We start from the raw sequence: 72,089 nt of genomic DNA on the forward strand, positions 1-72,089 counted from the left end.
TGCTTTTCTGACAAGACCAATCTGTCATTGGTTTAGTAGGACCTTATAACAATCTTTTGGTACTCAGCTATCAAAGAAATGGCCCTTAGACCTCCTTTGCACCAGCCTTGTCCACACAGGTGAGGCTAGTTCATGGCTGACCCCATAACAACTGGAGGGGAGATAGCTTGAGTGCTAGTGACAGAAGTTTCATCACAAGTTGACTGACTGCATTCGAGAGTCTCTCACTGTGTCTGAGGGCAAGGAAGAGTGACCACCTTCAGGACATGCTGAATGGCCCTCATTGGTAAAGCTTTTCCATCATAACCAACAGGATTGAGGCTTTCATACAGAAGACTCTGCTTGGGTTGTGTAACCACGGAAGGGACAATAGTGAAAAAAATTCATTAAATCCCCTACACACCCTCTATGCCATTCTAATTCACTTGGGAAGCCCTTGGATACTATGGTGGGTAATCCGTCTCTTCAGCGGTACATAAAACAGTAGAGAGAAAGACCAATCATTTCTGACACTGCCCAAGGGGCACTGCTGTAACTGACTCTTGCAGGCATGTGCCAGCAGAAATGAAGTAGGAAGATGTCAAATGTTGTTAACATGATCTAAACCTTTACAAATCCAAAGCTAATGAGGAGAAAGGTGGTGTCTTTTTAAAAAAATAAAATAACCTTTTCTCCAACTAAATGTATGTCAGGGCAGCAGCCTGTTGGAGAAAAGGCCACATACAGTAAAAAATTACTTATTCCAGGAAGCAGGGGCAGCCCATGAACTCAGTGGCAAAGGCTGCAGGGGCACTGACTGAAAGAGCTAAGATGGATGAAGCATTTTCCACTTGTCATCAGCACAGTGATTATTTGAGGCTGATACAAGATTCAAGGTTGATATGAGATACACAAGCAAATGTATGCCCCTTCTCATCTCCTCCCACAGCCCGAAGAGATGCCTGCTCTTTGCATGCAAGTTTCAGCTCAAAGATTTAACGTGGTCCAGCCTTAGAACTAGGAGCTGAGAGAAAAAGTTTCCATCCCTGCCTCAATCACGGACTTCTTATGACCTTAGGCCAGTCACTGTCATCTCTGTGCCATCTATAAAATGGGAATACTGCCATCATTATTATTTCAGCTACAAATCACTGGTCTTGGTGCAGGAATCTAGATGGTCACAAAGGCGGTTCTAGCTTTAAGAATCTATGAAACAACAAAGTGGTTCTGAGTGGAAGGTAGTTGATGAACAATAAACTTTAGGATTGTGTAATAATATAAATTGAAGTTACATATTTAAAGAGAGACAGGTAATACAAACCAAGAAGAGTCAGAAAGGTGCTCAAATAAGACAATGCTGGGGGCCATAGATGTAGAATATGTAGAAGCAAGGCTAACACCGTTTGAAACATGGACGGTTGTAGGTAGAAATGGAGCTGTAACAGTAGGTCATCTAGTTTATTTCCCATTCTGTGGTTGAAGTTCTGAGATACTCCTCACCCTACCATAAAATTCCTGTTATGTGTAAGAATCTGCAGCTTAGATTTTCGGTGGTGTCTCCTCTAAAATGGCAGTAATTAGGACAGAACTGGAACATTAAGAATTTACTTGTGTTCTCCTGTTAGAGTAATGTAGTTTAACTCCTTCAGGGTTAGCCTTCCACTACACCAGAAATATCATAGAAATGTAGGACTGACAGGATCCCGACAGGTCACCTAGTCCGGTCCCCTGCACTGAAGCAGGACTAAGTGTTACCTAGAGTCACCATCCCAGACAGGTGCTTGTCCTGGCCAAAGTTTGCAGATGATACCAAGCTGGGAGGGGTTCGGCCAGTGATGAAGTAGATCTCTGGACTGGGTGAGGGGATCATGAGCCACAGCACTCAACAGAGCCTCATGCACCATTCAAGTCCTCCAACGAGGAATTAGAGCTCATGTAAATAACCAGAAAACCACACACACACACACACACACACGCAGGACAGAAAAAGCCTAGAAATCAACCTTACACATTGTAAGCAATAAAGGACCTTATCTATTTTTTATTTTGTCTTTCAGCTTTAAAAACAACTGCTTCAGGAAAACTAAATGGCAAATAGAAAAGGAGGACTTGTGGCACCTTAGAGATTAACCAATTTATTTGAGCATAAGCTTTCGTGAGCTACAGCTCACTTCATCGGATGCATTCAGTGGAAAATACAGTGAGGAGATAAATCTTTTAAGCACGTTCAGCTCATTTAGTTAGCCATGAATGAGTAGTCACTGGGAAACTAAGCCCTTATGAGATACTGTCAAACAACTGCAGAAGGAGAACATTCATGCTAGAAATTAGAGGTAGAAGAAACCTCTTGTATCAGGTCATTCAGTCCATCCCCCTGCCAAGTCACTATTATGCTTTTAACTTTACTAATCCAGCTGAGCTATCAGTGTCCCAAGCAAATTAGGGTTTCCACTATTTTCCTTGGAAACAGTTTCATACTCTAATAGATCTCACTGTCAGGAATGAGTCAGCTCTTCAATATTCAACCCTTTTTAAGAAGGGCATCACAAACCACTGCCACCCAAGTTTTGTTCTTATTGCTGTTATTGTTATCCCTACGATCACCACCACTGTATGAGAGAAAAAACATTTTTTTTTTTTCAGTTTGTCCACTTTGCATCCAAGTCAGCATTGACAATGCAAGCCCTGTCCTAGGCACAGCACAAGTGTGGTTACCAGCTACAGCAGCAGAGCTGAAACCAAAAAGGCAGCAGGCAGACACATGCACATTGAGAAAGGGAGAGGGCTGAAGTGCATTTGGCATTACCCTCAGCACCATGCAAAATCCTTCTAAACATCAGAGGAGAAAAGTTATTTTTAAAACATCTAAACAAAAAGGCAGGGCAAGCTCCGTCAGAAAACTTAGCTTTTAATAATTAATCAAACAACTTGGTAATACCCTTTCACATTTATCCCATTACTCCTACTTATACACCCCAAATAAGTCAAGCTGACTCCATGGTATTTGTAGAGTTCAAATATTTGTGGTATTATGCCTGCCTTCCCTTCCCACCTACAGCCCCAGCCTTTGGAGTCTCTTTGCCAAGCTGTATGTTTTAAACTCTTAATCTTTCCTCACACATCACTTTCTCCAGGTCCATGATCATTTTAGCTTCTCTTCTCCAAGCTCCTTCCCATTTGTCCCCATCATTCTAATGAGAAGTTGCCTGGAAATGAATTCAGTATTCACAAGTCAACCCAGAAACAGTATTAGCTACCTGCTCTCATTACATGGTCTCCTTATGTCTGCAGCCCAAAACTAGGAGAGAGATCCTCCCAGCTCTGTAGCTTTCCTGAGAGCACAGTGCAAACTGCATGAAAATATTCAATTTAGTATCTTGCTGCTTCTGTCACAAACCTCTAGGCTTCATGCCCTGCTCCACCAGGAGTGAATTAAATACCTTAGGAAAGTATAACAATATATATAACAAGTATAACAAAGATGGCCTTCACCTCCCCACAAAGAGCTGCAAAACAGCTGATCTGTTGTGGTTGGTGGCTGAATCCTGATGGCATTTTAATAGGTTTATTATGAATCAGGATGTTTAAATTCACTTTGCAGGCAGCAGGACATAATTTAAGAGACACCAACTGGACAGCAGCTGCTCTTTGTCTGCAGCACAGAATTACCTTTAGACTATTACTGCAATTGTTATCAAGTGAGAAATGAAAATGTCAGGACCAAGACAATCTGATGCAACAGGGAGAGGCAGCGAACTGGCTCATGCAAGGGATGATGCATACAATAATCCTTTGTTGGCAGGCTCTCTTCACACTACTCCAGGGTCTAGAAAGGTATAAGACTGTACTTGAAATAAGGGTTGTACGAGAAGAGGACTGGCCCATGAAGAGCCTAAGCAGACTACCGCCTCCATGACAGTAGCATTGATAGAAAGCATGTATCTGACACAAACCCCTTAAGCTGTCTTGAACCACAGCTTTATTATCCAGCATAACAAGGATACTTTGCACTGCCAGAGTGATTGCACCTAAACACCTGAGCCCTTCACGAACACCCAATCCAGTCATGTCAGGTAGGCTGGATCCTGGCTTCACAAACGGGAAACCTGTGGGCTTCCCTTTAAAAATGGGAAACAAAAGAGACTACCTTAAAAGCTGCCTGCAATTAGGTTAGTCTGCATCCCGCTCAGGGAAACCACAGGCTGCCGTGTTCCCAGTGGGTGGGGTGAAAAAGGCCCAGCTCAAAGGATTTCAAAGGTAAAAAAGCTTGGAAGCTTGGGGCAGCCAGGTATGCAGGCTCCAGGGTAGCAAAGGTGGATTCAGTGAGCTGCAAAATGTTCATCCTATTGTCTAGGAGCTGAAGAAAATATATGGCACATATATCAGCAAGAAAATATATGTGACTTTTGTCTGCATGATTCCAGGCTGTTGAGTTGAGTTATGGTGAGGACCAACCTGGATTGTGTTGATTCATTTTCTTCCCTGAGACAGCCGGTCACTGCGCCATGTTGCCTGTGTTGCCCTCCTTGTATCTGTCTACTTTGGACCTCCGGACAAAGGGGCTTGCACATTAGATTCTGGGAGTCATCATTATTGGGGGACAAAGCAAGATTCCCCTTTATATTGACTGAACTTCACCAGTGACACCCTCTCTCTTAAGAGCATAAGAACAGCCATACTGGGTCAGGTCCATCTAGCCCAGTATCCTGTCTTCCGACAGTGGCCAATGCCAAGTGCCTCAGAGGGAATGAACAGAACAGGTAATCATCAAGTGATCTATCCCGTCACCCATTCCCAGCTTCTGGCAAACAGAGGCTAGGGACACCATCCCTGCCCATCCTGGCTAATAGCCATTGATGGACCTATGCTCCCTGAATTTATCTAGTTATTGTTTGAACCCTGTTATAGTCTTGGCCTTCACAACATCCTCTGGCAAGGAGTTCCACAAGTTGACTGTGCGTTGCGTGAAAAAAAACACTTCCCTTTGTTTTAAACCTGTTGCCAATTAATTTCATTTGGTGGCCCCCAGTTTGTGTTATGAGGAATAAATGACACTTCCTTCTTTACTTTCTCCACACCCGTCATGATTTTATAGACCTCTATCACATCCCTCCCCTGAGACATCTCTTTTCCAAGCTGAAAAGTCCCAGTCTTCCTAATCTCTCCTCATACCGCAGCAGTTCCATACCCCTAATCATTTTTGTTGCTCTTTTCTGAAACTTTTCCAATTCCAAAATGTTTTTTTTTTTTGAGATGGGGTGACCACATCTGCACGCCGTATTCAAGATGTGGGTGTACCATGGATTTATATAGAGGCAATATGATATTTTCTGTCCTATTATTATCTATCCCTTTCTTAATGATTCCCAACATCGTTCACGGTTTTGACTGCCGCTGCACATTGAGTGGATGTTTTCAGAGAACTATCCATGACTCCCGAGATCTCTTCTTGAGTGGTAATAGCTAATTTAGACCCCATCATTTTATATGTATAGTTGGGATTATGCTTTCCAATGTGCATTACTTTGCATTTAACAACATTGAATTTCATCTGCCATTTTGTTGCCCGGTCACCCAGTTCAGAGAGATCCTTTTGAAGCTCTTCGGTCTGCCTGGGACTTAACTATCTTGAGTAGTTTATCATCTGCAAATTTTGCCACCGCATTGTTTACCCCTTTTTCCAGATCATCTATGAATACGTTAAATAGGGCTGAGCCCAGTACAGACCCCTGGGGGACAGCACTATTTACCTCTCTCCATTCTGAAAACTGACCATTTATTCCTACCCTTTGTTTCCTATCTTTTAACCAGTTACCAATCCATGAGAGGACCCTCCCTCTTATCCCATGATGAATTATTTTACTTAAGCGCCTTTGGTGAGGGACCCTGTCAAAGGCTTTCTGAAAATTTAAGTACACTGTATCCACTGGATCCCCCTTGTCCACATGCTTGTTGACCCCCTCAAAGAATTCTAGTAGATTGGAGACACATGATTTCCCTTTACAAAAACCATGTTGACTATTCCCCAAATTATGTTCATCCATGTATCTGACAATTTTGTTCTTTACTATTGTTTCAACCAGTTTGCCCCGTACTGAAGTCAGGCTTGTCTGTAATTGCCAGGATCGCCTCTGGAGCCCTTTTTAAAAATTGGAGTCACATTAGCTATCCTCCAGTCATTTGGTACAGAAGCTGATTTAAATGATAGATTACGGATTACAGTTAGTAGTCATGCAATTTCACACTGGAGTTCCTTGAGATGAATACCACCTGGTCCTGGTGACTTATTACTGTTTAGTTTATCAAGAAAGACCTATCACCCCTGCCCTCTTCCCAAACAGAGCTCTCAGGGGTGGATTTATACAAGAACATATTTAATAGCAACAGTTCCTATTGTAACATGTAACAGTTCCTATTGTCCATCCAAACTTGCATTACCATTTTTTTTTAATGGAAGCTTTTGGTCACAAGGGCAAATTCTAAATCAACATTTTCATCAATGGCCTGGTGATTGCATGGTTCTTACAAAACCGGCAGAAGCAGAAACTGAAAAGAGAAATCTTAAATCCACAATCTCCACCCTGATGAAATTACATTATCAACAGTAATTCAGAGGATATACTTACAAAACTGGCTCTCCAAATACACTCCAGCTTGTGCTCTCATTTACTGACATTAAGTCAGTTTGTGCTTGGAATAAAGTCTGATATATGCAACTTAGTGTTATAAACTAGCAAGGATTATAAAAAGGGTCTGCAATCATTTCAGCCTTTTGCTGAAAAAGTCACATCCAGTTCCAACTTACTCCTTCTGGTGAGACGGACCTTGCCCCTTGTTCAGCTTGCTGAGAGGGCCATATAGGCATGTAGTTCTACACAAGTGATTCCTCACTCTCAGAAGAGCAGACCCAGAGGGAGAAAGGAGCTGGGGACAGCCTTTGATCAGCTGAGCTTTGTGGGTTCTCAAATGGAACCTCCCCAAAAAGAATTATGGTCAGCAGAGTAAGGAGACTGTAATTTGTCACAAGCAAGGTATTTCTCCACGTTGTGGCATGTTCCAGTAAAAATGCCTTTAGTTTACTTGCTCTCTATTGGTTTGATTAAACTGGTACTTAAAGTGTATTTTGCTGAGTAGTAAGTTAAATTTAACATGAATGTTCTATAGTAGTGTTTCTCCATTTTCTATAAAATAAAAATGGGCCTTTAAAAACCATTCTCTGCCAAAGCAACTTTAAGACTATGCAACACAAAGAGCTGCAAACACTGACCAGGTTACAACAGCAACCAGACTGGAACTCTACAGTGTAAGACACACACAACATGTATTAGTTTAATGTAGTGGTTAATGGCTAGCCATGCTTCAACAGAAACCTAAAATGAGATAGTCCAAAATCATTTAAGCTATGTTGTAACTAATTACCACCTACACAATTTTTATATATATATACATACACACACACACACTATAGAGATGAGTTACATCAAGTTCTCTTAAAGTCTTAACTGAAATAAACCTATATAAATATTTAGCTAGACAAACATCTGAAATCACATATAGTGACCTTTAGAAAGAGGTAAATATCGTCCCATGTTTACAATAGTAATTTAACATCAGGCAAGCATTTAGGTTCATTGACATGACCTTGACTGACACTAGTAAAGGTGTCCTGATTTCCTTCATCAGGCAGCCATTTCTCCTCTGGCCTCCATTAGTTTATATACAAGGGTTGGGTTTTACCAAAGGAGCCCCAAGGAGTTAGTTGTCCTTATTCCAAAGAGAGTTGGGCACCTACATCCTTGGTGCCTTTGGGGCGAAGGGGGGGAGGGCGGGGAGAAAAAAAAACAAAAACAATCACATTGTTCCCCACCAAAAGGTTCACTGGAGGACTACAGAAACAACCCTGGTTGTTAGCAATAGGCAAGTCAGGCAGACTGCCTCTGACCTACTTAAACTCAGCAGTGCTCATAGAGCCGGACAAATCCCAGTGACAGACTCCCACTGAATTCAGCAAGAGTTAGCTCAGACCATCTGAAAGACTAGGTAAACTGAAACTGGCCTTATTTCCTCCTCTCTCTACATCTGCAGAACCTGGATCTGGTCTTCAGCAGTAAAAAGTGCCCTCGGTCCCAGAAAAAGTTCAGGATACTCCAGACAAGCCATGGCAGACCAAGGACATGTCCTCTGGAGCTCCAGATGCTCTTCATAAATTCTCCTCTGAAAGGGATGTCCAAACACAATGCCATGATGGCTCTTTCATTGAGAGAGTAGCCATGCCACCCTCTTTTCCCCCTTCAGCAACAAGGTAATCGAAGCTTTAACCCATCCTTCTACCCAGCATTGCCATTTTTCACTTCAGGACTCAACCTGTCCAAGAACTTCCCATAACTCAGCTCTTCTTCATAGTGCTTTACCAACTCCAAAGGGACATCACGTTGCCTACTGAGAGCCACCTAGTCCATTTCTGTAACATGCTGTCTTGAAAGTGTTCCCAAGCCATAGCGTGTCATCCTAGCCTATGGGCCTCTTGCGGTTCCTGCAATCCGGAGCTCAGTGCGCTTGGACCTACCCTAATCAATTTCTCCACCTTTTACCTCTTAGCTGACACATTAAATATTGCTCAATAACAGCACTATGGAGTGACTTGAATTTACTCCATGATAAAGGATAAAAATAGTATATTGATATTGCCTGGGTATCTAATATTAGTTCTGCTTTGGGAATTTTCCAACATGGTCCAGCTGTGAAGCCTTTGCTGAATACTCTCGTGGTAGAGTTCAGATGAAAGCACAATTGTGTCAAAGAATTTTCCACCACCACCTTTTATTGACTTCCAACTGCCTTGGCTCCCTCTTTTAATGCACAATACTATTCGTCACATTGCTCTGTACAGAATGGGATTCTCTCCCAACAAATGATCCACTTTAAAAGTGTATTAACAGTCTGAAAAGTAACAGCAGAAATCCCATCAGGAGCTTCCTTTGCATTCTCGGTCTCCCACAGCAAATGTACTCCAAGTCAACAGAGGCTGGTTTTGCTAACTGCCAGTGCTGGAAACGCCACCTGGGATCTGAAAACACAGCTGGGTTCTGCCTATCATATTGTCACCAGCAATAACAATTCCACCATTGGAACTCAAAAGTTTAGTTAAAGATTCATAAAGCAGAATGGAATCCAGTTCGCTCTTCCAGAGCTGTGTAAGCTCCGCATAGTCACTATGAATAAAAATGCACAGGCCAATAAAGCAAGCAGGTATGAAATCAGACACACAGGAAGTTGATCTGTTGAATACGAAGGTGAACTTTTTACTCTGTCACTTTTCTGACCATTGCTACACTTTAAAGAGGAAACACGGAGTGACAGAACACTCTCATTTAGCAGGTAAGGGGAAAGGAATTTAGAATGTAGGGGCTACATCAGGCAAGGACTCAGAGGGACACCACCAAACTGCACTGTATGCTCATCAGAAGACTACTACAATTTTGCTTTTGTCAATGCAAACTGCTATTGCAGAACACGGAGGCCTTCTTGCAAAGAGCCAAAGTGGAGTGAAGAAAGAGTGCAGCATCTATACCAGGCTGTTTCAGGGTGCAAGCCTTGGGAGTGCTCCGAACAAGTGAGAGTAGTATAACCTACTGTCATGATAACAAATCAAGAATTCCATGAGCAGCCTTTGAGCAGTCATTACAGAGAGGCAGCTGTGCAACAGACTCTTAGCAGTCACAACCCACCAAGCAAATTGCAGAATTTACCAAAAGAGTCAAGCAAATGTTGGTACGTTCCAAAAACGGGAGGTAATTTTAACATCATAAAGGCAAGAGAGGCTCCAAATGGGTTAAAATCCTAAAGTAAAAGGGTATTTGACATAAATATTGGCAGAACACACAATAAGAGTGTCAATATGTCAAGCAAAGCTCATCAGAACTGTAGCTGCTTTTCAAGAACACCGTAAAACAGAACAACCATGCCAATAACTTTGAACTCAGAGCTTTCAAAGAATGGCACTGAATTTATGCACAGAACTCATAGGCTATGGATCTTAATCAGCCTAGATTACAGATATTCTAGTTTTTTTAAAATAGCAATCCGACAGCTCTACCAGTGTGAAGCATTGTAGATAGCAAGGGGAAAAACATATCTTAGTGTAATATGGGATTTGGCAGCCAGCCGGCGGGCAGATTTCCAGTGTGGTGCAGAGAGGATTCTTTGCACGAATGCTTCCAAGGAGAGGGGGGCAGGAAGAACCAGTGTTCTCTTCCTGAAATTTAACAACCGCGTATCAGATCTTTCATAAAAAGATTGATTAAAAATTTGAGTAGCAGAAGAGTTACAGCCAGGAGAGGACACAAGATGGCAAAAAATGTTGTCTTACTTCCTATGAAGGGCGGGGAATTACAAAAATAGACATCTATTTCCTCTAATCCAAGATTCCTGTAGTACGGTATTTGCCTAGTTTTTCTGCTTCCCTATGGTCTCATGTTATTTAACTAAGTCTGACCAGAGCTCTGTTGGAAAACGAGTACATCATTATAGGAGGGTTTAGTGCAATTGTTAAAATCAGTAGCAAGTCATTACAATTTTTTACAACAGTCACAAAATTAAAAAAATAAAGAACCCAACACCACGCACACTGTAACATTTCAGCACAGTTTCAGCCACCAGCCTTCATCAGATGGGCAAGTATTTCTCTAGGCCCAGGATCATACAATTCCAAGTCTTTAAAACACAAGATCTGTTTAACAGAGACCAAAAGTATCTGATTCAGCTTTTAGAGGAAAAAGTCTTTTGGGGTCTAATTTTGGGTTTTTCCCCCACCTTTTACAAAAATTTATTTGGACCAGTGAGTGCAGAAAGTCTATACACAGTGCTGTATCCACCCCATATGCTTTAGCAACCCCACAGCCTCTTCAAGCAACAGAGCAGAGTCTACGAGGAGGATCTCAGGTCATTCTACTGTGGAAGTTTGGAAACCAGGAGTTTAATGGTGACATTTTGGGCAGAGAATCAAACACCCTGCTGCTGTGTGCTGTATAAATAACATCACGGAGGCAGCAATGTTTGTTTTGGTTTCAATATTGCAGAGATGAAAGCTTCTCCTTCACAGTTAAGCTTCAGCAGGGCTCTCGACAGCTGACTGACTTCTCACAGGGAACCGGTGCTCCATGCAACAGCTTTACCTGGCAAGGAAGACAGCCAGGGAAAAGAATTAGTATGGTCAGAGAAGCTTTGTTATTAAATAGAACATATGCAACTATGGGAATCTATGTACAAGGGGGAAAACAAAAGAAACAATACTATCCACCACTGGGTCCCTCAAGCAGGGGTTGATTTCTGTGGTGATTTTGGTCACTGACTTGATTTTCTGCATATGGAAATTAGCCAGAGCACTCTGAGCAACAGGCAAAGCTCAGGGATAAGAATTAAATCAATCACAGCCACAGTCTGTGGCTGCTCTCCTGGAATGGGACAGCTTTGAGCACCCCCCGAGAAAGGAAGTTTTCCCCAGGCAACTGGTTCACTTGGGGTCCTTCTGCTTGCTACACAGACCATTTTCTTCTTGGAGCCCTCATTTCCCCTCCCTCCACCACGCACCCACAAGGTAAAAACCAGAGAAGAGATGCAGCTGCCTCGGCAGGGGCAGTTACAGCAGACAGGAGTCAGGAGAACTTTTAGGTACAACCGCAGCACTTATGCATATTAAGCCAAGGAGCCACCAGGGAGCCTCTGTGCTCAGCACTAATTTTCATAGCACATCTAGCCTAACGGGGAAAGAACAAAGGCTTCAAAAATGCCTTTTGGCCCCTTGGCGCTGGCAATCCACAGCAGCACCTGGCCAGGAAACCCTTAACAGCAGCACCAATGCTCCAGGCAATTTGTTGTATTTATAGTAAGTGACTGAATGAGTTACTGTGATTTTCACCCCTTCACATGAGAATAAAAGATACCCTCCGTTTATACAGAGCCTTTCCCCACTCTGCCTACTGGAAAAAAAACCGCACACATTTAAACAGCCTAGCATCATACAGAAGAGGCCTCCGGCTTTCACTTGCAAGAAATCTGTTATAGCCACTCTCCGGAGACCAAACACCTTGCTGTAACAAGCACACAGTACAGCACTCCAGTCAAGGCTGCACATGCCATTTAAGCTCTGGCAGGGATATGTTCCGTGGAGAGCGATTAATATAATATACTCTGCATTATTTACAGAGAAGAAGGCCCCATACATAGCCACAGCAAGGACTCTGGGCCCTAGAATTTTGATGCAGATGTTTTAAATTGCCTCATGAAAGGAACATTTTGCAGAGGGTAGTAAGTCCAGGCCTCCTAATGTGGCACTAACCTTTTTAGTACCAAGTCCTACAGACTCCCTGACACCAAGATGCAGGTTGTACTGGACACCTTAACTTATGCTTTACCTATCCAGTAAAGAAGCCTGTGCTTACACCATTGCGCTTTGGTTGAAGCTAGTTATACTGACAGTTGAACAAAAGCCCCACTTACTCACTGTAGCACCCCAGACATGTAACTGCAACACCACCACCAGTCAATACTTTGGAAGATACCACATTTCTAAAACACCTCTCATTTTCACTGCTGCTGTTAAAAGGAAAAATGAGCATCTGTACTCAAAAACTGAAGAATATCATCTAATTTTAGGGGAGGGGTGGAGGGTTTGATCAGACCCAGGAAATGGTTGTAGTTTTAAATATTTATTTAGGGGATCTCAGATACCTGGCCTCAAAATTCCATCTCTGGCTTTTACATTCTGCCTCTTCAAGTCCCCTTCCATCCCTCCCGTTATTCTATCCTGGCTTCTTACATGGTACCCATCAGTGATCATGAAACAAAAGGTTCCATATTCATTATCCATCCTCACAGACTGGTCAGTCAATTCTTGAATTTTTAGTGTAATTTATTTTATTAAAAAAAAATATACAAAAACGCAACTCCAGATTAGTAATTGTTTCCACGAGGCTTTCAAGCATGTGTTATTTCCTAAGTGGTTTTGCATCTCTGCTTTATGGCAGCCTTTGTGTTACATGTTTCAGACTATTGTCACACAAGAAACTGCGCTCTCTGGATGAGAGAAGATGTTGACAGAACCACTTCCCTGCTCCTGAGATTGCAGGAGAATCTAATCCAATAAAGGTATGCTTCTGTATTTGTCACAGGCAGTCAGTGGCTTTAGCAGCCACAGACAGGATTTTGTTTAGCTAAGATTTTTCGTGGTCTAATTAGCCAGCTATGCAGATGAAAGGTGGTTATTGTTCACTGTTGCACAGCCTGAGGGGGTGGATTTTACCAACACATCCGCTGTGGCAAGATGTTAAAGATGCAGCGGAATCCTAAAGTAACTTTCAGACAGCAGCCCAATTTACACCATCTGCTGCTTCTCAATGGCATGTACAGGGCTAGAAACCACTGCACATGGGGACAAAGCATCAAACGAAGAAAATGAACTGCATGAAAACAATCAGACTTACAATCCATCAGTGCTACTTCTCCCCTGCTGCCGATGCTACACAGCTAAGCAGCAATTGGCTTGCAGTTAGAATGCTGTTTGCATGGGGGAAGGGGAGAACAATCTCAATTATGCTCCAAAATATAGAAGCAAGTGAAGAAGAGATGTAAAAACAGATCTTGCCTACATGTTAAATACAGATTTAGTTTTTGAACCCAAAATATGAGGCTAGTTATTTAGGGCTTCAGAACATCAGGTAAATCAGAAGAGTTATTTCGTATTCACACACAGCATGAATGCCATTAAGATTGTTAACAAGAAGAGTGCCAGGACTCACTCAGAAAGATATTCCAAGCCAGCTGGAGAGATCTGCCTAGTTGCCATCTTAATGAGAGCACCAGATATTTGAAAGTTATGATCTTGCTTTGGCACATCCCAGTAACATGTACGGATACCAGCGGTATACCTTGCTGGTACATACAAGCCAATATGCCATTCTATATTACTGCCTGTTAAACAAGTTCTCTCTCCTTTGTGCAGGGATTTCTGTCTGTGCGAAATGCTTTGAAATCCTTCTCAACAGATGTACTAAAGAAAAGCAAGATCAAATGAATCATTCCTCTCTCCTTTTCCAATGTACACGGTTAGGCCTCTGCAGTTCAACATCCTGGATGCAAGTTTGAATCGAGGAAGCCAGCAGACAGATAATTTCACGTGCTACTTTGAAACCAGAAGGAATTTTTGGAGGTTTGTGGGCTACCTCTGTGAGAAGGTTACTGATGACCAGAGATCCTAGTTTTCCATGATAAAAAAACCAAAATTCTCCAATGAAAAAAATAAAAAATTGTGTTTTTCCACAATTAAAATGAAACGTTGAACTTTAGTTTCCCAAGGTACATTATATATAGGTAACAGCTGAACACAATGTTTACTGATATACAGTAGAACCCTGTTTATCCAAGGAGCCTCCATTATCTGTTCTCCGTATTAACCAAACCACCAGCTGCCCTTCTGAGCCCCAGCCACTGTCAGCCCCAGGCAGTGGTGGTTTGGTTAATATGGAGATCTGGATAATGGAGGCTCCTTGGATAAACAGAGTTCTACTGTATATGTTTTTATTTTTCACAAAATTTAAAAACTAAAAATTCGCTGTAAAAAACACAAATTCCATGTTTTTCCGTGGCAAATGGATTTCTAGGCTCCCTGGCGATGGCAGAACATTACCGGATTTCTCCTTCCCGCATGGCACTTCACTATAGCAGAGGGTGACAATATGGCCAGGCCTGCATTAGAGAACCAAACCATCGGCAGTTCAAGAAGTAGCACTGCATCAGTGTAAGTATCATCAGTGCAGCACGCACACATTAGCCACCTCTGGGTCCTGGAGACCAGTGCACTGCAGAGCAGTGGATAGAGTACCCTTTACACCACTGAGGCAATTACATCGAGTTGAAGACCATATGGTGGCTAGCCTTGCTTGAAGCCATTCTAGTCCAAATGGTGGCATGCTCGCCCACACACTGTTGGGAATGCTTGTGTCTGGACAGGTGATATGTCACAGGATGCACGGGGAATCCAATCAGTGATCAGTAGACCAAGAGTCTTTACTGCAGACAAAGCCGACATATCCCCATGTGCTAGAGACTGTATGAGGAGGGGAAAAGCTGCTCAGGAAAAGGAAATGCTTCACGATAAGATAATCAGAGACGAGTGGAGTAAAGCTGTAGCACTGCCATGGCTGATAATGAAAGGCACTCTCCCGTCAGCATTCAATTTATTTAAAAATCTTAGAAGAAAAATAAAAAGGAGGGGATCAGGGACCTTCCTGCCCATGGAAGGCACTTCTCATGTGAGGTTATCCACCAGTCCTCAGTCCCACTCATGGCGGTTCATTATTTCTCAATTTCGTTAGCTAATGAGCTGAAACAGCAGTCTCGTCCCTTCCCTAGTTCATCAGCCCTGAAGAATGGCTGCAGCTTCACTTAACATGTCAGTGTTATAGCGTCCGCAAGATTTTGTGGAGGTGGGGAGAAAAATAAAACCTTGCTAAAGCAGCAGTTAATGAAGCCTCGTTACAAACCATACATACTGGCTAAATATTCAGAACAGCCTCTTTATTTGTAGAGCAACAGTAAAACGTTGGAAGCATCAAAGTATAGTTGTCCAATTTGTGCAAGTGTCAGATCTTCATTTTATTCTGTTCCTGGCATGCACGTCAGCTGCCGTCTGCACTTTAGGCTGCAAACAGCACAAGGCAACCGTTCACTGAAGGAACAAGATGCTGGACATGGTGCTTGGAATTCCAAGAGTAGCTGCATTAGTGATGTCTTCTAACTGGAATCACGGAGGTAGGGCACCCAGCCAGCTCTTTCTGGAGATCTATCCCCATTTCTCCTTCTTTTGCTAATGAAACATGGTTAACTGGGGAAAGGTTCTTTTCAGACAATGGATCCTGCTGAGGAATCCTTCCTCTTCATGGTGGGACACGTGCTGAAAACGCCCAAGACAAACCCAGTGCTTCAAAAAGAAACCTCTTTGTGACTTTAGTGCTGGTGAAAAGGTAGAAACTGTTTTGGGATGTGATACAATCTTTGATGAGGGTCTAACAGATCAGTGATCTGCCTAGAAGACTGCTCTATCTAAACACACACAATTCAGAGACCTTGTTACTTTTTATAGCATTCAAATCCTCAGAGAACCTCTCCCCATCTCAATTCTGCTAGGGGATTGATGGTAACTCCCCGTAAACTAGGGCTGTACTGCTGGAGAACAGGAACCACATCCCTAAAGTAGCTAAGCGTTTTCAAAATGCAGAATTTGATATCTGTTGTACTAGAATTTCCTCGAGAATAAAGAAAGCTGAGGTATAGGATGGTGAACAATATCTATGGTCGCTGTATCCCGTTGGAGGTAATACTGTAAGTATCGCACAAAGTGGAGGGGTGTTTGTATGTGTACATGTATCTATGACTAGTGAAGGCCCATTTGCACTTGTAAGGAACCCAAGAAGATTGAGTTCATTTCTGCGAAAGCAGCAGTACAACATGCTCTGGAGAAGAAAAAAAAAAAATAGTAGAAAACATGGCTACGACTCTCAAGTCGGATTGTTTCCAATGGGCTTGCCTAATGTTTCATTACTGGATGCATTTTCCCACAGCACTACTGTTTCCTGAGATTTTCCTTTTCACTGTGTTAAGAAAAATCTCTTCAACCTTGCCCCAAAATGCCTGCAAAGGAAGTTCTCTGGAACTCATGGAAGAGTGGAAAAGCAGTAGAAGCGGTCAGAGCAGAAGTAGGTCAAGTTCAGACAGTTCCACTCCCCAATTCAGGCTCAAGTAATTCCAATGCATAATCCAACACTCGAGGCTGCCCAAGAGACAGTGCAACATGCTGTCTATATTATTTATTAAGCACCAAGAGTGTGCCCTGTGCTGCAGAATTCACTGGAAAGCTGCAAAACCAGCACATCTCAGGAGGGATTTGAATGGGACAAGGAGGTGGTTTGTCAGAACTACACCCAGGTGTAAAGCATATCCTGCTTATTGGAACAATGCCCTGCACTTCTAAAAGCAGCAAAAAGTCCTGTGGCACCTTATAGACTAACAGACATATTGGAGCATAAGCTTTCGTGGGTTAATACCCACTTCGTCGGATGCATGCAGACTTGACATGCATTCGACGAAGTGGGTATTCACCCACAAGAGCTTATGCTCCAATAAGTCTGTTAGTCTATAAGGCGCCACAGGACTCTTTGCCGCTTTTACAGAGCCAGACTAACACGGCTACCCCTCTGATACCTTCACTTCTAAGGCACCCTTTGCCTGATCATTTGAAGCCACTTTTCCAAGCAGTTAGCACTACAGGTCCCTGAAGGATAGGCAATTACCCCCATTTTACACAAAGGTAAATAGAGGCAGAGAGAGGCCCAGGATCACGCAGCAAGTTAGCAGCAGAGCGAGAAACAGAAATCAAAATTTTCCCCATGCAAAACTTCACCTAATTCTCTTATATACTAACACTATCCAAGTGTCGGTCTAAGACCTGAATGGTACAAGAGGGAAAAAAAGCATATCTTCCAGACTTGAGTAACTCCAACTTGTACGCTTATATTAAAGAAATCCTGAATGCTGCTTTTTTACTTTAATCATCATGGCCTTGCTGTTACCTTGTGATTCCCTGTCTGTCTGTTGTATCCATCTATTGCCTTTCCTCAGATGCTTAGACTGTAAGCATTCTGGGGGAGGGACCATCTTTGAGGGGTGTGCGTACGCACAGTGCCTATTACAACGGGACTTGATCTCCAACTGGGGTCTTCAGGCATAACTGCAATACAAACATAGTAACAGAGCTCTAAATCTAAGGCACTGGTTTTCCCTCCAACAATGCTGCATTTCTCATTTTAAGTATCCAAAAACCATTCTACTTCAGTGACCCTGCATGCCCCTCAAAGGTTTTGTCAACAGCAAACAGGTCCTCATGGTCCTGATCTAGTGCCAGCTTGCGCTACACCGCTCACAACTGCATTGGTGAAAGCCCTGTAGGAGTGGCAACAGCAGCTCTCTCCAAGAGAGCAGCCGATGATTAATCGGGGATGAGCACCAATACAGAGAGTCTACATGGAGCTCCGACAGCTGGCCAGGGGAAGAAGAGACTATTCTGGTTTGGGAGCTATTTATTTACAAATCTCAAAACGACTGACTCACTGTCATTCTTCACCAGCTCCCTATTCCTGACTAACTCTTTTAGGGGGAGATGTATTTCGTTATTTTGAAAATTACCAAAGCAAAACACAGCACCATATGCTTAAGTGCCCACTGAGTGCCCCTTGGAATGAATGCACTGCTTCCCCCACCTCCAGAACTAGGAGTGTGTGGGTGGGCATTTGTGCCTGGGGGGGGAACATGAGCAAGTCTCTGACAAGCTCCTAATTATGAGTTGCCTGGATTCAGATGCAGCCTTATCATTAGCAGAGCTTTTCCTAGCCGAAGCACCATGGATCTTGGCTGTCTTTGTTTGGATGAGAAACCTGACCCTTTTGCTGTCACCACTCTGAGGCAAATAAAAATAAGAGATTCAAATACACTGACGCCAGAAATCAGAGAGCCCGAGAGCCCACCTGCATTGAGAGGCTGCTATAAATTCTCTAACAGGACAGGAACTGAAAACTTTGGGCTGTCAAACGCTTAAAAAAAAAAAAAAAAAGGGTAATGATTTTATGTTGCTGAGTGGGGCCTGATTGACAGCCCTGGCGACAGAAGCCCTCTGTTATCACAGAGCAGATGCAGCAAAGGCATCTGCAAAGCAAGCTTCCCCAACACAAAGTCCCACCAGCGTGCCTCAGACCCAGAGACGCCCAAATCAAGAGACCATTTGTGAAAGCTTGTCAGCTTTTCCCCCACGTGGGCACAACAGCGACTGTGGAGAGAAGCAGCTCTAGACTGGTAGGGCCTGACCCTACACATATTGTTTATGAAGAGCACCAGATGTGAGCTAAGCGCTTTACACACTGTGGCAAATTGCCGACAATACTATGATGGGTCTCGCGCTTTTTCTTCTTGTGGGGTGGGGGGGGTTGTTCAGGGCACCATTTCTTGCCCCTGAACTGGGGTATTAACTGCCCCACTAGTGTCCTAGAGCAGGGGAGTGGAGAGGGAGGGACCTGGGCCCGCCGTCTACTCCGGGTCCCAGCCCAGGGGCCCTAGGGATAGCGGTACACCGCTTGAACTAGCAGTTCCTTCCCCTGGGCTACTTCCCTCTCCTGCCCTTCAGCTTGTGGGGCTTCCTGCCCTCCCTCTGCACAAACCAGGTGTCCCTTTACCTAGGGTCTTGGTCTTCTTAGCCCACCGCAGCACTTCTCCAAATTCTCCTCTGCTTCCCTCCAAACTTCTCTTTGCTCCAATGCCAATCCACTCTGCTTCAACTCCTCCTCTTGTCTGATTGAAGCAGGGGGGTTTTATCATGTGACTGGCTTCAGGTGCTTTAATTAATCTATAGCAAACTTTCTTCCCTCTACAGGGAATAAGGCTCCCTTCTAACACTCTCCTGCTGCCCTCTAGCCATGCTGTATCTCAACACAAATACGAGTACAGGAAGAATGTAACATACAGAGGAAGGATCAGGGATGGGATGCAACAAGCAGCAAAGGATTGAGCAGGGAAGTTCAGCCCATTAACCTTTGTCAGTTCTATACAGTTTTTTGTTTGAGCACATCTCTTCTGTTGGCACTTCACTGCAGGGAGGACTAGGGCTTTTAGGCTTGTTGGAAATTACATGCTTTAAGGAGGAGAGGTTGGATGCATAGCAGACTAGGTTTCAGGTGCAGGGGCCATGGAGAGGAGAGTGGTGAAGCTTCTGTGGATTGAAGGGAAGAGCAGAGACAGAGCTAAGCCTTGACAAGGCTTTGTGAGAGTGCAGAAAGGAAGAGCCATCCACCCAGCTAACAGAACCCAGGAGGCAGCCTTTAACCAAGACCCACCCATGGGTCAGTACCTGTATTTCACATCAAACACTGTCGAGTCTTCATCATCATCATCATCTTCGTTCAGAGGGGCCATTTCTACTCGCTCAGCCGGGGTCGTGATTATGTCATACTTCCGTGTCTTTTTAATCCTCTTGCCAGACCTGAAACAAAGAAAGGGGGTGGTTCATTCTGAAAGTGTTCCCTACAGGAAGGGCTGGGGTGGGCTGTTACCCACCCATTCTATATACAGCCCAGACTGCTAAGACCTATCCTGATGCAAAGTCTGTGGAGCCAGCCCCTCCTCCTCTCCACCACTTGTACCCATCACTGAAGAGCTCAATTTCCTGTCAACTGTAATCCAGATCAGTGTCAGTCTTTTAGTTTCGGAGGCACAGCCATTGATCCTTTGGTGTGCAGGGCAAATCGCTGGCACAGCAGCTCAGAGTCCCCCTGCTGCCATGCTCAATAAGTCAGACAGAGGCTTAATCAGAGGAGGCAGCCGACAGGTTAACTAACATCTTTAGAAGAGAAAATCACGGCAATCCGGCTGAGTCAATGTCTACCAAGCTGACAGGGGTTCAGAGAAGAGTTATAAGAGGACTGGGCATCTGAGGTAATATTTACGAGTGGACAACCTCTTCTACCTTTTTTGGACACCAGAGTGAAGTTTCCAAACATTCCCCAATACAGCCAGTAGTTTCACTTGAGCAAAGAGGATGGATCTAGACTGTTCTCAGTGGTAGCAGATGACAGAACGAGGAGTAATGGTCTCAAGTTGCAGTGGGGGAAGTTTAGGTTGGATATTAGGAAAAACTTTTTCACTAGGAGGGTGGTGAAGCACTGGAATGTGTTACCTAGGGAAGTGGTAGAATAGTCTTCCTTTGAAGTTTTTAAGGTCAGGCTTGACAAAGCCCTGGCTGGGATGATTTAGTTGGGGATTGGTCCTGCTTTGAGCAGGGGGTTGGACTAGATGACCTCCTGAGGTCCCTTCCAACCCTGATATTCTATGAATTTTATAATCACTCCTGTGCAAGCATCATGAAAAAAATCACTGGCCATGTTTTAAGATTTAGGTGTAGCCAATGTCCTTCCCCTTAGCATAATGCTCAATTTCTTTTGTAGCAAGGATGCTTATACACCTGTGCACCCTTTACTCTTGTTAGACTCATTTTCCAGAATCTACTTACATTAAAATAATTGACATAAAAAAACAAAATGATACAGAATATGGTACTCAGCTTGACACTATTTAACTCAAAGCACCTGTATTCTACAGGCTCTTTTTATTCCTCAGATTAATATCCATTAACCCAAGGTCTTGAGCTACCTCACACTGCTCAGACATAAGCCTAGGTTTGTGCTGGTTACACTGGTTTGTGCTTCAGTTATATTGCATTTAAATAAAGAAGCTGCAATATGACCATCTTTTTGGGGATATGGGGAAGAAACGAAGAGCTTAGCATAATTGCTTGCACTCTGGAAATGGTTTATCCAACACAATGCAGACTGTTTCTCCTTAAACTCTTAGTTAAAAATAAATCAGATTGAAAATCTGTAGGATAACAGAGGACAGCCAAATGTCTGGAGAATTTCCAACTAGCAGTTCAGGAGCATTAACGGGTCATGAAAACACTCCTGCTGTCCAGAAGTCTCACCCTGACAAATCACACAAGATGGGTTGGGGCTGCCATCACCTGAAATCTCTAATCCAAGGCTGGATATTTTTCTAAAAGATATGCTACAGCTCAAACAAGAGATATAAACTTGAAGCAGGAATTATTGGGGAATATCCTTTGCCCTGTGTTATGCAGGTCAGATAAGATCATCATAGGGTCCCTTCTGGCCTTGAACTCTATGCACGTTCAAGAAATATCTGATGTAAAAGTTGTCACTGGCCTCTGAAGATAGCACTGTTTTGGGGCATTGGTCCAGGACTAAGTAACGCAAGCCCCAGGCCTTGGGGCAATGCAATTTTCATTTCCTGAGCATTCTATGGACTAATTTGCAACAAAAATGTCAAGAAACTCTCATGGTCCAAGCTACACTGTAACAATCTGTGCTGTATCACATCAAGCAGAGCACAGTGTGTTTTGTTCTATTATCCCAGTGGTAATCAAACTTTTGTACTGGGGCCTCCTTTCACATAACAAGCCTCTGAGTGCGACCCCCCCCTTATATATTTAAAACACTTTCAAATATATTTAATACCATTACAAATGCTGGAGGCAAAGCAGGGTTTAGGGTGGAGGCTGATAGTTCGCGACCCCACATGTAATAACCTTGTGAATCCCTGAGAGGTCCTGACCCCCAGATTGAGAACTCCTGTATTATCCTAGCAGTTAAAACAAGTCGTTTCAGACCCCACCCAGTAGGGCCTTATTAACCAAACACCTGATAATCCTCACAAAAACACCTGGCAGTCTCACTCCACTTTTCAGCCAAGACCTAACAGCAAAGTGATGCAGTGAGAAAAGTGATGTGTTGAGATCTCATCTTACAAGGAAAGCTTTGCTTATACAAGAGAACATTTACTCAGACAATATGAAATGTCATCACCATTAAAACTAAACTGAACATTCCTCAAGGTGAATGAGGCACATTCTACAGTTGAATTAGGAAGTGAACAGCCATGACAAAACAACCTGCAATGAATCTCCCATGTGTGCGCATGAATTAGCAAGGCTATGCTGGATTGCATATTAAAAGAACAGGTCATTTTTCTGTCTGCAATCAGATCTACTTTTGCTGCAAGACATCAGTTCTCATTTCCTACAGAGGCAGATACAGATTATTTCGGGCAACTACTGAAAGAACATTGTATTATTTAAAGACAGTTAATTGCCAGTGGCTGAGTTGTCCTAGTTTTCTATTTCTCTATTTACTTACCATTTAAAGAGAACTTTCAAAGTCATTGTCACTAATATGACAATAGTCACTTAACAGTGAAGATGGATGGAAAATGGAAAACAAGTTTTGTAGAAATCTTTTGACTTAGCTGAGATGTAGGTGTGAATACCTTGTCATGGAGCAGGCAAAGGCTCTTTGATTCTCTCTTCTTTCAATTAATTCCTATTTATTTGTTTAACATAATTATTGTTAACCTACAGACCCAACAGCCAGTACACACACACACACACACACTTTTTTATGAAACCTAGGGGATTTTTTTTTTGTCTGGACAAAAAACATGGAGACAAACCATCTTTAAATGGAAACCTTTCAAGTTTCCCACCCACATACTAAATGGTTTCTTCAGATGGATTTTTGCCCAATCTGCTTCCTGTGGCAATAGACATACTTATCCCTGATAGTATCTCGTTAATCAGCAGCAATAACGAGACGAAAGAAAAAACAAACACGACACACTAAGTGGGACAAGGTACCACATATCAACTGTATGTATGAGCACAGTAGCACAAGATAGGAACTAGGGAATGTAAACATTTCACGACCTTTGTAGACCTGTTCCACAGGGCCAGAACACATTAAGGCCTCATGTGTGATAACAGGCCATAGCTTAGTCACCCAAACACATTTGTTTTATTAAACTAACAAGAAAGGATGTTGGGGCAGCAATTAGAGTATGCTCCTTGCACACTGATAAAATCAAATACCCCTTGCACAAAAGACCCCGTGGTAAAGGGTATTCGTGCACAAGGCTTTCAGCGCAGGAGATCTGGCTTCCAATGAAAAGTTAAAAGTGATTAATGCTTTCATGCTTAGTCCCTACACCTCAAAGTGCTTCCCCTAAAGTTAGCAGGCCTGATCAGAAGATGCTGTGGTTGGGATGGAGATGCACTCACTACAGTGCTGAGCAGGTGCTGAGGGACATGCCAAGGGATAGCAGGTGTTCCAGTTATAACAGGAGTACACCAGCAGAGCTGGGGGGATGTCCAAGGACTACAACAGCAGAAGGTGCCACTGCAGATCTAGACTGAAATGCATAGGCAGAGCTTTGGAGGGGTGGGCAAAATTCATTGTTCTGTGTTAGGAAGGAGGTCAGACTAGATGATCATAATGGTCCCTTCTGGATTTAACATTTACCAATCTAGGAAGCATGCCCAGCATCTTCACAAGCTCCAAACAACTGCAGCCAGTGCCAGTAACCTTCTCCTTTTGGGCCCACTATTGATCCTGTTAAAGCCAACAAGAAACTCACTAGCTTTAACAAAAGCAGGATTGGGGGGCATTAAATGTATATAAAACAAGGAGAATAATGGGAAGACCAACTGGACCCACTCAGGAGGATCCAGCTCCTTGAGCTCATGAGTTACTGAGCATGTCAGTCCTATCCCCGTGCAACCATATTTCTTTACAAGTTAAACGCACAAGATACCACCCTCCATGACAGTGCTCTCAACTCCATAAGAACAAGGATGCACTGCCTGCACGTTTCAGTACAGCTTGGGGAAGGGGTGTTCAATATTGAAACATAGCGTATGAATATTTGGCTTGGAGAGAAGGAGAAAGTTTATGACTCATGTCAGTCTTTTGACCAGGGGCTGTTTTCGTCAAACTCTAGTCATGTGTAGCACTTCATGCTCCTTACTGAAGCATCATGTGGTGGGAGAAATGCATTAGTCAACTCACTAGTTCATTATATACTTTAAGCCTCCAATTTATTTTAGTCAACAACCCTGATGCTCAGAAGTAACACTTCTCTTGACCCCACAGAGAATCGTCTCAGAGCTTTCAATCCAGCATTAACACCTCCTGAAGACAGCCATGAGGAGGTAGGAGGGGAGATTAAATTATCCTTTCCAATAAGCGTGTTTCTCATTTGTAATTCCACCAAAAACAATAGACTAAATCCATTCCTGTTGAAGCTCCAATTATGTGCTACTAGGAATGAATTGGGCCCAACATATTTAGCAATAATTGGTTCCTGCAACATTTACAAGATTCCAGATAATAAACCTAGGAAAACTCCAGACTCGTAACAAGTCACTGAATGCGAGCTTCATTAATACCGCTGACATTTTACCATTTTCTATTGAACCATGCTTCTTTGCTCACATGATCATTTTAAACCCTGAAATTAAACCAGAAGCCATTAAGATGAGTTCTCCTGCATGCTTTCAGGCAGGCATTCATTTTGCTGTAATGAACGTCATGACACGCCACATTTCTCTAACAACCGGCTTTTTGAGATGGAACATACTCAACCACGGAGAACAGAAACATATGCTTGTTCAACTGCACTAACTGTTAATAAGAGGTTTGGAGGCTGGGAAGACGGTTGTGAAAAACTTCAGGAACATCTGAACGAGGCCTTGGCATGATTCAATTAAAAGGTAGTACCTGAAAGTAACTAAAATAATACCATATGCAAATCCAGTCTATAGTACTAAGACCAATATGCACTTTCAAACATTAGTCTCATAAGACCAACTATCTCTCTATTATCCCCATTTTACAGATACGGTGGCGTGGAGAATTTAAGTGACTTATCTAAATTCATAAAGCAAGAGAGCAGGGAAGCCAGAAATAGGGCACCCAAACTCCTACTTTGACCAATAAAACACACACATCTGAAGAGAGGTTTCCAGCAGGGGTCATAGTTGGCTTTTTATTGGGGGGGGAGGGTCCATATAATAAACTCTCAAACAGGGTGGACTGGAAGCCTTGATTTAAATTACTGATCTGAATTGTTTTTTGCACATCTTAGCTGTTTTCTTAAAGAAAGGGGTTCATTGTCTTTGAATGGTAACCAGTAAAACATGTTCATCTGCAACTAAATATAGCCTTTACTCTAAGTTTGGGACTGCTTCTTGCTAACCAGGAGGATACACCGTATCTGTACACATTTAACTTACATTTATTCAGATTCTTAATGTTTACATTTTTATTATCTTAGAAAATCGTGAATGATACATTTCTTATTTGATTTTTTTTTAAACTTGTGATATATGCCAAGCTCTATTTGGATGGAAATTCAAATTCAGTTAAAAATGCACAAAAGTGACATTTTTTAAAATCAAATTTTAAAAAGCCTTAAATTGCTGCCTATGTAAGAAAAAAAAAGATGAAGTTCATCAAAACATGTTTTGTATTTAGAACTAACTGATTTATTAAACAAAGGCAATATTATCCATAGATAGTGAATTGAACTGATAGTAAAGGGCATAGTGACCAGAACCAGTTTTAGAACTAGTAGATCTCACCCTATCACACCTAGTTTATATTCAGATTGGCAGAGGAAAACAAGCTTTCCAGCTTTTTCAATTCCCAGTTGGTTTCTTAACTATGAACTTGTCATTGAACTGCACTGAAGCTGAATAAACTGAAATGAAGAAAATATTTTCTCTGCAGAAGAGGCGACTGCTGTCAAAAGCTGGTCTAGCACTAAATCTCTGATTCCAGGTGTTTTACCAGGGACTTCCACCATTTCAGTGGTCTGACTTTCTTCAAAGCTCAGCAGCAAATGTGTATTAATTTTATTTAATTGATTTAATTTATTTAATTGAGATGATTTTTAATAGATAATAAGTTTAGGCCTCAACATAGGTTGTCAATTTCAAATTTAATTTTAAATTGGGTTTTTTGAAAGAATAAACTTGTATTTAAATAAAAAGTGATTTTTTTTTGACAATTTTTTTTTAAATCCTTGATTTTTATCCAGCCTGCTTTCAAAGTGATCTATCTCCCTCCAGTAGCTGACAGCTGGCTGCCTGCGGATTGAAGAAAGGGGGTTTTTGTATTGTTGCAGTACAGTAACTAGTTATAAAACAATTTACACTTAGTCAACTCGGCCTTCTAGCGTAGGTGAGCCTTAGGTGTACAAAGCACCACCCAGCTAGGTAGGATAAGGAGGTCCTGTAACCTATGACTAGATGATGAGTCACTGTACTTAAATCTCTCCCCTAAAGCATTGCAATATAACCAGTTTTGTAGCTATTAAAGAGGTAGGTCCCAGGGAAAGCTATCTAAAAAGAATGGGATTTGGTAGAGAAATCTGAGGCTCAGACAGGAGTGATGTGACCAAAGGTTCTTTTGGTCAAAATATTATTGTTATATAAGTGAGTAGCGTGTCTCTCAACAGGCAGACCTGTACCTTGTAAATAGTGCTCACATCCAGCTTGAGTCTTAATCATTTCCACACTTTTTACAGCAGGTCACAGCAAACACTATTGACCATGGCTGATAACGCCTATTGCCCCACTGTGACACTGCAGTTGCAGTTTGCTAATTAAAAAAAAAAAATACTTGACAGATTTATCTAATGTCCCAGTGGCTTCCGCATCAAGCAACACAGACAACCAAGTTTCCAACCTTTCATTTCTTTTTTGAGTGTTGTTAACCCTCACAGTTTACTTAGTAAACTAGGGGCCTAATTCACCTCTGGAGTAACTGCACGGACATCAACGGAGAGGAGGGAAAGAGTTGCAAAATATGGATTCAAAAAGGCAGAATCAAAACATAGACAGAAGCACTTGCTGAAGTAGCAAGTATTTGGCAAGTTGTGGAGGATATTTTGGCTTACGGGTGGGAGAGAAGGAGGTACTCAGCACATTCACGATGCTGAGAAAATACTCCATTCCCCCTGCCATTGGAAGTGGTTGAGCATCCTTTCCAGGCGCATCTCTGAGTCAGCCAGGAAAGGTTGCTATTGCTAATTAGGTGCTGTCTCCTGCTACTGTGGACCATGCAACTTTCACAGCCTGCGCACTCTTGAGCAGCCCAGGGGAGAGGGATCTGGAATTCAAATTCCTTATGGCGGTGCCAAGCTCTACTCCACTGGGCCCCCCCAAGTCCACTCAGATCAAAACACTTCTACGGAGGAAGAAGAACAGGTCATCTTTGAAAGCATCCATAAAAAAAAAAAAAAACAGTGAGTTGGGAAAAAAGCAAGAATGTAAGTATCACAAGCCGATGCCTGTGATAAAATATCTGCCTGCTTGATGTTCAGTTGAAGGACCTGGAAAAGTGGCAGAACAACCTTTTGCCTTCACGTCAGTTTGGGTACATAGTGCTGACAACTTCCGCTGGCATCACGGACCATGAGGAAGCAAGGCAAAAACACACAGGAGCAAAATCCTGGGATTCTTTTTCTAAAACTTGTAAAACAGGCATACTAATAAATTGTTCAAATGGAAAAAAAAAAAAAAACCTCCATCTCAACAATCCGTATCTAAAGGGTTAGTTTACTTGCAGAAAACCAGTGTAATTTCATAGTGACAGTTTAATCAAATATTGGATTTCAACAAATTCTGCTTAACAGCAATTTACAATACTAGTCTCTGCAAGGTTCTTTGTTTTGGGGTTTTTTTTGTTTTTTGTTTTTTAAAAACGGGCATGAACAAAACTCTTATTTTGATCAAGAAATGCATTTCATTTGAGTAAATGTGATCTTTCTTCTGCAACAGAAATGAGAACTCCTCTCCAAACTATTTTGCCAGCTGTAAACTGGAAAATGGTACACAACATGCTTGTTGTTTTGCCTGTCTTATTTTGTAACTCAGATCAATCTTTGCTTACACACTAGATGCTGTGTCAGATAAACAAACTATTGCACATAGAAGTCGAAAGCTCCATTTTCTAGGGGAGCCACTGTGTTTATTACAAGAACAGCAGGAATCTCTCACATACATGAAATGTGCTTTAACTATAAGCAGTCGTGTACAGATTAAATGAGTTTGGCATGGGAGAGCTCAGCAGCGCTTGCTGGTAAAGGTGACTACAAAGAATTTTCTAAAATAATTGGGTTTGTGTCCCCTTTGGCTTCTGTACGATGTGGAAAGAAGACTCAAAAGGCTGGGTTTTCTGCTGCTTGGTTTTTTACTTTGGAAAATATCAAGAATGTCAACCCTGCTTTCTCTTTTTACATATGGAGAAACCGAGGCAGGGAAGCTGAACTTGCCCAAGGCCAGTTATTAAAAGAGCTATTTAGATCACCTTATACTGATTTTACTAGTAGACTATGCTGCCTTTAGTCTGACCCACCCAAGTGTCTAATAGCCTTCTGATGTATAATCCCACGACAACTTTGCAAACCTGGATGAGTAGATGATAGTGATGAGAAGAATTATTTTAAAAAGCAATGTTTTATTTGCTTGTCCCTAAACCAAATTACTTGCCATGGTAAATTGAATCTTGCTACGCTGTGCTAGTCACTGACACGCATCAGCAAATCTTTTGCAGTTTGTTCACTGGGACAGACTTATGAGATGTCCCAGTTTCTAAGGGTTCTCTTATAGAAGGGAACCCTTTAAGAACAGAACTCATGTAGACTCCACTCATCAGCATGAATAAATTAAGATTATTAAGACCTCAGAAACAGAGAAAAACAGGAACAGTTAGCTGGAACAGCCACGTAACTGCAGAAGAGCTGTTTGCGAGTAGGTGGAGGAGGAATTCACAAAATACACCTGTTCAAATACCTCCATTGCCCAACTTCTTACTTCTACAAGCAACAACCAACCACAGCTTCCCAGAGAACAAGTTATATGACTCAACCCTGCAGGTTGTTTTCTTTTGCACACACCTGTAAGAAAGAATTCCTGTTAACTACTGAAGGTTTTGTAGTTTTCCACCATGAAGTCAGGAGCGAACAAACCAGAGCTAAACACTCTTAGATGGTCAGCTCTTTGAGACCGTTTACTTTATGTCCACAGAGTGCCAAGCAGAACTGAACCTCTAGCTGCTACCACAACAGAAACAATAATTTATGAACACTAATATGAAACTCAATTTGACACTGGTAAGTTTATTTTGTCCTAACTCAGCAACAAGCCAACAGAGAGATCAGTTTTCTAACGTGACTGACTTTGATTTGCTTGTGTTCTTCCCAGCATAAAATCATACAAAGATTTCAAGTATTACAATGTTACTCAGCACATCCTGGTTCCAACCCACTTTCTACAGGAGAGGAGGAGGGTGAATGCAATATACTTGCTGTAGTTACGCTGCAGAGAGAAAAAAAAAAACCAGGATCCCACCAGGCAGATGCAGACTTCTTGCACGCTGCAGAGCTGTGTTCTGCCAAGGCTTCCATCAATCCAACATAACATGGATTTTGGGGAGAGGAGGGGCTGGATCCACAAACCAATCCCCCATTCCCTCCAGGCCATCCAACCACACTGTGCAGGGCTCCAGCTGCACAAGCGGCCACAGAGTGGTTCCATGGCCCAGAATTCCATCTAATCCTAATTCTTGGGGACCCAGCCCATTTATTTGGGCTTTATCCTAGGGCTGAACTCTGGCCTCAGCATTAAGCAAAGGCTTCTCTCATTTGTACACTCCAGTTGGGTAATTGCACCACAACTGCCCACAATGCACCATCTGCACACACATGCAAGAGACACACCCTTTGAAAACTTGACAGAATGAGCCTAATCCCTGCTGCACCAGAGGAAACCTACTCCCAACCTAAATTACTACTCTAGAAAGTTTTCACCCCATTTTCCTGCTTTGAGTTTATTTTAAAATTGGGGTGGAAAACACACTCAGGGAAGTTTGGGGGTTTTTAATGACGCCTTCAGTATCTCTTCCAAAATCATAGCAGTTTCCTAACACCACAACCTGATAAAAAAGATGTTTTATCCAAAGTATGGTGTTCAAGAAGGGATGTCAACAGAGTCAAATGGGAGAGATCAAGTCTGATATGGGCTGGAGTTTCAAAACCTAGAGACAAGACTCTCCTGTCACTTCTCTAATCATCAATACTGGACAACATACACACAAATAGGTAGGCATGCTATAAATGAAGGGGTTTTATTCCTGATGAACACTGGATGAAATAAGTTACCCCCAGTTAAACAGTTGCACATTCTTATATGCTTCCCTACATTTCCTTCACTCTAGCACCTACACTGACATAACCCTGTGATGTTCAGTCTACCAAAATCACAAAGGAAAAATCAGGATGCCAGGTGTATACCAGGCAGTAGAAGACAGGGAGTTAGCAGTTCATACTTAGAGATTATTGGGACTATTGGGAAATTATTTTCAAGTCAAAACTCAAGGCTTTGCTCCGCCCACCTGGACACTATGCTTTACAGCACATAAACATTCATATTATGGCAATTATTTCAAGAGAGCTTATTCATGTTTTAGCTAATGAAACAGAACAATACTTCTTCCTTACAAATACAGAATGCTCTGGAAAGGGATGGGAACAAACAATTCAAAAGTATAAGCATTCTATTTTCCATTTTAACAACCCCTTTCTGACCAGCGCATCTAGGACATTTTACAAATGACATACGATCGGCCAGGGGCTGGCCAAAATTTGCCTTCTCACCCACTTCCATCCCCTCTGTGCCAAGTGCCTTTACTCCAGAGGAAGATGCATTTCAGCTTTTCTGGCTTTAGGCTATGTCTACTTTGCCACCTACATCGGCAAAACTTACGTCACTCAAGAGTGTGAATATTTTACCCCCCGAGCAACGTAAGTTACGTCGGCATAAGTGTTCGTGGGCACAGCGCTATGGCAGCAGGAGAGCTTCTCCCGCCAACATAGCTTTTGCTGTTCACAGGGGGTGGGTTTTTTATGTCTCTCTCCTGACATAGTGTCTTCACCAGATGTGATGCAGCTATATCGGTACAGCTGCGCCGCCGTACGGGTAGACATGGCCTAAGACAGTACTTCTCAAAGTTTTGTACTCATGACCCCGTTCACATAGCAAGCCTCTGAGTGCAACCCCCCTTATAAATTAAAATCTTTTTTATATATTTAACACCATTATAAATACTGGAGGCAAAGCAGGGTTTGGAGTGGAGGCTGACAGCTCGTGACCCCTCATATAATAACCTCACGACCCCCAGTTTGAGAACCCCTGGCCTAAGAGAAAAGGCCATGAGAGCGTCAACTTCTACATGGACTGGTCAGGGACTCACTTTTTCAGGTCACATCCCAGAGAATCTCACCCACAACCCAGAAAGGTGATAGCGCTGCTGTGATCAAGGGCTTTCAGGGCATATGGTAGCCCAGCACTGATTCACCTTACTAGTCACATGCAAATACGGCCTAAGGAAACCTCTGGAAACCATCAGCAGAGAGACACTATGTTAGCGCTACTGTTGGGGTGGGGACAAAGAGAAGCCCCCGACCTGGGGGTGTACAGAGAGCAGCGCCCCCCCCCCCGGTCTCCATGGGGGAGAGCCCCCGCCCCACCGGGGGGTGTACAGAGAGCAGTGCCCCTCCCCCCCGGTCTCCATGGGGGAGAGCCCCTGCCCCACCGGGGGGTGTACAGAGAGCAGCGCCCCCCCCCGTCTCCATGGGGGAGAGCCCCCGCCCCACCGGGGGGTGTACAGAGAGCAGTGCCCCTCCCCCCGGTCTCCACGGGGGAGAGCCCCCGCCCCACCGGGGGGTGTACAGAGAGCAGCGCCCCCCCCCGGTCTCCACGGGGGAGAGCCCCCCCCCCACCGGGGGGTGTACAGAGAGCAGCGCCCCCCCCCGGTCTCCATGGGGGAGAGGCCCCCCCCACCTTGGGGGGTACAGCGGGCAGCGCCCCCCAGCCAGGGTCCCTCCTCCCCCCGCCTGCCCGGCGAGCGCCCAGCCCCCCGGCCGGTACCTGCAGACCCGCAGCAGCAGGCAGCCGATGAGGCCGGCGCTGAGGACACACGCCCCGATCACGGCGGCCTTGAGCGCGGACAGGTCCCGGAGCAGCGCGGGCAGCAGGCTGACCTGGGCGCCGCTGTGGTTCCCGGGGGCGCCCAGCGGCTCCGGCGGCGGCCAGGTGGCGTTGGCGGGGCCCTGCGCGGCCTGTGGCGGCCCCGGCGCGGGGGGCTCCCGGCGGCCCCGGACGGGGAGCGCGGCCAGGAGCAGGAGCAGCAGCAGCGGCGGCGGGCCGGCGAGGCGCATCCTGCCCGGGCTCCACTCCGCCTGCGACACCGCGCCCGGCCCTCGGCTCTGGGAGCCGCGGCGACGCCGCCTCCCGGCCGGGTCCGCCCCCGCCCTGCACGGCCAGCCCCCGCCTTGCCTCCTACACTCACAGCCCTCGCAGGGCCTGGGTGAAAGGGGGCGGCTATACAGCCCGGGGAGGGGAGAGAGAGAACCAGCCTTGGGGGACCCCCCCCGCGTGCCTACACCCCCCCAGCATAGACACTGCCCTGGGAGGGACCCCTGACCCCGGTTCTACAGCTCCCAGCCAAACTGCAGACTGACCCCTCACATCCACCCCCATCAGCTGCAGGGAGCCCCAGGCTCAGGCCTGCCCCCACCACCAGGCTACAGGGGCCTTTGGTGTAAAGTTTGGGGTGCCAGTTTTGGTTGGACCTATTCCTGGAGGTTTCATGACATGACATAATCTTCCATTAAAGATTAATCTGTAATTCCTGGAGAGTCCAGCACAGTCCTGGAGGGTTGGCAGCCCTATATAATGTGCTCCTGTTATCCCAGCACCTTCCCAAGCTAAAACAATAGCTACGGGGGCTTGTAATAAGCCAGGCCCCCAGTGAGTAACACCTCTCACACGTGCGTTCTCTCCCTGGGGAAGAGTTGTTCTCTTATTGATGCTGGGTCAGCGCCTGGCATCCTGTCACGTGCCAATAGTAACACGTCCCAGAGACAGCCACTTTTTTCTAACACTGAACAAGGAACTTAGCGTTAAGAATAGAATTATCCTTAAACTACCCAGTCTGTGCAGAGCTGCTTAGAGCCTCCTGCAACCCACCTGCTTGGCCTCCTGGTACAGTTTTAAAGAAATAGTACAGACTGCCATGCAGATCTTTCCTGTCCTGTACACCCCATACCCCTTTGAACTCTCCTGTGTACCTCCTTTGCCCCCAAATACCTTTGTCCGTTTGCTGGACCCCACCCCACTCTGGGTTCCCTTTTCATGGCCTCAATTCCAAGGTTGGCAGGGGGTTCACAGGATATTTTTGCAGAAGCCACTGGACTGACCAAGACTCCCTCCCATTTTCTCCTTTCTAGTTGCTCTTCCAATTCCTGCTCTGTCTCTCTCAAAGGGAGAAAAGACCAAGGAAGTATAGTCATAGGTGCTGGAATTATGGGTACTGGGGGTGCTGCAGCACCCCCTGACTTGAAGTGATTTCCCTTATATACAGAATTTACAGTTTGGTTCAGTGGCTCTCAGCACCCCACACTAAAAATTGTTCCAGAACCGCTCTGTATAATGGGGGGAAGATATTGTGGGAGTCTGCCATGTCTACCTGCTTACCCACCTAATAAGTATGGGGGGAGAGGGGGGCTGCTTGCAGAATGGAGGTATTGAACCATCTGGACCTGCTTATGAGAATAAAGTTACTCACATGCTTAATTGTTTAGAGAGTGCCAAAAGCACTTCCTGCCTGGCAAGGTTTAGTGGGTTAAAGGCTGTGATAGTAACCACTAGTACATACACATACCGGGGAACCACTACTTGCTAAGTGTGGAGTTCGGAATGCCTATACTTCCTCAGCAACAGCTGCAGGTCATGCCATTGCAAGTAAATGGGGGACAAGATGATTTTCAGTACATGCGTAGGGTTTTTTAAAGGCACATCTTCGCATTCTCATTTGGAATCATGAGGCTCGATCCTGCAAATAATTCTGTGCAGGCGAGCCACAGCACCCATGTACTTCGTGGAGCTCTGGGCGGGTGCAGGAGCTAGCCCTTGAAACTGTTTCTGTTATCATTATTATTTCAAATGTTTTGCAATTCACCATTCACAGCAGCTGGGCAGGTTTCCTAAAAGCTTGGGCCGCATCGAAAAACATCCTGTTTATGACATGTACATTTTCTGTGCATGTCATATGTTTGGGAAGGAGGGAGGGAGCTGTCACTGAATGAAGAAAAGAGAGACTTTTCCTATTAGGCTTTATGATGCCATGACAACTTTCTAAGGTTAGTGTGTCAGTGTAGTATTTAAAAGTGGGTGTCACGGCACTGTGCCAAACAGAGATACTGATCTTTAACCCTATGCAGTATCCCGCAGGGGTTACAGCTGAGATGCAGCAATGAAATAATGCCTGTTTTTATAGACCTTTCCAGCCAATCAGAATGCTGTATCAAATGCCACCCACTCTATGATAAAGACACATTGTGTTTTTATGGGAATTTCTGCAGGATGAGGAAGTACTGACGTATGTAATGGGCAAAAGGCCCCCGAATTGTTTGAATTGGTCATTGTTCCATCTGCTTCTCGCTACTTGCCTTTGTAACAATTTCTCAGTTTCTGATGTGGGGCCCCAGTTTGTCTCTCTGTAGCCAAAAAAACAAACCATCTGGACAGGAGGTCAAAATGGTGATGCAGACTTTTCCGAAACGTTTGTGTGAGCAGCCCTTGCACGATTTATTGTTTGTAAACAATGACCCCAGCTCTGGGCCCAGCCCAGCTGCTGCCCCACCTCAGATTTCCCTTTGTCTGATACTGTTGTTTTTCATGAAATGCAGTGCTCCTCCATAGGCAGGAGTAAGGGATGTGGGGTTTCCAGTGTGACAGCCTCTAGCTCGTATCACAGGATGCAGAGCACCAAACTGTATCTCATGACAAAGAAGTGCCCCATCCCCTACTATGTTAGCTGGGTTCTGTCAGAGCAAACTGCCCCACGGCATTGTTACATTAAAGTTTCAATGCTGTTCACTTAAACTGTCAAGCTACACACCCTGTTCTTTATGCAACAGCAGCAGCTCTACGCCTGGGTTCGATGTACCATGCTCATCTAGAGGGACGGGAGTATGTCATGTTGTTCTCCTTCAGCTGGCTCTTCCTGGTGGACTCTTCAAGAAGCTGTATCCAATGATTCTAGCAGAGTATGGGTCACTGCCACACTGGGCTTTTGGGGATGGACAAGCGGGTAAGAGGGGGACTGTCACCATCACAAACAATAGCTTCGTTCAGTAAAACAAGCCAGTAGAAGCATAACCCAGGGGTTAGGTAGTAAATTCCTTTTAAAAATCTCTATTGACTATTTTTATATTATTCATTATACAGCTGTGATCAGAGGCCAGTGGTGCTGAGCACTGGACCTACACACAGTAAGAGACAGGCCCTGACCTGAAGAATCTACGCTAATAGTCCTTGTTTATTCAACACCCAAAATCGTGCTAGGTGTTTTACAAACCTACAGTTAGATGGGTTCCTGCTCGTAAGTGCTCATAAACTCAGGCCTTGATCCTGCAATGATTCCATAGACGTGGATCCCTGCGCCCAAGCAGAGTCAAGGGCAGGACTGGGGCCGAAGCGCACAACACTCAGACAAAGAAGTGGGAGAAATGATGGGACCAGCGGATGCGTCACATTGAATTTATCCCCAGTGTTTCTGGCTTATGTGAATAGCTTTGAAAGGAAAGGTTAACCATACTGAACCACAGTCATTCCTGCTTTTAAGTGGAGTAAGGCAGGGTGGGCCGGGCAAACATCTCTAGACCACAGGGACAGGGTAGCATTGTACATAAGTCCTTACCCTCCATTTCACTCTTCTATTGATACTGCTGTCCTGGTGCAGAAGTTTAAAGGGGCACTGTCAGCAGCAATTTAGCTTTTGTAAAAACAAATGTAATAGAAAACCTAAGATTAAAGAATATAACAAGTTACAAAATTGCTTGCAAACCAATTGCAATTGAAGCAGGTTTATTCCTGAAATATTCTTCTGCAGATTTGCTGCAGGGTTTGTAGTATGGTGCTAGGGCATTGATCTAGGTTCCTCTGTATCATCCATTCTTGTGCTCCTGTCACCTGCAGTTTTCTGCTACCTGAGAACGATAAAGCAGCCAGCTGGAGATCCAGGATCTGTCCTATGATATTGACAGTGCCTCTGCCACCTGTTCCCCTGTTTGTTTTTTGTTGCTATTGTTTAATTTTCGTTCCTTTTACTGTTCACCTGCCAGATGCTTCCATCTCCTAAAACCTGAGCTTAAAGCCAGTAGGGCACATTAATACACAATGTCACCACTGAGTTCCTCTGTTAGACAAGGCACAGTCGTGCCCATGCATGTAGTGTTAAATCTATTGCAGGCGGCATGGAAAAGATGTAGCTTGAGATTCTCCTTGTTTGCTTTTGGCAGTTTTATGAAGTAATTTTTTGTTGTTGGGCTGTGCTGACGCGATTGAAGTGGGACCTTGCTGTAGAATGAAGACAATGAAGTTGTTATCCGGTTGTGGAATATAGTTAACTCCATTTTACCTTTGTCCTTCCAATGATCTCTTTCATGTCCCCCTAATGATCAGCTTCCATATCTAGCTGGGACTCACTGGCCTCTGTTTCCAATGCTCATTTTGCAGTCGGCTGGTTTCTTGTGATTTGTTGTATATTCTTTCCTTGCACTCAGTGAATCTCTGATCCAGTCCTGCCTGGAAACCCACACCACCAATTGAGTCTGGAAATGAGTCCTGGTAGAGGAGAGATAATTCATTTGTCCAGTCATCTCAGCCCCACGAACCACAAGGAACACATAGGTCAGACTCTAGCTTTTGGAAAGAGCGCTGGGAGGTGGGCAGACATGCAGAGCTGGGCCAGTGCAGAAAGCTTTGGAGTGCTTGTAGAGAATGTGCAGGAACTGGGCTTAGAGTCTGATCCAAAGGCCTCTGAGGTCAACAGGAATCTTTCCACAGACGTCAATGGGCGCTGGATCAGGCCCTTCATGTTGCCATGAGGAAATCAGCATGTGCTTCCTTGTGCCTGCTGCCAGACACTAGCCTCAAGCAGATGGGGCAGGGCTCCAACCCAGCACTCCATGACTGCACATCCTTTGGATGGATAATATGAGGTTGAATTTCTCACTCAGTAATTCCACTAGTTGTTTTGACAAAGTAGAAAGAAGAGGATCATCTCCCTCTGTGCTGCCTTTAAGCATGTTATTTGGTGCCTGGTGGCCCCATGTTTATTCTCCAGGGTCTCCATTCTGCAAAGCAGTAGGACGTTATTCTGTGCCAGCATATTGGATAATGCAAAGGAACTATTCCAATTCCAATTGAATTTGATCTTATTCCTTCATTAGGACAGGTTGAGTTGTTTCCCTGACTGTTCCACAGAAATCTCAAGTGACTGAATCTTAAGAGAAATAATATCTAAACCCAGCTCCATTTTTGTTATGAGCTGACACAAGGTATTTAATGTAACATCTTGCTCACTGGATGGCTAAAAAGCCAAACCAATAATCCTGTAGAGAATTGCTATCCTTACTTTACATGTGGGGAACTAAGAGATAAAGTAATTTTGCCAGGTCACAAAGGCAGTGTGTAGTTAGGTATGGAATTAAATCTGGGTGTTCTGGTCTGGTACCGTAACTATTGGACCATCCTTCCAACTCTGGGTTGTGTGTGAAATGAGCTGATGGTCCTTTGCTGGGAAAGCACTTGCTTGTACCAAAATGGCCTTTTTATACTCTTTCCCTTTCCCCTCCTACAGATCAGCAACTGTGCGGGGGTGGGGGCAAGTGCTTTTATTTCAGAAGGCCTTTTATTGATTATTTCATGTTCTGAATGTAACAAGTGTTTTACAACTGTATTGTATTATAAGCTGCCTAGCAAATCTTTATGGATTGGTGCCATATAAACAAACTGAAAATACCGTCCCTGAATTTTGAATTGGCTTTGCAATCCTAGCTCTTTGTTTGCAGGATGCTGGGCAATTTTGGGGTAAGTGCCTTTGCAATGAAGAATCATTAATACAAGACAGCTTTGGAAAGCTCCCTCATTTATTTTATGCAGCTTCCAAGGTTTTTTTCTCATGGCTGATTTGCTGCTATTTCAAATGCCATTCGCCTCATTTGGAAAGTGTTCCTGGTTCCTGTTCTGGAATTTGTGATTTCGCAATTGCCATCAATGACGTCACATGGTCTGTTCTGAAGGGAACAGAAATAAATAAGAGCCAGTGGGAGTCTGAGCCCTTCTGAAATAAACATCTTGTCTGAAGAATCTGTCTCCAGCTCAGTAGTGCTATCTGGGTTCAGCTCGTCAAAGAGAAGAATGGGCAAATTGTTTCTTATTTTCAATTTTAACTAATAAATGGCTTTCCATGTTCTAACAGGGCACAGGGCTGCTAACTTGTCTTCAGTGAACAAGGGGTTAATAATCCCAGTTTAATTTCCCCCTTAAGGTGCTGAGGGGAAGGGTTATAAAGTGGCTGCTTTGGAGACAGCAGGGGAAAATGCTATTAGGAAGGAAGGTCTCTATACTCATCAGACCATATGGAAAGTTCTTGGTTTCCTTTCTGAGGATACTTTACTTACTTTACTTTCTTGTTATAAACACTAACCCGTGAAGAAAAGACCTTGCTGATTACAGGTTTTTTTTCCCCTCCCTGCTGAGCTGTTCTACCAGCTCACACCTGTTCAGCATCATTTAAAAACCTAGCTATTGTGCCTTCTGTAAAGCACCACACACACTCTGAGGGTATCGAAAGAAGTTAAATAATGATAACATAATTACATATGGGATTACTTCTGAGAACAGGAGATTTCCATATTGATGGAAAGCTGGCACATCCTGTACAGAAAAAGCAATGCCGTTTGAGATACACAGAACTAACCCTGCCCACTGCTCCAGGCCCTCCGATGGCTCCCTGGCGGCACCACTGCAACAATGCTGCTGCCCAGGGTGGGGCAGGATTTGGAGGGGGCCGTGCAGAGAAAGGACAGAGGATCCACAACTGGCTGAATCCCCAGAGTCAAGGCTGGGTGGATCCCCACAGTGCTACTTCAGCCGTGGAGCACCATATTCTGTGGGTAGACTTTTCCCTCTCAGCCTTCCTCCTACACGCCAGCCCCATGCCCTGAACAGCTAGTTGAGATGAGGGTTGGTTGGAGGATTTGGTTCCCATGGGGTGGAAGCACTTTTCATGTTCAAAAGGCTTTGCAGCCCTCAACTAATCAATCCTCAGAAGCCCATTGTGAGCTAGGGCACCATTATCATCCCCCTTCTCAAAGTGGGGAAAACAAGTCCACTGTTGTTCAATGTGTACTCATTTCTGTGCAGCAAACGGAAATCAATGCAGAAGTGCAGTGAAGCCCTTACAAAAGAAGAAATCTGTTCAAAGACCAGTCTTCCAGTGCACCAGGCAGTAAAATGCAATAGAGCTATGGGAAGACCAGCTTTGTTAAACGAGGACCGGATCAAACTCCACATTGGTACAAATCCAAGGAATGAGCATATCAAAGATGGTCAAATTGTCAGGACACTGAGTTCACAGGCCAGATCAGAGACCATATTGCAAATTTAGAGATTAATCTTCTTTCCAATTACATACAGCATGATCTTCAACTAAGAGTCAAGTAAGAGTCCATCCAGACTGATAGCTCAGATGTGACCTGAGGTCCATTGTGAGATCTTGTTGCTAACCTGGGGTCAATGGCCCAGATCCTCAAAGGTATTTAGACTCCTAACTTCCTAACTGGAATGTAAGCTAGGAGCCTAGATACCTTTAAGGATCTGGGCCAGCATCCTTGGCAATGAAACAGTGCAATCTGCAACTCCAGCTAGATTTGGAAGAGTTTAATCCTTCATACATTCCAAGTTAACATAGTATTTTGGTATTATAGTTTATATATAACCCCATAAGCATGCCTCGCTCTTTACAGCCTGTGTTGCAGCCCGCAAAAGTCTTGCAACCAAAGTCGATAATAAAATAGAATGGCAGGTTTCTCTTCAATAAAGGTCAGGAGGAGCATTAAAATTTAGGGGTACAGAGATTCTCTCTTTGACAGGTTCCTTCTGTGGAGACAACGTCACAGTGTAATAGTCAAGCCTAAAATGCAGGCAAAGGGAGAACACCAATAAAAGCAGAAATCTTTGTTTAGTCTGGATAACAATAATCTAAGAACACAAAAACCGATTATGACTTTCCTTTCCACTGCTTCTCTGGCTATTCATGCAGTAAGTACAGTCTGGCCTGGTTAAGTGCCACCTGAATGAAACTGACAAATAATTCACATCATGTTTTAGATAATTTGCAGATCGTGTCCTTAGACTGTTTTTCTTCATCTCAGCTGCATAGAATAAACGAACCAGCACCATAGCTGCTAATCTTGCAGCCTCGGATGGCTTGACGGTTTATTGATGATGGTATAGTGACTGCCAAGTAGCAGGACTCTATCCAGAATTACAAACAACCTGGATATGAAGAACAGAATTGCATTTTAACCCTATTTTTGTACTGACTGTTGGATTAGCTGAACTAATACTTGATCTGCTGCCATGTCATCTTGTTCTGAACTAAACAAGGTCAGGGCAAAGCAGTGTTTTGAACAAGAACATAGTGGAACAGCTATGAGCTGCAGGCAGTGGTGCTTCTGACTCAATAGGTGGCGCTCTTCCCTCTGAGACTGTACCTGCTCCAGGATATGTTAGTTACGGAGTGCTGGGTTTTTGTATGCGAATTATCAGACACCCAGATAAACATGATATGCTAGGGAAGAGTCAACACGGCTTTTGTAAGCAGAAACCATCCCTTATGAACCTACTAGAATTCTTTGAGGGGGTCAACAAACTTGTCAACAAGGGTGATCCACTGGACTTTCAGAAAGCCTTTGACAAGGTCCTGCACCAAAGGCTCTTAAGCAAAGTAAGCTGTCATGGGATAAGAGGGAAAATCCTCTCATGGATCTATAATTGGTTAAAAGATAGGAAACAAAGGGTAGAAATAAACGGTCAGTTTTCATGGTTGAGAGAAGTAAATAGTTGGATTCCCCCAAGGATTTCTACTTGGACTCGTGCTGTTCTACATCTTCACCAATGATTTAGAAAAAGGGGTAAACAGTGAGGTGGCAAAATTTTCAGACGATACAAAATTACTGAAGATAGTTAAGTTCAAAGCTAAAGCCACTAAATAAAGCTATGGTATGCCCACACTTTGAATACTGCATGCAATTCTGGTTGCCCTATCTCAAAAGAGATAGAATTGGAAAAAGGACAGAGAAGGGCAACAAAAATAATTATGAGGATGGAACAGCTTCCATATGAGGAGAGATTAGAAAGACTGGGATTGTTCATCTTGGAAAAGAGACAACTACGAAGGCATATGATAGAGGTCTATAAAATCATGAATGGTGTGGAGAAAGTGACTAATTAAGTGTTATTTACCCCTTCACATGAACCGTGGGTCACCCAGTTAAATTAATAGGCAGCAGGTTTAAAATAAATATAGGGAAGCACCTCTTCACGCAATGCACAGTCGACCTGTGGAATTCATTGTCAGGGGATGTTGTGAAGGTCAAAAGTGTAACTGGGTTCACAAAATTATTAGATATGTTCATAGAGGGTAGGTCCATCCATGGCTATAAACCAAGATGGTCAGGGACACAACCCCATGATCTGAGTGTCCTGACACCTCTGACTGCTAGAAATTGGGACTGGATGACAGGGGATGGCTTTGATAAATTGCCCTGTTCGGTTCACTCTCTCTGAAGCAAGTGGCACCAGCCCACTGTTGGAAGCCAGGATACTGGGCTAGAAGGACGATGGGTCTGACCCAGTATGGCTGTTCTTATGTTCTTAAGTGCTATGTATGAGCTAGGTATTATTATAATAAATAGGAACCTGCCAGCACCTCATCCCATAGAGCTAGCAGGACCCCCAGTACCAGACTAACTGGGCACAGGGTGAGACAGGAAGGCCTGTGACAGGCACTGGGCCATCAGGGTTCTCCCCTTTAACAGTCGTGGCATACTGTTTAGCCCTTTGTTAATCAAACCATGTGTACAGATGCCACCCAAGCAATGGCATCACTATGATGTGCTGATATTTCACTGGAGTGGCAGGGCCTCTAAACCACCTGGCACAGCACTCCAGGTGCATGCCCCTCTCCCCCCCCCCCATACAGGACCTGGGGACACTCAGGAGATTAAAGTTAATGGGCTCTGAGGGCTTGTCTACAGATTTGTCCCAATGTCAGCCATTGTTGGATAGACACCAGCATAGCTGCACAAATGCCCACCCCTAGGATAGGTAGCGGAAAGTGCTATGAGCCACAATTTGCACCTGTGGCCAGCCACCAATAGCTGAAATCCCCAGTGTGCACAAGGCTTAATATTACCTCATTGCAGCAAAGAGAGGCCTGCACTGTGGTTTGTTGTTGATTTTTTTGTTTTAAAGTGGGGAGACGGATTTGTCTGCTTTGATATTAGAAATACCAAGTCTTGCTCAATCTGCTTATTGCTGGACATCTCTATGGATGGATGGAGATCTAGTGGTATTATGACATCACCAGAATCAAGGGAATAAAAAGTGACCCACTGGGAACGGATTTTTAGTTAGACTGCTTAAAACTCATTGTTAGCTTCTATTTAACTCAAAAACTGGCAAACGCTTGGAAAAAAAACTTTCTTTGTGGAAGATTCAAGTCTTCCTCACTTAAGCTCAAAGAAAGCTCCCACTTCCATTCTAAAGCTTCGTAGCAAAAATAAGGGAAACAAGTCTTGATAGTCCTAATATAAGAGACAGACTTTCTTTTCTTACTAAACTTTCAGGCTTCCTTTAACCACTACAAAAATGAGGGGCACAAACAGGTCACCTTTAAATCAGCTACATAAATGTAGCTTTTCACTACACAAATTGCCACTTACACCATCCTCTGGTGGCTGCAGTTTCTGCCTACCCGTTATTTTTGTTGTCTGAAATGCCGGCTAAAACATTTTCAGCATCAAACCCACTACAGCTGATGATTTCCAGAAGGAAGCACTTCAAATAAGGTTTGTTCTAAAGAGCTTGCCTGCCTGGTGCTAAACACCTGCTGTCACCATAGCTCACATCCCACAGGCAAGAATGGTTTTGCGGTGCTGCACTGATAACAGATTTATTGCAGCCGGAGCATTAGAGATGAAAGATGTCTCGTCCATAAGACTTTACTGGTCTTTTCCCTTCCTCCCTCCAAAATACGTTTGAGGGTGATTTTAATGCTCATGAAAGCGAAGGACTAATGGTTCTTCTTAGAGCCAAGCATAAAGCAAGCTTCCTCCCCACAGTTGTGCTAACGCACCTCAGTCTCAACCTTTAGATCCTGCCCAGATCTGCCCATACTTCTCGATCCTGACCTTCAGTATCCCTTGCTGTTCCTATCCTTAGCCTCTCAAATGATTAAGCAATATTCCTCAAACCTGATCCCCTAATATCCTGTCCCGGGTTCAGCATGTAGCTTTGTCCAATACACCCCAATTCCTTCGGCATCCCTTGCTATTCAAGCCACTCAGCGTTAACCCACTCCCCTGTAGCTGTCTACGGAGTGGCAAGCACAGGCTCCAGAGGAAATTTATCCAACATTCCATCTCCTCTGAATTCAGCTCATACCATTTTGCACTTTATATATAGCACCTGGGGCACTCAAAGCTCTTGAGTGGAGTAAGCCATGGCATAGCCCCTGAAGACGATTAATAATAATACTGAGCACTGCACAGCAGCATCACAGTGCTTCTTAAAAACAATCACTATCTTTTTAAAACCATAATCAGTCCCATTTGATGGAAGGGAAAATCCCCTGATAGGGAGTAACGTGGCCCCGGCTGAGTCAGGTGCAATGGGTGGAGGGGTTTTGCTTAGAGAGCTGTGGGTATCATATTGGATTAGCAGACTGAGAGGTACTGAAATTAAGCAGGAAATAAACAGCCCCCAAGTGAAAGAACCAGGTGGACTCTATTCACTGGACAGGGGGTCTGCAGTGTGACTATCCTGTAGGCCCAGACTGTGCCCCTTGCAGGTGCCCTGGGAAGAAGAAACTGCACCTTTTCCCCAAAGCTATCCACATGTTCTCGGTTGTGCTATCATGGAAGGCGCCACCCTCTGCTCCTGCTCCACATAAATCCCTGGAGATTCCCTGAGAAGCCACCACGAGCAACTCCTCTGCACTGGCTCACGGGCCTCGTGCCCCCACCTCCATCCACCTGTTCCATTGTACCATTCTGCCAGGGCTTCCTTCACTGGTGGCTGATCCACCAGTGAAGGGAGTTTCACAGCATGGAGGGGAGGACGGCATGGAATGAAACAGATATTCAGGCTGTATCAACTTTTCCAAGTATTCCCCGTGGAGCTTGGAGGGGGATGACACATGTCCAGCTGGCCCTGCACCAAAACCCCGTCCCCCTTCTGCCCTAGCTTACCCCCTCTCTAGCAGCAGATCCCAAACTCTGCAGAGTGCTCTCAGTAGGACTTGGACGGGGGGGTGCAAGTTGGGGATGGGGTGGGTTTTGTACCTGAACCCCTTTGAGGAAGACTCAGGAAGCTTTCTAGATACAACAGTGGTATTACAGAAGCCACTGACCTACACAGCTCTGGAAGCAAAGCGTGAAATCGCACAGTCAAGTGGATCTATAGGGTGAAATCCAGCCCCAGATGTTTCAACAACACAGCCGGCATTCACCTGTTAATTTCTTCCACCACCAGAGGGAGCCTATGCAGTCTTCAGAGAAGTGATGTTTATTGCGCTATATACTTCCTTCCTTCAATAACCTGCTCATATTAACAGAGGAGGCTAATGAGAGCTCTGCAGGGGCCATCAGATGGAGATTAACCCAGTGAAGAGCCGAAGCATTGTGTAGTTTGCAGAAATGACAACAGCTTGGTGAATGTAAATGATAACAGTGTTTTACAATGGCAGATTCTCAATTAGATGTGGGTTGTGTTTATTTATTTATTTATTTATTTTATTTGCTGGATGGTCCAGCCTAAGTGCTACTATTATATTCTTTCTGGATGGCTATAGTGCATATCTCTCCTAGTTCAGAATGAGCACATCTCTGAAAGCGGGGTGCATAGGTGATCATCCCCCACCCTCGGGTTCGTAACGAACATCACATGCAAAGCCTATAGGCAGCAGGGGACATGGGACTTTCCATCTGCCTTTTTCTGAGATGAATCTCATTGAGTTATTTTCGGCCTACGCTTCCTGTCTACATAGGTTCCTTTGTATTATCTTCTGTTCTCCCTGGTATTTGCAATTCCTTTCAATTTGTGTCACTTTTGTGAATGTTGTCAACCCTTCTTTAGAGTCATTAATAAAAATGTTAATCAAGGCCAGATCTAATGCAGATCCCTGTAATTCCCCCTACTAGACACTTCCCTGAAACTCAATACTTACCTGTTTAGTACTGGTTTTTGTTTGCAGCCCTTCAGCTGTATTTCAATGTCCCTGTGACCATCACATCTAGGTCATCTGGAGAGCTAGATTTCAGGACATTGTATCAAATGCTTTACCATAACCCAAATATGTCCATAGATTTTTAAGACCAGAAGGGACTGCTAGATCATCTAGTCTGATGCTTCTATAACACAGGCTATAGAATTTCCTCCAGTTACTTTGTACTGGGTCAAATAATTTGTTTGGCTAAAGTAAATCTTCCAGAAAGCCATCCAGTCTTGACTCGAAGACCTCCAGAGGTGGAGAATCCACCACTTCCCTTGGTAGTTTGTTGCAATGGTTAATCACCCTCACTGTTAACAATTGTGCCTTATTTCTAATTTGAATCTGTCTGGTTTTAACTTCCACCCATTGTTTTTTTATGTGCCTTTCTTTGATAGATTAAAGAGTCCTTTAGTATTCGGTATTTTCTCCCTGTAAAGGTCCTTATACACTTGTATATGTTCCATCTACTGCTTTCCCCTACCCCACACTGCCTTAGCCCTGCAAGCTGTGCTATGTAGGTGCACCCCTGTTGCAGCCATCTGCACACTTCAGTGTATGGATGGGGGTTTACTTGCCTGGAGCAGCTTGTAGCATCAGGACCTAGTTTTATCATTCTATCCAAAACCAGCAGCCTGGTTTGTCTGGTGAGATTCAATCCCTGCAAACCACTGATGTGCCTGTGGCTCACAGATCCCCAGACACTTGGTGATTTTTGATCTCTTCATGTTTGATCCATTATTGATCACTTAAAGGGTCAATATTGTTTTCACACCAATGGGCGTGATTCTCTACTCACTACACACTGGAGTGTAAATCCACAGTAACCCTGCAGCAGTCAATGGAGATACACAGATGGAAAATGAGTATAAGCAACAGGGGAATTGGGCCCAATGTCTTTTTAATATCTCTTTGCAGGTCAGGCAAAATAGCATCACAAGCAGAATCTATAATCAGCTGTTTGTCATGTGCCTCCAGTCATTCCCCACTTCACTCAGATCCCATCTCCCAGCTGACAAGAAACCCAACTAATAAAAAAAAATGCCATTACCTAATTCTGTTTTCCACTACGTGAGGCCCAGAATAAATGACAAATGACCTGCTACATCAGCATTGAAACTGAAGATGCTAATTGGCTAGCAGCTCTTAGTTTACTATATGTAGTGTCCAATTGCAGAGGATGAGCCAAACACTGAGGTCCCTGCTCAAAACATTCCCAATAACACCAACAGGAATTTTCGTGAGTAGAAAACACCTCTGGATTTGGCAATAAAGGCCAGATCCTGTGACTCGACAGCACTTCATCAAGCTACACTGAGTTACACAGTAACTCTGGCCTGCTATGCGTATATGCGGTACTTCCTCACCCACAGATTGGCTTACATCTCCAGTCATGACCAGGACATTCTAGGCTGGTATAGCCCTTAAATTCCAATCAGCAAGAACTATGCTCTTGTAAACTATATTAAGCTTGTAAATCTCGCACACACCCTGAGAAGGCAACCCAAGTACCAAGGAAGTTCTGTGAGACCAGGCTTCATTATATGGCCCGCTTGGAGTTGGAGTAACGTCCACTTGGAGCTTATTGAGCCTGGATCCTGCAAAACAAAGAGAAAACAAAGAGCCAGTGTCACAAGAACTGGGTTCCTAAATGCCCACATCACAAGAAGGACAATCAGTAGATCTAACATGAATTCTCGTCCCAGGTTACAGAACTAAATGGATATGTCTAGCAGCTCCCTGTGATACTGCGTAAAGCAGACCACACATCAGGTCTCCTGGCATTGAGGTTGCCAAGGAATCAGAGCCACAGGATCTCCTCAACCACTGCCTATATTGTTTCATAATGCATCCAATACGTCAACTGTACTCCTCCTTTTGGGCCTTGAACCAGCCGCTTTCTGTGCCTGTGTTTGTGTCTGGCGTAAGTTAAACGAATGATTATAAAAGCAGAGAAGGCTGAAAGCACTTCGATGAAAGCTCAGCGTCAGAGCTGGGGGAAATCATTTTGCCTTGGGTTTCAGGCTCCACAAGGACCCACACTTGCAGACGTAGGTGTCTGAAGTTAAGCGTCTGAAGCCATATGCCGGTGTTTCATGTCAGACACCCTTGTTTAAACATTCCTGCCAGAGTGTGTTGTTTGCTGGTAACTGTGTCAGCCTGTCTGAAGGGTTGTGTCTCACAGTATAAACGGCTGTGTGATGGGGTGTATGGGACCTGGCCTGGGTTTGGCAGGCAGAATGTTAGGCTGAGATAGGTGTCTGGTCCACACTGCAGAAGCTGGAAACACAGGTTCTCCACATGGGAAATGGAGCTGTGTATCTGCACCTACAAAGACAGAGATGAAAGGAAAGCAACTACTAACAGCACAAGGAGCGGAGTGAGGAACGGAGCAGATGAGTCAAGCAGGAGCGCTGACGGGAACCCAGCATCGGGAAACGGCTGTTCAGTACCGTAGTGGGGGCCTTAGGGGAAGGCCTAGCCTAAGCAGCAGCTGGCCAAGTAGCTTCCATCATGGCTGGGGAGTGATTTGTATAGCAATGTGCTATAATGGTGGGAAGAGAGTTGCTAGAGAATTCCTTACGCTCCACATAGATCAGATAATTTTCTACCATCCTCCTCCTCTCCCCTCTCTGCAGGGCACAAGGCCCAAAGTCCACTCTCCAAAGGGCCGCAGGCTTCATTCAGGGTAGCTGCCTCCTCCCCATGGCGGGCGGGGGGAAGGGGAGGGCATGTCTCCAGCACTCTGCAGAGGAGCTAGCTCCTGTGGAAGGATGAATGGTTCCAGAGAGCTAACCTGCCTGCCTGGGTGAGGATGGTGATGTCAGGTGGTAGGACAAGATGGCCACCCTGTGGTGATCCCTTGCTGGACAGCCGGGAGTTTCAGGCAGCTGCAGCATAGTTCCCTTCTTGGGAGGATGAGTTTCAGAGCACTTTGCTATCACTGTCTGGACTAGCCATGATGACAAAACCACAGGCTGAAACCAGGGGCGTCCCATACTGGTCTGATGGATCATCCTGGGCAGGTGTGTGCCCCCAGCTAGAGCAGGGGTTGATGACGCCAAACTGCAGTGACTTTGTGACTCCAGAGTCCAGCTACACCACTGGGGCTAAATAATGAAACTCCTGGCAGGTAAAGCTGAGGGATTTTCCTTGTTTCCTGGTGCGGGTTGTCCATGCTGGAGGCTGCTGTTTGCAGTAAAATGGACCCTCTATGGGCAATAGTTGCGGGTAGGAACATCAGAGAATTCTGCACAAGGACTTGGCAAGGCAATCAGGGTTGCCAGGTGTCCGGTTTTTGACCAGAATGCCCGGTCAAAAAGGGATCCCGGCAGCTCCGGTCAGCACCACTGACCGGGCCATTAAAAGTCTGGTCGGCGGTGCAGTGGGGCTAAGACAGGCTCCCTGCCTGCCGTGGCTCCGCATGGCTCCCAGAAGCAGCGGCATGTCCCCCCTCAAGCACCTATGAGTAGGGGCATCCTGGGGGCTCCGCACGCTGCCCGCACCCCAAGTGCCAGCTCCGCAGCTCCTATTGTCAGGGAACCGCGGCCAATGGGAGCTGCGGGGGGAGTGCCTGCGGATGGGGCAGTGTGTAGAGCCACCTGGCTGTGCCTCCGCATAGGAGTCGGAAGGGGGACATGCTGCTGCTTCCGGGAGCTGCTTGAGGTAAGCACCACCTGGAGCCTGCACCTCTGACCCCCTCCCACACCCCAGTCCCCTGCCCCAACCCCAGCCCTGATCCCCCTCCCACCCTCTGAAAACCTCGGTCCCAGCCTGGAGCACCCTCCTACACCCCAAATCCCTGATCCCCAGCCCCACACCAGAGTCTGCACCCCCAGCTGGAACCCTCACATGCCCCAGACCCCACCCCCTGCCCCAGCTGTCACATTTCACTTCAGAGGGGGATGCATTGAAGTGACAGGTAAAGTGAACTCTGTATATCAGGAGCTTGTATATCAGTGTGTTACGTTGATAAAGTGTTTTTGGAGCATCCTTCAGGATGAAAGGCACTATATAAATGTAAGTTATTACTATAAAATGGGGTCATAACAATGCCACTCTCTTCTGCTGTGGCACTGTATAAATCCCAAAACCCCAGTGTGCTTTACACGCATGTATTGAGTCCCACAAAACCCCTGTAATGTAACTGAATATTACTCCCATTTTATGGATGGGCAAACTGAGACAGAGGTGGATTCTGATTTTGGCCACAGAGTCAAAAGCAGAACTAGGTCTTGTGACTCCCAGTCCCCTGTGCTAATCACTAGTCCACAGTGCTCGGCTGGACACAAAATACTGGAGAGAAATACGCTGGCCTGTGAAAGAGCTTTCCTGTTTTAGAGATAGCCTCTCAAAACAGTGAAATTGCTTGTAATAGTCAAAGCACTTTCCACGTACTAGATAATGACTCCTTTCAACTCCCCTAGGGAGGAAGTAAAAATATATCATACCCATTGTACAGACTTAAAAAAGGAAGGAAGGTCCAGTGGTTAGGGCATTTGCTTGGGACTTGGGGGAGACAGGTTAAATTCCCAGCTCTTCTAAGACCTCTTGTTTGGCCTTGGGAAAGTCACTTAGCCTCCATCTTTCTCAGTTCCCGCTCTGTACAGTGGAGACAATAGCCGCCCAGGGGTGCTGTGAGGACAGATACATTAAAGGCTGTGAGGTGCTCATATACCACAGTAACAGTGGTCAGCTAAATGCCCTAGACAGACTGGGAAACTGAGGCAGAGAGCTGGTATTTCAGGCACTCAGACCACTTGACCCTTCCTCTCTTGATTGTCAGAAGCTTAGAGTTTAAAGTTTGGGTCACAAATACACATTTCCTGAAGCGAGATGCTGAGGAGTTCAGTGTTTCTTCCCACGCCCATCTCCCTGTATCTCACTGTCGGGAACTGGGAGATCCACCCTGCTTTGGGGGCATCTGGACTCCTCCTCAGCAGCAGGAAGAAACAGTTATTTCTGCCCTCAGATAAAACAACCGGTGTCACTGCTCAGGGGTGGCCGGAGCCAAGTCCTTACAGTCTCACTAACATTTTGCCACCCCGAGACACGTCTCTGAGCAGGAGGCCCTGAAAATTACCACCTTAGCTGCCATCCAGGAACTGCTCTGGTCCTTCCAGAACAACACCAACAACAACACAGCCCCTACTTTCTGGCTTCTGGCCAGACAGACTCCCTTAATGAGGTTCCCTAATGCAATACGCATAGGAAAGTTGTGGGGGGGGAAGGGCGAGAAAGCAAAAGAGCTAGATGGGGATTTTTTTAAAGTCCAGGCTGGCTCAAGAGCTTCCTCCTCTGCCAATTAAATAAAGAGCCAAAGAGAATTTGATCAAATACACTAATGCAGGAGGCTGCTGCCCTACACAAAGCTGCTGAGAAGGTGTTTGTGGCTCAATAGGCCTTTTTCCCCTTCCTGACCCCACAGGGAGCTTTGGCTGCGGGTGCACATTGACCCTGGGGCTTTGTTGAGATTCCTCCTCACCTTCAATTTCTTCCCAGTGCTTCAGTTTAGGGGAAAACTGGCCATGACCAGTGCGTCAGGGAGGGGTCAGAGCCACGAGATCTGGGTCCTTCCAGTTGTTTCTTTCAGCTGCTTTCAAGCCCCCAACCACTGGACTGTATTTTTAGTCGTGTCTACATGGCCGTGGAGAGATGTGATTGCAGCACGTGTCGCTTTGATCAGATACGTGCCCCAATGATGCCTCCCGATTATGGTGCAGACATGCCTGCGTGATACTTTCCACATTACATTTCTCAGCGCCGGCTAATAAAAAGCCAGTGACGTTGTCTCCTCCAGTTGGTAAATGTGTCCAGTAGGTCCAGAGGAGAATATTATTGGGGAAGATGGACTTTGCTGCATTAGCCAAACTATAAGCATGCGGTCCCCAAACCGACCCCCTCCCATGGGGTCGCTGCCAACAGGAGTGCAGATGCTCCCATTGATTCACCTCCCACGCTTTCCTTCCTCTGCAAAGTGACTCTGTAGTGCTGGGGAAGGTGCCACACTGAGCAAAGCCCTATCCACAGTACAATCCTCCAAACACCCCCTGTGAAGTGGGTAAATATTATTATTCTTGTTTTAAAGATGGGGGAAGTATAGGCAAAGAGATCCAGTGACTTCACCAAGCAAGTTAGTGGCTGAGCCATGAGTTGAACTCTGGAGTCCGGAGTGGACTGCTGGTGACTAATTATCTGTACTGTAAAGGACTTGTCCGTATAGTGCCCTCTGCTGGAGGGGTTAACAGTACAGTCCTGGAGCTATACATTTTTTCACTTGTCCTGCCCGTGATGCAGGATGAATTAAGGTGACTAATGCTGAGTTTCTGTAAAAAAGACAGCTCCAGGACTGTAGGGTTGGGCAAACTAGATCCAATAAAACAGGAAGGGCCTCTGCACTCCCCAGACCTTTAGCCAAAGCTTGAATCTTTACAGAGGTTAATTAGTTTGCCTGATCTGGTGTGCTTCCGAGTTCCAGGTGGTAGAGAAATACCGTGAGAGCGCTAAACATTCCATTAACCCTCATGGAGCCCTCTGGCCGCAGCCTGTTCGTTAGCCAGGCACATCCCAAGCCAGCTGCCCAGAAGGCTCTGCAAGAGATCCAGCTCTTCATCCCAACAGTGCCACACCCAGCTCAGGAAAACTGCAGACTTCAGGGACTCTGATCCATCAATATTTCATCATGTGCCTGCACTCTAATGGAGGCTGGTGTGGGGTATTTCTCTATCGCTCTTGTACTTCTCAAAACTTATCTCCTGGACAGCTCTTCGGTTTAAACAAAGGTTGTTTGGAGCTAAAGCTGTTAAAAACCAGCTGCTCCAGAAGAAGCTTTCCTGTTAAAATATGTTTCAGAGTAGCAGCCGTGCTAGTCTGTATTCGCAAAAAGAAAAGGAGGACTTGTGGCACCTTAGAGACTAACCAATTTATTTGAGCATAAGTTTTCGTGAGCTACAGCTCACTTCATCGGATGTTGGCTCAGCAGCACCATCTTCTGTTCCCCCCTTTTAACAGCCTTCGATGACAATCTTTTTGAAAAAAAAATATGTGTGTGTTTGTCTTGGTTAGCTTAGGGCAAGGGAACATTTTGAATAAGATTGACAGCAATAAGAACAGGAGGACTTGTGGCATCTTAGAGACTAACCAATTTATTGGAGTATAAGCTACAGCTCACTTCATCGGATGCTGTATTTTCCACTGCATGCCTCAGATGAAGTGAGCTGTAGCTCACAAAAGCTTATGCTCAAATAAATTGGTTAGTCTCTAAGGTGCCACAAGTCCTCCTGTTCTTTTTGCGGATACAGACTAACACGGCTGCTCCTCTGAAAATTGACAGCAATGTTATCCAGGCTGAGAATCTGAGCCATGAAATAGATAAAGCCCAACAGAGGAGAACTGTGCACACAGCTAGATAAACCTGAGGGAGCATGGATGGTAAAATCAGATGCCGAGGAGGTTGGGTTCCGAGGTTCTCCTCCTCTCTCTGCCGCCAGCTCACTGGGTGACCTTGGCTAAGCCACTCAAACTCAAAGTGGCCTCTCATTTTGCATGCCTTTATCTTTGGCTGCTCTTTTTTGCTTGCCTTGGGGGCTGAGCACCCACAAGCTCCCATAAGCGTCAAGTGGAGTTGCAGGAGCTCAGCACCCCCGGAAGCCAGGCCCCTGCATGTATAAAGTTCCACACTCAAAATCAGAGGCTGCTTTGGCAAATCTGCTCCTCGCCCGCTCTGTGCCTCACTTCCCCATCTTGCTGGGGGTTCGGGAGGATAAATTCATTGGCACTTGTACAGCTCTTTGAGAGTCTCTGAGGGCAGGTGCTACAGAAGTCCAAAGTATCATTATTTCCAGCCTAAACCAACAGAGCAATCTGGGCAACGTGGCTAGAGAATCTCTGGAAATAATGGGAGGGCAATAAGCAACAAACACCAGAGCTGAGGGGGGAAAGGGAGACAGCTGTCCTTAGAAGCGCTGCCTATGGACTTGGAGTGGCCAAAACATGCCACTGGGTCCCTGAACCTCCCAATACAATAAACACCAGTAATAAGTTGTGAGAAATGTACTAGACTAGAGAGTTGTTAGGAATTGAAGGAACCATTGATAGATCTAGCTCCCCACAGCATATGGGAATTAGTACAGGGCTTTGCATTATCCATATCAGATCAAGAAGGTGGTTGTAGTCACACCTCACAGACCAAGTTCAAATGCACCACTGTCTCCTCTGAGCTCCTTGGACCATCTCACTTGCCAGTTCTCCCCCATTCCAAAATCCCACCCCTTCTTCTTTCCTAGGGTCTCTGCCCCACTGCAGTGAGAGCCTTGGTGGGAAGAGTTAAATCTGCACTCTTCATGTTGTTGACACTCTGGACCATCTTTCCTCCATCTTCCTCTGCCACCTTGACCCACAGAGCCTTATTTAATGTGATGTTTATTATTATTTATTATTTATTTGTATTACTGTAGAGCCTAGGACCCCTGGTCATAGACCAGGACCCCATTGTGCTAGGCGCTGTACAAACACAGAGCAAAAAGATGGTCCCTCCCCCAAGGAGCTTGCAATCTAAATGCCTCTTGCCTGCATGTTTATGGAGCAGTCACATGTATGTAACTGTATGCAACTAGCTCTAGAGCATTTGGAGATAGCTTTGGAATGAAAGATACTATACATGGGCCAATCCCGCAATCATTTCCTCAAGGGGAACTTAATGAAGCCATTCGGGGCACCAGCCACACAGATCCATCCAGCATCCATAGGGAACCCCGTTGGCTTCCCCTTTGTGGATTCATTTGCAGGAGCCAGCCTAAAGTTGTACTGTATAATTGGCGTGCCTGTAACTCTGTATGCCTTTCATTATCTTTATCCCTTACCTTACTTCTTTGGGGTGTTGTGAGGCTTAATTAAGTCCTCCGGGGAAAGCATTCAGATCCTTGCATGAAAAGTGCTACATGCAGGCAAAGTGTTCTTAGGAAGAAAGCAATAAAGCCTCCAAACCAAAAAAAAGGCAGCTGTCTAGCAAGAGGCACTCCATGGCAAGGTTCCTGTATCAAGGCAATCAGCTTCTTTTCAATACACATCCCAGGGGAGCACAAGAAATACTTGGAAACCAGCCACAGTGTTCACACCAGCTGCTGATGAATCTTTGTCAGGCTCAAGTTCATTTCAGTTAGGGGAAAGAGAGTGATGACCTGATTTGCTTTGGGAGGATCTTAGTAGTTCTGGGGGCCCCGGGAGTGTAGGTAGCAATAATTAATTAATTAATGCATAGCATTTACAAATAGTCCAGCACTTTACATTTTCAAAGCACTGTACAGCCATTGCCTAGCTGAGTGTTTAAGTGCAGATTCTTTCCTCTCTCATGTTTTGATACGTATACGTTGATTTTTTTAAGGTCCACATAAACTCCAATTTAATGTACAGGGTATTCAGATGAACTGACGGGGCTAAATAAAATAGATACAGCCTAGTAAGTAAATCCTTTGTTACTGCTGCATTGATCACATCTCACCACTAGAGGACTTACCACTGTACCTTTTGGTGCTTCTCCAACGGCAGTCTTCTAGGATCCTTATATAATTAAATGCATATAATTAACGCCTTGCACTGGTGTAAGTGATGACACTGTGCCCTGTATAACATGTCACCATTTACACCCATGCAAATTAGGTGTAAGCTGCCCAGTCAGAATGGCAGCGTTTCATGTCCACTTTGCACGGGCATAAATGGACTGCGAGAGGTGCAGGGCAATGGAGAATCTGGCCCAAGAAAACCAGGGGAAAGCACTGGACCTTCCTCAAGGCTTTGTGAGAAAGAAATGGGTTTGCAAGCTGATTTCGAAGAGCAGAAGGAGGGACGCCCACAAGTGATGATGGAGCTGCAGACGCACAGACACAAATGGTGCCCTTTTCTTCTGCCTCTGCAAACCCCACACTCCAAAGGTCCCTTAGACTAGTGCTACTCAGAGTGGTGGTCCATGGACCAGTGCCGATCCGCGAGCCATGGGCTGCCAGTCTGCGCGCACATTGGGGAAAAAAATTGCAGGTTCCTCACATCAGATAGCTTGAGAAGCACTGCCTTAGACAGTGAGATGGGAGGTGGGGCACAGGCAGTCAGAGCAGGACAGGGGCTGCAGTGAAACAGAGGAGGGTGTTCTCGGGGGCTCTTTGGGTTTTAAATGTGTAGTGGAGCTCAGCACCCAGGTCCTCCAATGGCATTTAGGTGCCTAACTCTCACTGATTTCAGTGGGAATTAGGCACCTAAATACTGTTGAGGATCTGGTCCCAGGAGCTTATTGTTCTTGGTGCTCCTCTCCCAGCCTAGGTAAAGCTAAATGTGTCCTCAGCCTCAGAACCTAGCCCCTGGGGTTCAAAAGGCTTAGTAATAAAAGTATTTTCTCTTCTGTGACATCTCCTGTCTGAGGATTGCAAAGCTCTTTCCAAAGAGCAATAAAGAGAGCCTGAGAGGCAGGGAAGCATCCGCACCCCCCTTTTTACAGATGGGGAAACGGAGGCACAAGCAGAGCAGAGATGTGTCCAAGATCATCACAGTGAAGTCCTATTTATGGCAAACCTGTGCATGGGGGTTTAGAGAAAGTAACCACAACCACCAGACTGGGCTCCCCTTTCATTCTAGTGCTGGTCCCTCCAAGCCAGGCCCTTTGCCAGGGCACCGCCACCAGGGGAAGCTTTAACTGCTGCTGTCCATGTTCTGAGGATACAAACAGGATTTTGCTTTCCTGAGGTAATCATCTGGATGATCACTAAAAACAGAAGATGTGGTGCAGGTAACAGACTCACCCAGACCTTTGACCTCTGCAGCATATTGATCTTGCCCATGCCTGTGTGTGTCTATCTAACTGCCATGTGACATGCACTCTGTTTACAGGTTTAGTTCTCATCTGTCTCCTTTCTTTTGCTGCCCACCACCATCAGAATCAGTCTCAGAGGAGTCTCTAATACTTAAATGTCACAGACCCGCTAATGACTTTCTGAGCACGGGAGAGACAATTACTTGTCGTGTCCGATCAACACAGAGAAACATCAAGGAAAGTGGACTGTGGCTAAAAGGGAAAGAAAATAAAAGAGGCCAGAGGATTGTGACAGCTCAAGTGGAAGGAAAGCATTGCAGGGTGAGAACAGCTAACAAGGGTCCTGGCAGCTGTGGGAAGTGACTGTATTGAGAAGGTTTGGCACCTCATCAGCAGACAGATAACAAAGCTGGCCAGGGAGTGGCATTTTATAATTTGCACACAGGTGAGGGCTGAGATGACTGTCCTTTTCTTTTAAAAACACTTCTAAAAAATGACTAATGCCAATTTGTAAGAAGGATATGAACAAGCAGGTTTTTCGCACTTTAGGAGCTGCTGCCGTGACAGGTTCCTGGACGGAATCTGTTTTGGCCACCTGAAAGTGACAAGTCCTGAGAGGACTGGAAATATCAAACCCAGAAACCAACACACAATTTCCTGAGGGACTAAAGGAAACAAATCAGAGATGGAGTGCTAGGAGAAGAGATGGCAAAGTGGGCATAAGCATTAGGGGAGAGCAGTGGTCATATCACAGGATGGGGAACCAGGACTCCTGAGTTTCATTTCTGGCTCTGCTCCTGACTTGCTGAGTGATGCTAGGGACAAGTCACCTCTGCCCCAATTTACCTATCTGTAAAATGGCTATAATAATGCAACAGCATGGGTTCACCTCAGTATGTGATCAGCCTAGGGGGATTATGGGCTCATGAGGCAGATGCTGTAGGCATATTGGGAGTGCTGCCTTTTGGCTGAACTGTAAAGCTAAGATCCTGACCACTTGCAGTCTGAGTTCCCTTGGCACTTTTTTTCAAGAGCTGTAAGGTGCTCATATACCACAGTAACAGCCCCAGTATCCTTGGGGTATCTGCGTAATTATATCCAGATCTAGCTATCTAACAGTGGCACTTATACGGCCCCCTTATGGCAGAACCTCTCAGCCTTCAATGCATGACACAAGCCATCAACATGTATGACAAAGGCTGAAATGGGGGACACCTTGGTTTTATTGCATGATTCACCATAACTGAGACCAGAATAGTTGTTAACTATAGAACCTGAGTGAAGACTGTTTCCTCACTACGTGAAACAGGTAATCCAGTTTTGCAATCTGTTACAGATAGGCATGGGCGGGAAGGTCCTACCAAGAATACTGGGAAGCAGGGGGCTTGGAGAGAAGGACCTAGGCTTCCATTGGGTTTCAGGGGAACAGATAGGGTGGGGGGTGGTTGCTGCCCAGTTGAACTGAGGTTGCTCCTACCCCATTCTGGCCCTACCTTTCTGCAGAGCTCCATTGCTGTCTTGAAAGATTTTCTCCCTCTAACTCCATGAGTAGCTCTGGGCTCCTGCTCCCCTCTCAGGAGCAGAGAGAAGGAGCCCAACACAGCAGCTGGAGGCCTGCCCCTCCTTTTCCTCCTCTCTCCCTCCCGTGAATTATGAAGCAGCCCAACCCACTCGCTGCTTAATAAGGCCTCCCCTATCCTAAGACTGCGCTCAGCCCCTGGAGTCCCTCTCCTTAGGGAAGCAAGGGTCCACAGTTGTAGTGCAGTGTCTTCTCCTCCTCCTTCTTTCATCCCCACCAATCAGCTTGTCCTGAGAGTGCACCGCAACAAGGAGGCAGTAGCAGGCCAGTAAAGAAGGCTGATTTCATCATTCTACCTCCCTCAATTCCCTTTGCTATTTCAGCTGAACACACTTCCTGTCCTAAACTTTTGCATAACATCACCGTCACTGTGCATTCTTATGCAGAATCACTGCAACTCAGTGATGGGTGAAGCGACCCTAGTATACTGGGGGTGGGGGTGGACAGGGAAGGAAAAAAGAGGAGCAAAGCTCTCCCTCCACTAAGAAGAGGGGAGGCTCCCGTTCCCTTTCCTGACTTAGGCAAATAGTGTTCCCCCCACAGCTAATGCAGTGAGAGCTCCTCCTTCTGTTTAAATCTAATTAACCCGTTCGTAGGGCAGGAGACTGCTCCTGAGAGGTGCTGAGCAACTGTACCTCAGATGCGGGTGCTCAGCACCTTCCAGGATCATGCCCACTTCAGCATGAAAAGTGCTATAAATATAGAATTATAAATGAAAATAAATATAAAACCCCACTATTTTACTTACATTTATTTACAGAGGTTTCCCAAAAACACAATGGCCTACCTTTTTTTTAATAGGGCAGCAGGATTTTCCTTTGGCACCAGTAACCATAAACTGTCCAGCATGCAAATAACTCATCTGAGTGCTGTCCCTGCATTAAAAATGCTAGCATAATTTTATTGTCAGGTAAGAGAGAATGGCGATCTCTCTGCCAGTTTTTAATAGGGCGATGTCCACTTGTCTGTCAGACAGATATTCTTGTGCTATGCTGAAGGCAGTATGCTTGCATCATGATTACAATTGACTACAGAAATACTTAATCATTAAAGGAAGACTGGCACATCAAAGATGACACCCAATTTTGCTTTTGTAAAAACAGGCTAACATAAGTAAGCTAAGCTAACAATGGATGTGTGTATGTGTGTGTTAAATTGTATTTCTTTGAGAAGTAGTATCTGATCCATATGCATACTCACAAAGTAAAGCAGAGTAAAGGTTGCACATGAAACTTTAACTGTGACTTTTCATACTTTTGAATACTTCATTCAAAAGTATTCCCTTTCTCTTAACATTGCTTTTTGTATGGAATTTACTAGGTGTAGTTAAAAACACTTTGAGGCATGAAACATAAGAAGGAAATCCATTCTCCAAGATTTAAAATTGGCTTGCAAAACCTTGATAATGTGCATACATTTCCTTCTCTGGAGCTATTTGGCTAGATATAAGCCCAATACTCTGTTTCATCCACCACAGGAAATCTGTAGGAGAGAGCCCATTCCCCACACACTTTAAGAAGTTTGCAGGCTCTTTAGTGGCTCTCAAGGGCCCTCAGAGCCTGAAATCCACCTTAAAAAAGGATGATCAGTTTAGACAAAATATATTGGGCCAAGTCTTACAGTCCTTACCATTGACTTATCTGGGAGTTTTATACAAATAAAGCCTAAGTACTTCAGGATTTGGACCACTGACAATTAAGAATTTGAAAAAAGATACGAGAGTCTGATCTGAGCATAACAAGCCGAGGAAACCATTCTACTGCAGCTGTGTAGTTTATTATCTAGTACAATACCTCTCAGTGCAAGGCCAGAGAGTGTCAATAAGGCAGGGTAACCTGCATGCCACTCACTGGAATGTATATTAACCCTTCAGCATAGTGAAGGGAATGCTGCAGGGAAAGCTTCGCTTTTATGGGGCGTGGGGGAGATTTGAGGGGATGTGTGTGTGTTGGGTGGTGGAAGGGGCTTGCGGGAAGGGCTCAAGGGACAGACAACCAAGTGGGTGCCTGAATAACACTAGATGGCAGCAGCCCATTTCCTTCAGGACTTGTACTCCTGCAGTGCAGTGGGCCCTGTAGACGTTTCCATGGTAACAGGCCCTGATGTGCATCACCTAAAAGGCAGGAAAGGAAAAGAGAAAGATGGTCTCCAGAAGGGGGTGAGGGGAGGAGGGAGAACTGGTGCCTTTGTTAAGGAGCAGGCAAATATGTAAATTGTCAAGGTCACTAAAATGTTGGCCTCTAGACTCCATCCCAGTGATGCACAGTGAGACACTGCTTCCCCCCTGCCCCTCTTAAGAGTAAATGTGTTAATGCCCTCTCCCAGCACAGCTCACGCTCTTTGAGAAAGGAGCAAGGTCTAGCGGAGGAGAACTGAGAGGGTGATAAATGGCAGAGGAATGATTTAGGACAGATCATTGTCAATTTTACAGCTCACATGCAATATTATTAACAGCTGCAGTGCATTAGGACAGTTTAATGTCTGATTTACATCCTGGGTGGAAGGACTACAGCCTGCTCCTGCTGGCTGACAGAATAGGGCTTTTCTACCTCTCTCCTCTATGATCTATAAACTAGAATCCATGTGAGTTCAGGTTTATTTTCTTTCACATTTTCTGCCTCATTTCATTCTGTCCCCTCAAGAATTAGTAGTACAGTAATTTAATTTTCCCATGGTCCTTAACACTCTTAGCAAGTGTGACAGACTAACAGCCCCTTCCTGTGATTTCTTAATTGTTTTTATTACTTTTCCTTGGGACAGAGAGGTATATTGTTAACTCAGTAGCAGGGATTAAGGCTCCATGCAATGAAATGGGTTTGTAACTCCACTGTATGTGCCCCATGCAAGTGTTTCCTGATAGCTCTGCATGTCAGTTTTTGTTATAGTATATATTTTACCAATATATATTACGTGTTTGGGTACTACAGTGATTGGTACAATAGACAGCATAGGCAGACAGATGTTTCAATAACTTCATCTCAGGGTAGAAGGGATATCGGTCTGAGGATATTAATCAGATTAAGAAGGAATGCTGAGCACTTTTCACCATTTCTTCACATTTCGACAGGATGTGCTACGGAACCAAAGAATTTATGTGACAAGAAGGGAATAGACAGCACTGACCTTGGGAAGCAGATTACAGCACCCTGCTGAAATGGTTCCACCCCCAAACAAAATATCTCTGTGTTTACACAACAGGAAAGATGTGATACAGACTCTTAAAACCCAGGAGTTTAAGGATAATGCTGCAGTCTCAGGAAAATCCAAGAAAATGAAGGCCTACACGTTCCCTTTCATTACCTGGCCTTGGAGAGTCAGTGCCATATTCACCTCTATCTTGGCCCAACATTTCCATGCACAGCAACGGGTGTTTGGAACAGATCTGTGTCTTCTTTCAGTTGCCATTGTGCTGCATGGAGGCACAGAGTACTTCATAGTGACACAATAAGGATGGAGATCAGATCCTTCCGTTTAGGATGCGATCGCTGAGTAAAGGGAGACTCTCCATTAGCTGGTAGCAGATTAAGGGTTATGACATGGATTTGAGCAATTTTGGTTCCATCCAGAAGAGGGAAGTGGCACCAATATGATAACATATAAACCAGATTATTACAAACTCCTCACACTGAATGAGGGGACAATACAGCCCCTAGTTCTCCGTTTTCAGAGGGACTCTGAATGGTGCATGTGTAAAACCTCCATTTGCACACACGGACTAAGCAGTTACACAACCCCCACATGTGTACAAATCAGAGGACAGGCTCCAAGTATCTGCCTGATAACTCCCCACGCTGAACGTCTCTTTGTTTTCTATTTGAACAGTAGCTTTAACAGAAGGTGGATTATCAAAACTGATGGGACAATCCAAACAGTTCAGTACTGTAACTATTGTACACATTTAATGTAAATGCATTCGAGTGCTGTGCTGACCTGCAGTGTTCAGGGATGGAACCAAACTCCCCAAGGGAGCCAGTATGTTCAGAGCTGTGAATCTGGCTCTAGCCTACCTCTGATATTTACATCTGTTCTTCCTCCAAAGGTTGATTGTTTACTCAATGAACTGTAATAACATCAATCACAGCAGCCAAAGGTGGAAAATACTTATTTTAATCCAGATTCTACTAATGGCAGTTCAGTTACCTGATCAACCAAATGATCCAGGCAGCTGACTCGTGCTATTCCTGAAATAGGACAAATTCCTGCCCCTAGTGGTATGAGTCATGCTGGGGAGAGGGGAAATAGAGTGGTGCCCGCCATACATTATTGACAAGAGCTGTAATGTCAGCAGAGGGAAGGATGAATCATGCTGGGATGGCTTCATGTGGGCTACCCAGCTGGAGCCCTGTCCATATCCTCTAGCTATTTTGGGGGATGGAGGGCATTGGCCAGAATGGTAGCTATTGAGCTTCCAAGTCCTAGGTTGGAATCCTCCCCTACTGCTGCATGAGTGTTGGCATGGAACTGCTCCCTGCTGCCTCTGCCTGCAGTAGGACACCACAGAGCAGAGGACAGGTTGGCTGTTGAGAAGAGAGGTGAGTAGGAGCAACAATACATCATAAATGTAAGAGGCGTCATTCAGCTGAGCTGAAACTCAGCAGCCTCAGCAAGTGAGATACAATGTTCCCAGCCCCTGCTGTCCTGAAGGCGTGGAATAAAGCACAGTCTAGAACTGCAACCTCCCAGATGGCTGTTAGGCTGCTGGGCTCATGCGCTGGTACTTTTTTAGGGTGTGATTCTTGTGCAGCTGTGGTTCTGTGCGGGTCAATACTACCGCCACTGATACTTAAAAACACAAACCCTGAAGTCATTTTAGTTGAGTGTACAGTAGCTGATCTTTAACTGCAGGATTTGGGCTGTTATCTCCCCCCCACACACACTTTTTTTTTTTAATTAATAATAAAAAATCCCCCCAGCCAGATGTATTTTACCAAGGATTACTTAAACCAATGAGAAAAGGAGTACTTGTGGCACCTTAGAGACTAACCAATTTATTTGAGCATGAGCTTTCGTGAGCTACAGCTCACTTCATCGGATGCATACCGTGGAAACTGCAGCAGACTTTATATATACACAGAGAATATGAAACAATACCTCCTCCCACCCCACTGTCCTGCTGGTAATAGCTTATCTAAAGTCACTGTCCTGCTGGTAATAGCTTATCTAAATCAATGAGCATTCTCAGGCTCAGATCTTGTATGTTTCAGTCAGGAGTGGATTTTTAAAGCCCATTTATACTAGCACTGGAAGTGCGGGGGGGGGGTGGGGAGGGAAGGTGCTTTAATGGAAGTGCTGACACAACTTCACCTGCATGGCAACCCTGCTAAAGACAGACACAGCCCGCGGAGAGTTGATTTGGCAGATTATGTGTAATTGATCTTGGGGCAGGCTTGATGCAAAGACTCTTCAAAAATAACCTCAAAAAGAAAAGGAGGACTTGCGGCACCTTAGAGACTAACAAATTTATCTGAGCATAAGCTTTGGTGAGCTACAGCTCACTTCATCGAATGCATGATGAATATAACTTATCCTAAAAATAAACACTCAGAGTCCAAGCCTACTCCCATTGAACTCTTGCAAACTTCAGGGCGATCGCAGGCTAGGGCCCAAGGTATTGCTCAGCCAGGGTGATACTGTGGAGGCAATGGGTATTCATTACACAGGATGTGATTGAAAGGGTTGGGCCTGATTTATTAATACTGAACACCTGATACATGAGATACACAGACGAGTGAGTAGAAACTGGCCCAGCTTGTAGAGCAATTCTCTCTGTCTAAAGACAGTTCTCTTTTATGCACTGTCCTCCTATCCTATCCCATCCCCTGTGCTTGTTCAACAGACAGAGCTATTGGCTGCCATATGCCAGCCCTGAATTTAACGTGACAATTTTCTGGGGTGCATTTGGCCTGTGGGGACACACTATGGGAGATTTCAGAGTAGCAGCCGTGTTAGTCTGTATTCGCAAAAAGAAAAGGAGTACTTGTGGCACCTTAGAGCCTAAAAAATACTCCACTGCATGCATCCGATGAAGTGAGCTGTAGCTCACGAAAGCTTATGCTCAAATAAATTTGTTTGTCTCTAAGGTGCCACGAGTCCTCCTTTTCTTTTTGCAGATACAGACTAACACAGCTGCTACTCTGAAACCTGTCACAATATGTTGGCATTTAACTATACATAAAACCTGTTATCTGTAGACCTAATACTACTTCAAATACTTATTAAGCTACACACACCTCTGATCCCAACAATATTGTTATCCTCATTTTAAAGATACAGAAACTTAAGCCAGCTTTTGAGAGAACCTGGGCTCCTTTAAGGCTTGGGGTAAAAATGGTCAGAATTCAGCAGTTCTTTATGTTTCATTTAGAACTTTGGGATTTATTCAAATCCTGAGATCCCAATCGGTTTGCACAAATGCCCAGCAAGTGAGGCAGGGGTCTGATGAGACTTTGCCTTCCAGGCAGCTTTCAAAACCTGCTAGCCAGGCATTCCATTCCCTTTTGCAGACAAAATGTTTTGTTCTCATTCCAACTCAGAGTGGAAACCAAATTTCAAAATGTCAAAATCCTTCACAAAACAGAATTACCTTTCTCCCACCCTGTGAGCCTGGCTTTATAGAAGGAATTTACATTTAGCTCCTCCTGCTTCCTGGTAATAATGACCAGAGAGAGAGAGGACATGTTAGAACAGGGATTGGCAATCTTTGGCACGTGGCCTGCCAGGGTAAGCCTCCTGGCAGGCTGGGCCAGTTTGTTTACCTGCCGCATCCGCAGGTTTGGCCAATCGCAGCTCTCACTGGCTGCTGTTCGCCGTCCCAGGCCAATGGGGGCTGTGGGAAGCAGCGCGGGGCCGAGGGACGTCCTGGCCGCCCTTCCTGCAGCCCCCATTGGCCTGGAATCGCGAACTGCAGCCAGTGGGAGCCATGATCAGCCAAACGTGCAGACGCAGACGCAGGCTGGTTAGGTTGGTTACAAAGGTTGTCAATCCCTGTGTTAGATCTAGCTAAGGCAGCTTCTATGACAGCGCTCAGAGAGAGGACAGTCAGTAGCTAAGGCTGGGGCTCTGAAAGTTATCCACATTCCTGTGAAAATAATACCTGATGTTTGGAAAACTGGACTGTGTTAGTAAACAAGGAATCCTAATAAAGCTGAGATGCCTTTCTGTTCAATTCCACTGTGTCTGGGTATTTACTAAACTCTGGGCCTTTTGCCTTCTGCCTCCCTTCTCATGGCCTTGGAACGCCAACAGAAAATTCCACTTACAGCTACATACAGGGCAAGTATGATCCCACTCTTCTGATTGAGGAAGGGATGATTACTTTTGGAACACAGTGACTGGGGCAAACCTGGGAACTTCCCACTCGGACACCTGCCTGTTCCACCATTAAACATTACTGCATAGCTGCAAAGCTGTTAAACTGTGAAGATCAGAATCAATCAGTTAGAATGATCTGCTACCAGCTGGTGGGCACACTAGTAGGTTCTTTTAGAGGCGTCTTTGTAGTGGGACTTCTGTACTTGAAGAGGGTATAATTCCTTTTTAGAGCTTTCAGAAGAGTTGTTAGAAACCAGAGCCCTTTACATTTCACATGAGGTGGCTTATCTATCACGTTTCACTTTCCAAGCAGTTCCAAAAGATCACGAGATAACAACCAAGCAGCAACCGCTGTTACCGTATATCTTTGTTTAGAAGTCGCAGCTTCTAATTATGTTTCCCCTTAGGACTTTAATATTGAAGGCAACTAGAAAAAGAGGCCAGTTTCTATAAAATGTCATTACTTTCCCCCGTGCATTTTACATTGAGGGCAGCTTCAAAACAAAAGTGGCTTCTGTTTAAAAAAGAAAGAGAGGAAAGAGATCAATTTAGAGAGAAAGGGTGACTTCTATAATAAAAACCCCCATCTCACAGGGAGGGCTTTATTTTCCTTTCCTGGCATAACAAAGTGCATAGCTTTTGGTTTAGCATTTATATCGACGGTAAGACAAACAAAAGGAACAGGCCAGAGGCAGACGCATTGAAAAGTGATGTCGGACGAAAAGCATGTCAGGGAATGGCGTAAGATCATTTCTCTGAGGAGCCGGCATAGCATGGGCTGGCCAAAGACTCCCAGAACTGCAAGAGACTTGACAGTCGAGGCCACAAAGCATGGCTTTCTACTAAAAATGTTAGCTAGCCACCCAGATTGTGGCACAGCATGAGCACACCTGCACAGACCAAGAAAACACATCCTGGCAAAGGCATCAATGTTAATCTCTGATGTTATTTCCAAGCACACTAGGAATGGGTGGAAAAGGTTTGTCTCAATAGGGCTTCAAGATAAGACAGTTAACAACAGTAGGCCAGAATATACTCAAAGACTAAATCCAAGGAGCTCAGCATTAAAAAAGTTAAAGAATAGAAATCACACAGAAATTATTTTTGCAATGTGTAATTGGTGCAGGAACGGATTCTGAGGTGCACAAAGAGCACTATTTGTGTAAAACCAACACAGCCTTTTTATCCACCTTCCGGTTACTCTGTGAGGGTAGCTTCTATTCAACTCTGTGCGGTAAAGAGTTTCCTTCCAAATGAGAAGGTCTGCCAAACTATAAAACCCGATTTTCATATTACAAAAAGCAAGAGACCAGTCTGGGTGGCAGTTTAATTCTGTAATAAAATTTGATTTTGTAGCAACTTCCTATCAGAACTATGTGTGTGTGATTAGACATAACAGTTGGAGACAGACAGACAGACACATGACAATCTTGATAAATAATTCCCTCTACGCTAGAAAACGGAGCTAACCAAACTGGGGCAAATTTTTTAAAAATAGCTGTTGTCCAGTACAACACTTCTCATGCCTGGTAAAGCTGCCCTGTTGTTTCTTTTCGGTCTCCTTTCTTGCTACAGAGTTAACGCTCAGAGATTTACCGGGCAGCCATTTGAATGCTGAGCCTGCCAAGAGCTAGAGAGATTTTTTTTTTTTTTCGGCTTCACTTCCCGATTAATTTTAACTGCGTCACTTGAAGCGGAGCCATGTTGGAGTCAGCATCGAAAGCAGATTTATAAAGGCGTCTTCTAATTTGTTCACCTCTTGCTTTTGGAAGCTCAGCTGCCCCACCGCAGTTTAGCTCGACACCTAATATTTTTACTAACCAAGGTATCGGAAAAACCCTATGAATAATGCCTCCCTCTCTTCGACATATATTGTGCTAGTGATGCACTGCAGATTTCCTTATAGGAAAACAACCTTTGCATTCACAGTGCTGGAAAGCAGGCTGTGGAGAAGTATCCTCCTCGAAAAGGAACACTTGCCCTTTAAGAAAAACCCTGCAGTAATTTTCCATTCCCCTGCACAGTCCTGCCTATGTGGCAGGAATTGTTTGTAAGGCAGATGCATCATGGGTGAGGCTCACGCACTGATCTTTTCGCTGTTGCCTGGCTACGGCTCTTGGTATGCAGGCAGCATGCCAGGCTCCTGGGAAGCACCTTTGTTTCCAAGAAGGGATCTGAATTCTGTTTTCATGCTGAAGGCAGAGGACAAATGATGCCCCACTGAAGTTTCCCAAGCAGCCAAAGTGTAACAAGCATCAAGAATTACTCAATAATATTAGGTTTCAGAGTAGCAGCCGTGTTAGTCTGTATTCGCAAAAAGAAAAGGAGTACTTGTGGCACCTTAGAGACTAACCAATTTATTTGAGCATAAGCTTTCGTGAGTTGCATCCGATGAAGTGAGCTGTAGCTTATGCTCAAATAAATTGGTTAGTCTCTAAGGTGCCACAAGTACTCCTTTTCTTTTTTCAATAATATTAATAAAAGCCTATCAGCTGGGATGATTTTTCACGTCTTAAAACAAAGAAATAGTTGAGTATATCGATGTTCTGTTGTCCGCTTGCCATTAGACTGATACAACGCTTCCTCCTGCAGGCTGGCCGCTTGAACCATCAACAAATCATGTCAAACAAAATCTCCTGGATTTCCTTCAGTCCTACTGGCCCTGCTAAATAATCAAGGATTATATTTAGAGTCCTGTAACTTCATAAACAGGTTACATGAGATAATATTTGGAACCAAGGGGCCTGATTCTCTGTTTCTGTGCACTGTGTGTAGACATTTGCAAAGTAAAATGGTGTAAAATTGACACTGGTAGGGTAATGGAGAATCAGACGCAACATGCTTTCTCTGTTCCCTGTTGCTAGGCTCATGGTATAGCACACAACACTATGGAAACAGACATTTCCTGACTCTCACAGACCTGCAGTCCATCTCTGGTATGTGCTTTTTTTTTTTAACTCCTCAGAAGCCTGACACTTCCATCATTACCCGTGTGTTACACTCCTCAGTTAACACCCTGCATTGCATCTGCCATGCAGTGAGGGTGTCTCCCTGTGCAGCTAATCACTACCATCCTTCATTGGACCCCTGGCGATAACTATGGAGCAACAGGGAACCTCCCCATTGGGTGACCTTGCGGCTTCTGGACAGCAATCCCAGCCCTCTTTGCCCTGGTCTACATTTAAAATTTAGAACAACCTAGGTAGTCACCATGAGGTGTGAAAAATTCACATCTCATTGCACTTTAATTAAGCAGACCTCACCCCCTGTGTAGATGCAGCTAGGTCAATGGAAGAATTCTTCCATAAATCTAGCTACCACCATCTACATCGATTATCTATATCGATGGAAAAATCCCTTCCATTGATGCAGGAATAACCTACATCACAGCACTACAGCAGCATGCCCTTAGTTTTTGTCCACACTAGGGAAAAAACAGGTGTATGTTTAAAACGTATTAACTAGCATATGGTCCTAGTATAACCAGGACAGGCTGTAGTTTCATCATGTACCTGGTGGTCAATGTAAACCCTAGGATCCACTCTACAGTTCATACATTGGTATATTTTAAGGCCAGAAGGAACATTATGATAATCTAATCTGACCTTATGCATAACACAGCCCAGAGAATCTCACCCAATAATTCATGCGCTCATAACTTCTGTTTGTGTTGCAGTGTATTTTTTAGAAAGATAATCCTGCCTTGATTTAAAGATTTCAAGTGACGGAGAATCCATCATCTCCCTTGGTAAATTGTTCCAATGTTAATTATCCCAAATGTTAGAAATTTGCTCCTTATTCACTTTATATTGTGGCTAGTTCAACTCAATTAGATATAACACATGTTAAAAGTACAATATGTCCTGTCTACAGTAGGATTTTAAAATGTGTTCGCTATTGTGTGTTTGTATCAAGCTTTAAAAAAGGCCAGTGAGCAACCAAGGGTGGCAGAATCTGGCCTGCAAATAACAGTGGTAAAAGGTTTGCATCAAGCTTTAAAAAAGGCCAGTGAGCAACCAAGGGTGGCAGAATCTGGCCTGCAAATAACAGTGGTAAAAGGTGCCATTCCTCTTCTTATTATATGTTCATAATTAAACAGATGAGCTCTTTAAACAATTCGTTACCAATAAATAAAGCCAAGGTCAGATGGTCATGACGGAGAGTCGCATTGTGAAGTAAGTTTATCTCAGTTCCATTTCCAGTAGAGCGTAACAGCCGCTCAGCCTTGAGGCCTTGTTCCGTGTAATGGAATGCTGATATTCAGGTCTGCCTGGGAACGATTTTGCTTCTGTTGTCTGGGCAGCTAAGAATTTGGTAGCTTCAGTTAGTGCCAAGTGGGTTCTAGCCTACAAAAGCTTATGCCCAAACAAATCTGTTAGTCTCTAAGGTGCCACAAGTACTCCTCGTTGTTTTAACCTTAGCTCTGAATTTCCTGGGCTTCTTAAGTTTGTTTTTATAACTCCAATGTTTTTAACGGTAATATGCTTTCCAACTGCCAATATGTGCCTGCAATCTTAGCTTCCTCGCCTAAATGAAGGGTGTTTTTTTTTGTGGGTGGTAATTTCCTTATTTTTAAAAAATAGTCGTAAAGTCCACTGAAGAGGATCCATGTTGCTGCAGGCCCGGGAAAGTCCATGCTGTCCAGTGGACCTTAGGACGTTCACATAGGGAAAGCCCATTTGTTCTGCTGGACACAATGTTTCCTGATATACAGAGTTCCCACCCATCATCTAGTGAAGCAGAGCCTCTATGCTATAAATCAGCCTCTGTATGCCCTCAGGAATCAGGGCTCCTGCCCTGTAGAGCCCAGGAGGTATTAATGGGGGTTGCTCTCTCCCCACAGCGATGTTCCTATTTAAAATCTTAACAAACTGCAAATATAAACACAGAATGGTCTTAGAAGGTTAAGAGAGAGGAACCAAATAATCAGTCTTCAGTCTCCTAATGGTCCTTTGATACCAAAAATCTGAGAGCTGAGCTCACAGTGGAAGGATTCTGGTTCTGTTTCAGATCACTTACTGTTTCGATTTCCTTTGCTCTTTCACCCTGCCCTGCTGTAACCCTGAGACTGCATCACCCCTAGTGCTGCTACTGCACCCCTGCCACTCAGTAACTACTAGTGGCTCTGCATAGCAATGGATTCATCGCTATATCCCTGGCTCACCCTGATCCACTTTCCCAGATCCTGTAGAGCTGCAGAGAGAGCTGGGTTATGGAGAAGCTTCATGGCCCGTGCTGTGGACCACTTTACTTTATCCTGTGGGCATCACAGATCCTATCTCCCTGTGAAGGTTTTGCTGCAAGCAGGACTCTCTCCAGTCAGAGAGTTGGGGACAGGATAGCTCTTTAAAGATGCTGTTCCTCTAGGAACCTATGGTCTTTTTCAGAAGGTGACTGCAGACCTGAGTGCCCACAGCTCAGGTCAGGGTTACATGTAAGAACTCAGGACCACTTTTCTAGGGGGGAGGGCGGAGCATGAAGACCTCCAGTTTAGCCTATTTTTCACCAGTGGCCCTATCCCTCCAATAGGGAGGGACCTCTGTGTTTACCTCTGGGTGGGAGGGCAAGACGTAAGTTTTCCTAGAAGCCACGGTATACAGCGACAGCTTTGCCTAGATAGCTTGCTACAGGGGCAGTCCAGCCAACAGCCTCCTCCAAAAGAGGAAACACATCCGCTCCAATATTCTCCCTGGCCTTAGGGATGGGCAAAATGAATGTTCTGATCCAGTACTGCTGGCCAGCAGACAGTGGGGCCAGGAGTGTGCTCAGCTCCACTTGGAAATATTCTGTACAGCTCAGAGGCATCCTCATTCAGCCTGTTCCTGAATACAGCTGTCCTTGGCTGCTGTGTAAATAATAATAGCAAGGATTTAAAAGAGTCTTCTGCAAAAACCTACTCACCGTAAGGGCGTCATCCTGCTTCCATTGACTTCAACAAGATCAGAACAGAGCCCTAACAAAGCTGAGAGGAACAAAGAGGAGGAAAAGTAGGTAGAAAGAAGGAAGGGGCCAGAGGAGAGAAAAGGGCAGAAGAGTAAGGGAGGAAGCAATAACATAAAAAAGCCCTTGGAGTACAATCAAAACCTACAGGCAAAAATTTCAGACTTGGTTGACTAAAGTTAGGCACCTAAATCCACATATTTCAGAGTAACAGCCGTGTTAGTCTGTATTCGCAAAAAGAAAAGGAGTCCTTGTGGCACCTTAGAGACTAACCAATTTATTTGAGCATGAGCTTTCGTGAGCTACAGCTCACTTCATCAGATGCATACCGTGGAAACTGCAGCAGACTTTATATATACACAGAGAATATGAAACAATACCTCCTCCCACCCCACTGTCCTGCTGGTAATAGCTTATCTAAAGTGAGCATCAGGTTAGGCCATTTCCAGCACAAATCCAGGTTTTCTCACCCTCCACCCCCCCACACAAATTCACTCTCCTGCTGGTGATAGCCCATCCAAAGTGACAACTCTTTACACAATGTGCATGATAATGAAGTTAGGCCATTTCC

At 44.7% G+C, this 72,089-nt stretch overlaps 1 protein-coding gene across 1 annotated transcript; it reads right to left on the reverse strand.

Annotated features, from left to right (window-relative positions):
• Positions 1-8,782: 8,782 nt before the first annotated feature.
• FAM174B (family with sequence similarity 174 member B) lies at positions 8,783-32,703 on the reverse strand. The gene is made up of 3 exons (XM_077828643.1): positions 32,414-32,703; positions 19,928-20,059; positions 8,783-11,153 (listed from the first exon to the last, which is right to left on the reverse strand). Exons 1-3 carry the CDS (start codon positions 32,701-32,703, stop codon positions 11,150-11,152), a joined length of 426 nt encoding a protein of 141 aa, XP_077684769.1. The 3' UTR covers positions 8,783-11,149.
• Positions 32,704-72,089: the final 39,386 nt, after the last annotated feature.

This window comes from Eretmochelys imbricata, chromosome 10 (genome assembly GCF_965152235.1).
Source record: "Eretmochelys imbricata isolate rEreImb1 chromosome 10, rEreImb1.hap1, whole genome shotgun sequence".
Taxonomy (NCBI): Eukaryota; Metazoa; Chordata; order Testudines; family Cheloniidae; genus Eretmochelys; species Eretmochelys imbricata.

Excerpts from the sequence above, each read along its gene's own strand:
- FAM174B (XM_077828643.1), bottom strand. The coding sequence starts at position 32,703 with ATGCGCCTCGCCGGCCCGCCGCCGCTGCTGCTGCTCCTGCTCCTGGCC. Across the intron at positions 20,060-32,413 it reads CTGCTGCTGCGGGTCTGCAG|GTCTGGCAAGAGGATTAAAA; the intron begins GTACCGGCCGGG and ends TCTTTGTTTCAG.